Genomic DNA, 60,948 nt, shown 5'->3' on the forward strand with positions numbered 1-60,948 from the left:
CAATGTCAGAAGATATGAAAGTTCAATAAAATGATAATGAATCCATTAAAAACAAAGTAACAGGACCATGAAGAATTTGCTCAGTAGGAAAAATGGCAAAAGAGCGCATTACGAAGACAGCTGGTCAAGTCACTTCAGAGCCAAAACTCTGCCCTGAATTTCTCCACAATTTGAGTAGGTTGCAAAAACTAGACTTCTAACAATGACAGTGGTTTGATTTTGGCTCTAAGGCAAGGGTGTCTCATCTCATGTACACAACACACACACACACACACACACACACACTCCCACAGAGTTGAGGGAGTTTGACTTGGGAGCTCTATCTATAATACCACAAGACCCAACACCCAGTTAAAGCTGACTTTGACATGTATCTGTAAGGGTTTATCACTGATGCATTCTTTAAAAAAAAAAAAAAAAAAAAAAAAAAAAAGCCTGAATATATGCAGTCATCTTCAGTCACGGGACTAAAACATCATTCTCAGGAGAGCTGGAATTCTCCTCTTTTCCTTGGGGGGAAATTCTTTTCTCAGAGGTGATTGAGGAGGAAAAAAAAGAAAGAAAGAAATACGTCATGAAATATAAACCAGATCAGAACTTTCAGACCTCTACCGAGCTGTAAGCAGTTTACCTTTAAATTCATTTATGTGAATTTGTTTGGCATTAAGATGGTTAAAATTGCAGCAGTTGATTGGTAATTCAGAGCGTGGTGCAGTTTTTGCATTGACTGCATTGCAACAAAATTAGGCAACAGAAAATTATGTTATAAGACCTTGCTTTCCCCCCTCCCTCTGCACTTTCCACTTGCTCATTGCTCTGCTCCTCAAGCTGATTTCAACTGTCCATCAACATTTGCCTCATATTCAAGCTGTGGTTCAACACAAGACCCTGTGGTTGAGGAGGTGGGCTGCGTTCCGCCGTTGGATTGGTGCCGATCGCAGGAAACACCCTGGACAAGAAGACAACCGAGGTGCTTTAAAGACCTGTGCACAGACCGGGGGAGTGTGTGTGTAAAGTATATGTGTGTGTGTGTGTGTGTGAGAGAGAGTCCAAAGTGAGAGATGCTTGCGGTAGGGAGGGAAGAGAGATACTGTAGGTGTGTCGAAACTCTTGAGAGTTTAACGCACGGGGAAAAGGGAAGCATGTTACTCAGCCTGTATTTTGTGTACTTTGGACGGAGCTTGGAATTCTTTGTGTCTTTCTTTGGAAGCCTTGGCAAAAGGTGTATCTTTGTAAACGGCGATAAAGTTTGGATGTACGCAAGCTTTCGTGAACTAGTAAAAGACCAAAGTTGTCAATCCATGTATATTTTGAAGCACTTAGAAAGCTTCTATGTGAATTATTTTGATTTGGACAGTCACATGTTGATACTGAGCTTACTATTAAGTGACTGCAATGTGTCACTGAAATGTTATATTGAATTTTATGTCATACAATTGTGTGAAATATAGTCTAGTGATACTGAACGTCTGGACATTAAAGTTACATAGTGTGTTGAGATGCAACAAATAGGAAGGATTGGTGAACGTCAGTGTTTTTCATGTGATAGCTGAATATCAACATCAGAGGTGTTACCAGTTGGTAACACTTCACTGGTCTTCACAGGCTTGTCAGACTCTCAGCTGTCAGATGGCAGCGATGTGGACCAGGCAATGGAGGCTGATAGGTCAAAAGATGTCAAGATCTACATCCCCTACGAGTCAGCCGAGCTCTGCATAACTCAGGTAAATATGATCACATGTTGAGTCCTCCACTGCGTATCAGCACAGAACCTTCATGACTTGGAGTGTAAGAGAAGGAAAGCAAATTCACACACAGCAATTGCTTTTCATTTTTAATTACTTCACACACATTTATAATACTAGGCAAACATAGTCTTAAACTCACCAACTGGGTCAGGGCAGATACAATAACCTTTATTTATCTTATGGAACAGTGTGTGCACAGGCCTAAATATTAGTCAGCCTTATGGCTACAGGCTATGCCCAGTTATTGTGCTGTGAAAGGGCAAGCAGACACACACTGCTGTCATTGTGTGAAACTATGTTGTGTTCTCCCTCTTGCTCACATGGCTGCCCTGATGCTACTAGTGTTGCCTGGGAGGCATCTGATTACGAAGTGGCAGCAGGATGCTAGATAGATACCAGCGCACCGTGGAGAACGTTGTCCTAAAGTAGATTCATGCACTCTGTCTGTGTGTGTGTGTGTGTGTGTGTGTGTGTGTGTGTGTGTGTGTATGAGGAAAGCCTGATAAACAGTATAATCTATTAATCTTAGTTTCCTACATGCACACAGACAGCAGTACGTGTGTGTCTTCTACCATCTGACCATCTACTGATCTTAGCGAGAAACCTTCCTCACGTCAAAATGAAAAGTCCTTTTCCCTCACACTGGATAGTGCTCAGCATTAAAGGTGAAGTACGTAAAATAGTTGAGCATCGATTGAAACCCTTTAGACCAGGGCCTCAAAGTTTTGATGCCTGAGGACCAATTTAGGGACCCTGCACTGCATTGAGGGCTGAGAGAGAGAGAGAGAGAGAGAGAGAGAGAGAGAGAGAGAGAGAGAGAGAGAGAGAGAGAGAGAGAGAACTCAAGCTCCTCTTCTCCTCACTGGCACAATGTTATTTGGGTGATGGTCCTGCCTGCTCCATCTCACTAACTGGCTGTACCTCCAATGATGACGTAATCTGTCTTGTGAGTCATACATGACTAACGAGATGCCTTGTTGCTATGCAGCCATTCCTAACTTGACAGCTTAGCTTAGTTTTACCAGTCTTAAAGTAAAGGGTTAGTATAAGGGTTTGCCTAAACCTGTATTGGAACTGCACCAAATATAATGCATACATTTCATCATGTCACCTTAACTCATCATGGACCACCAGAAACATTTCTGAGGGCCAACACTGGGCTGCAGGCCTCGCTTTGAACATTCCTGCTTCAGACTCAACGACAAAAACGTAAAATAAGCACATAATCTATCAGTGAGTCGGACAGACTTTGAGAACCATGTAGACTCAGACTGGCTTACGTGTTTTTGTCAGTTGAGTCTAAAGGGTCCTCATTTCAATTGATAAACATGATATCAAATTCATTTTAGGCCATGGCAGAATCTATGGACCAAAATATTTGAAGTGAACACCGTGCCAACAAAGATAGGACTTAAATTTCTGTGTGTGTATGTGTGTGTGTGTGTGTGTGTGTGCGTGTGTGTGGATGTGTGTGTGTGTGTGTGTGTGTGTGTGTGTGTGTGTGTGTGTACGTATGTGTACACTGTATACACTCCAAAACAGATAGCAGAGGACATGGAGGCCATGAAAAGCAGACATCTGGAAATGGTGCAAGAGTTAGAGGAGAACTTTCAGATCGCAGCACAAGAGAATCAGGTGAGGACCCGGACCCGTGTGTGTGTGTGGGTGTGTGTGTGTGTGTGTGTGTGAGGGTGTGTGTGTTCTCACTTGCATTTGACAGTTGAAAAGCACTACTTACATAAAAACACAGGACTAACCAAACCTAGTTGAAGCCGGAACACAACTGCAACAGTGTGTGTATGTTTGTGTGTATGTGCACAGCACAAAATAATGAGCATGGGGCAGAGGTGATGTTGCTGACCACATCTGTCAGTCTGATCCCTACGGCCTTCCTGCAGTTTGGTCCCCTCACTGCACGAGAGCAGAGCCCATCAGCAGGTGCTGGTCAGCTCAAGGAAATGTAGCCATTCTACCTGAAATTAATGATGTGGATCTGGCACAGGAAATCATATGATTTTTAGTGGCAATCTAAAGCTCAAAACATGAAGAATGCACAGCAACACGTTTGTTTGGAATTCATTATGGATGCTTTTTCCAGCCCCTTTACTTCCAAACTAGAGGAACTAAGTGTGTATGTATGTATGTGTTTCCTAGAACTGCCACATATTACTATGCAACAGTATCACTATGAACTGCCACAGTATCATGATGCAACGTTACATCCCATATTAATTCACGGGTGTCTTGCCCATCAGCCGGAGCATTTTGTTGGCTGAAGTTTCCTGTAAACCAGTAAAATTATCATATTGTTTACCAGGAGAAGGCCGTGCAGAAGATCAGGTTTCATTACCAGAAAAAGCTGAATGTCCTGAGAAGAATCCTGAACCTCTACCAGGAGAAGGTGGAGAGGAAGACCGCCGACTGGGAGAAGAGAATCATAGTCAGTGTCCTTCCCTTTTCCCTTTCCTTTAGTGAGTCATGCAGATTTGCAGGTCAAAGTTCAGTTGAATTGTTCACGGCATGTAAGAGAGTTGCAAAATTAAGGGCTATTTTCATTTTGTCAATTTTATGCCTCCTTGTCGTCCTCTATCTTGCTCGTGACCCAAACATCAATATCTACCCATTATCTTTAAGGAATTCCTCAACATGCTTCTCAAGGAGAGAGGAGAGCAGTGGTGCCTCGTAGCTACCTTACTTTTGCCGTGCTTGTATGCTTTGTTTAATTACATATTCTAGGGCATTTGTAAAAGATTTTTTAGTTAATTTCTGGCACTAAAATTACCTCCCTACCATGTATGGGTATTTGAGTTGATGTGGACTCAAGTTACAAATTTGATGACTTTAGACTAAACTTCATCAAATCAAGAAAGACTCATCAGAAATCAATCAGACTCATCAGAAATCAATCAGAAAGACATGACAGCCAACTTCCCCAAAGCCAAACATGAAAAATGTTGCTATTAACACCTCTGTAGTGGTACAAGCTAAGAAAGTTACCCTTGACATCTCATAGTAAACATGACTTTAACTGACATTAGTAAATCAGCTCTTCACATCCAAGATCCACACTGACCCACAGCTTTGGTAGCCTAAATCTGCTATGTCTAATGTAAGGTTTGGTGAGGTATTTGTTGTTGATGAATGTCCAGCAGTAGCTGAGCACATTACTGTTGACAGAGCCTACATTAACTGCAAGAAGAGAAGACAGGCGGAAATAGAAGGAGAAAATGATCTGCACACTGGATTCCCAACACTTGATTTGACTAACCACACAACGTTTTAACCCAACAGGGTCTTCATCAGGCAAATGATCATTGAATCATTGGCCTCATTTGCCTACCATTAACACCTTGTTGAAATGTTGCATAGTTAGTTAAATAAAGTGTTGGCAGCTGTGACCAAGTGTGCCGTTAATTTTCTCATTCTATTTCCATATGTATCTCTATCCTGCCCAGGCCTAAGAAACAGGTTGGATGTGCACACATTTACATTCCAATGTGAGAGACGGCAGGAGGGACAGAGGTGCTTGTGTGTGCATGTGTGAGTGTGTGAGTGTGTGTTAGGGTAGAGGAGTGTGTGTGTGAGTGTGTGAGTGTGTAAGTGTGGCTGTTGTGGCCTCTGGCAAGTGGTTCAATGCCCACTAAGGTGACCCGTAGCCAGGAGGATGACGAGGAGGCCACCAAATTTTGCTCAGATAGTCATGTGGGCTTCGTTGAGCCATCCACCTCTGCAGATCTGCCTCCCCACTAAAAAGGCACTCCTAGATCCTGCATTTCTTAGAAGTGACAAAATGGGGGCACCCTGTTTGCTCATCAGGCAGAGTGTGTGCCGCTTGTCGGGGCTGGGTCCTTGCTGCGGCAGCCTGGGTTTGAGTGCAGGCCCAGGCCATTTACTGCGTGGTATCCCTTCTCTTTCCCATGGATTTCCTTTCTCTCTTCATGGTGGAAAAATTGAAAACTTCAGAAATTATAAGAGTTGTAATTTGTTACTGGAGGTGATATTTTTTTTAATTAATTAATTTATTTATTTACTGCATACCTTGCAGGGTTTTCAATAAGTCTTCAAAGGGGAATGTTGGGACACAAAAATTTTTAAGCACCGATATGACCGCTCATCACTTAGTCCTTACACTCTCCACCCCCTTAAAACCCTCCAACCCACTTATTTAAACCTTATCCGACCCTGTATCCCATCTTTGCCCACATGATCTCAATATCTGTCTTATTCTCTTTCTCATGATGTTAAGACTCTCTGTCTTTCATTGGCAAATTTAAAGAAAGTCAAACTTTCCATACTAGTATGCTGGATGCCTCATATTGATACACACAGTGCAGTCCCTATAGTTACATGCAGTGAAACATTGCATGTCTCATTTTGCCTGCTTATCTTTTTTTCTGCAGGCCTTAACCACACAAAATGAGCAGCTGCTGGATGATCAGAGAGCAGAGAGGAAGAGGAGTAAAGAGGAGGCCCTGCAGTGGCACAGAGAAAAGGTTGGCTGATCGGTCTTATGTCATCTTCTGAACTGGAGCACCCTCTTGTGGCCTGGTTTGTAAACAATAGGAAACTTTTTTTCTTTGCTGTTACATAAACGTGTTCTTCTCTTTACCAGAGCAAAATGCTGGAGCTGTTCTCCAACAGGCTAGACCTCCTCCACAGCCACCAGGCCTCCAGTGAGTGACTGAGACTGAGTGTGTGTGTGTGTGTGTGTGTGTGTGTGTGTGTGTGTGTGTGTGTGTGTGTGTGTGTGTGTGTGTGTGTGTGTGTGTCAAATCTCTGACTGTTATAAATGTTCTGTGACACTGAACAGCACTGCAAGAGCTTCAGATGGCCAGACAGGAAGTAGGGAAAGTCCAGGAAATGTTGATGACATCACATGAGGAAGAGCAGCAGGAAGCCACTGAGGAAGGTGAAAGCTCAGAGAACAAAGGACAACAGACTGCGGTGCGTTGAGTTACCATGGCAGCTTGGTTGTCTTGGTCTGGTTTATGATCTGAGCTCAGAAACAATGTGTTTCCTAACAACACAAATTTTAAATTCTGATATTTCCTTGCCACATGAGCTAAGCGCCTATAAATTGTCTCAGCGTGGTCATGATAGACACTAAACTCTGGATCAGTTTCAAGTCCTGCCAATGATCCCCCAATAGTTTCTGAACTAGTGCAAGTGTCCAACTTTTGCACTATGTCCAATTTTTTGAATAATGATAACATATCTATCTATCTATCTATCTATCTATAATATATATATGTATGTATATATATATATATATATATATATATATATATATATATATATATATTTTTTTTTTTTTTTTTTTTTTTTTTTTTTTTTTTTTTTTTGCAGGCTTAATGCCCTAACTGTGGAGGACAGCTTTAATAGCTTTAATAGTGACACAAACACAAGACAGGACATCAGGTTCAAATGTACTCCACATATTAGCCCTATAAAATACTAATGAGCAACAACAGCAATACATTGAGAAGACAGTCAAGCAAAGCCAGTTATTAGAAATACAGATGTCAAAATAAAATCAATCGTTAAGTTCATCTGTCCAACCTTTCTACTGTTTTGGTACAGAAAAGGGCTCTGATGCTCTTCGATCACAAGTGTCAGGTCTACTTTTTATCCACAGGACGGCACAGGCTCAGGTCCGCCACTGGAGGGGGCTAAAGCCCGTCTGGAGGAGCTGAAGGAGAGCCTGTACCAGAGGGAGAGAGAGCTCACTGAGCTGCTGGAGGCAGAGAAAAGCTCTCCCATCCCGCCGCCGCCCTGCAGTGTCCTGCTGCCCATTGTCATACGCAAGGTGGTGTGAAACCACCCCACCCAACTCACCTAATACTTTATTCTCTTTTTCTATGCACTGTATTAATTTGATGCATGTTGTATTGTTACCAAATGACCATTTGACATTTTTCCTCTAGGCTCATGCCATCTGCAGTGTAGTGGTTGAGACCAGACCTGTTCTGGACCAGATGATCGAGGAGAATCGGGCGGCTCTGCTCGAAGAAAGAGAGAAACTGAGCTCTCTACAGATGAGCAAAGAGGAAGACAGACGTGGACAGGAGACGGTTGCTGGCCAAGACGGGTTAGACGTCACATATGTTACCTCTGCACCTGTTTACCCCTGTTTGGCCTGTGCAGGGAAGACCGTCTACTGAAATGCACGGATTTTTCCTTTAAGTCTGGGTTCAACAACCAAACAACCTAATTATCTTATTCTTCTATCTTATGGAAGAATAAGATAAGGTTAGGTGAATGATTGAAAAACCCTAACAACAATATTTAATTTAATTTAATTTAATTTACAACCACCTGCCTCAAATGGTGCTGATCAAAAGGGTCGGCGGGATTGTCCTTTTGTTTAAGTGCAACATATTTACTTGTTTTACATGAAAATATTCAGATTACCAAGCTCTTGACTTTTTTAGGGTTGATGAAACCACTTTTGTGCTTTATTCACTAGCACAGTAATTCTGAAGCTTAGCTGAATGACCTTAAATCACCAGGATACTGCCAGTCCACATGCTAGTGTTGTATGAAACCACTGCTTCTCCATTGGAAAATGAAAAGGGCTATTCCCTGCTGCTTCAACACCATCATGTGTATGTGAGGAGGTCAGGTAAAAAATAGCGTGCCTCCTCCTCATTCAATCTGCAGCACCTGACAAGGGAACGTCCGTTTACAATCCCCAGTTAACAGAATTACAACAAAGGAACTGTGTCAAACTATTAAACAGCCAGAAGATATTTCTGTACAATGGATTAATGTACTGTACTGCTAACTATCTGTTTAAATAATATGATTAACATGCACATAATTTGCCACAGTCGGCCACTCAGTGATTTGCGATCCTTGTGAAATGCTGTGAATGCCTAAACACAAACAACCACAAAGTGAAGTTTATAATGCATCTTTTTTTTTTTTTGCTGCCAGCATTTTTTGCCATTTAAAAAAGAGAGTACAACATAATCTTGCATATGCTATTTCGCCCCAATCTAGGTCAGATGAGTGCGATTCCACTTTGGCCTTGCAACAAGACAAGGTTAGGGAGTATGAGCTTACTCAGTTGGCCTTATACTGCATCAGAAGTGGAGAAATCCCTGCCACCACTGGTAAATAAATATATTTTGTTCAAGAGCACACTGATACTTTTTATGATCAAAAATGCTGTCAACATGACCTGCAATGTAATGCATTGTATTCTCAGAGAATCAGACTCCAGCACATTAGCCCTGCACACACTGTATGCTTCTGTGTTGATTATGTGGTCTCATTTTTTGAATCAGAACCCGTTGTTTCTTTCATGTCAGATAGTGATGTAGTGTCCCAGCTGGAGGACATCTTGGGACAGGGGACAATCCGGACCTCAGAGGGAATAAAGACAGTCGGGCAGCAGCTCCTCCTGCTGCAAGATCAGGTTAGCTCTCTAGTCGAGTGAAGTCTCACGGGTTAAATGGTAACTTTAGTCACTAAATAATTTGTACCATATGCTTGTCAAAGTTACGGTTCCCAGTAAGATAACATGATTTGCTGCATTAGGCAGAGTTATTTGGACTATCAATGTTTTCAATCTGTTTGTCACCCGTTTACACCCCCTTTCTCTCCAGCTGAAGCAAGAGAAAGAGGAGAAGAAGAAGATAATAGAGAACTACACTTCAGAAAGGACAATGAGAAAAAAGTACTATAACATGGTGGAAAACATGAAAGGTAAATGCTAAAGTTAACCACTTCTGAATCAAATTGTGCCATGTCAAGTTCAGGCCTCCTTATTAAGTTTTTTTTTTTTTTTAGGTTTTCACATCTTTTATTTTTTCCTCAGGTAAAATCCGGGTATTCTGTCGGATTCGACCTCTGAATCGAGCTGAGGCCACGCAGGGCGGGGCCATCGTCGTGGAGAAAATGGATGAGTACTCTGTCAATTTGGAGACCCCGCGGGGGCAGAGGGAGTTCCAGTTTGACAAGGTGTTCAACGCTGAGACCACACAGGAGGAGATTTTCCAGGACACCAACAGGTCAGGCTTACACTGCTCTCTGATCAGTGACCGGTGTGTGCATAAACTGCACTCCTGACTGACCTCCCCTCTCCCCTTGAAGACTGATCCAGTCGGCTATCGACGGATACAACGTCTGCATCTTTGCGTATGGCCAGACAGGCTCGGGGAAGACTTTCACCATGGTGGGGGACAAGGAGCAGAAGAACCCGGGCATCATGCCGAGAGCTTTCAATGCAATATTTGATATCATACAGGAGAACAGCACCAAATTTGACTTCAAGGTGAGAGGGGAAGTTGAGGCGCTCTGATCCTAGTCAGTGTTTACCTACCTGTCCTACACCAATATGACTGACAAAAACTATCTAAGCGCACTTATCTTTATGTTCACCTCCTGTCTTTTCCCATTCTCTCACCTCACATCTCTTCCTCTCTGCCCCCTCCAACTCCTCCTTCTCCTATTTGTGCATTTTGGTCCTTCCATCCAAGGTTTCAGTCTATATGCTTGAGCTGTACAACGACCGGCTCCAGGACCTCTTTGCGAGCCTGGCTGGTGAGGCCCAGTCCCATGGTCAGTCCAGGCGGGTAGAGATCAAGAGGAACAGAAAGGGGGTTGTGTTCGCCCAAGGAGCAGAGACAAAGGAGGCTTCCAGCGCCCAGGAGCTCTACGCTCTGTTCCAGCAGGCCTGCGCCAACCGCCACATCTCTGCCACCAGTGAGCTGAGTTGACTATACCGTGCCATGCTGTCCAGTTCAAATAGGCCCCTGCTAAATGGTTTGGATTAATTGTGTTAGTTACAGTCAGTGTGAGGGGACGGTAGTTAGGTACATCATTACTGGGCCGGGTGGTGAGTGGGACAGCAGCCAAATGGTGAAGTCAGCATAGGAAGAGGAGCAACATTGTTTTATAGATACATGCACAGGTCATCAAGGTACTTGCGTGGTACGGTTAGCTTATGTAAGACTGAACTAGTTTATGACCCCTGTGACATTATGAAGTCTCACCATATTACAGTCTGTTGATGGGAGACACAGCTAAAGACATGGAAGTTACAAGGATGACAACATGAGTGGCTGGGAAGAACTTGAGCAAATGTTTATATTGGGTTCGCTGTTGATACACACACACACACACACACACACACACACACACACACACACATACAGCGTTTCCCAAGAAGCAAGAGGAATGATACAGAATGATGGCCATATCAGACTTTAATCAAATTATCCATGAATAATACCTTGACTACAACTGGCTATCAGTGATATTTATTTGAGGTGAAAATCTACAGGCTCCTTAGAGAGTGTAACTAAAAGTTTCTGAAGACTGTCTTTTTAGTTAGTAACTTTTTAGTTTAGTTTAGTTTTGTTTTTGTGTGGTTTCTTAGAAATGAATGTGGAGAGTTCCCGCTCCCACCTCATCGTTGGCATCATGGTGGAGAGCAGGAATCTGACCAATGGTAGTGTGAGCTGCGGGAAGCTGAGCCTGGTCGATCTGGCGGGCAGTGAGAGAGCAGCCAAGACCGGTGCAAAAAACCACCAGCTCAAGGTTGCTTTTTTCATTTCTTGATTATTTGTTTTTGAATGATGACAGAATCAATCAGAATAAGATTTTGCATAATGTTTTCATTTTTTTCACCCTTCTTCTTGGTCATTCTTTGATTCTTTCTGCTCCATGGAGTCCACACTCCTCTCCTCTCCTCTCCTCTCCTTTGATCTCCTCTGTTCTCCTCTCCTCTCTTCTCCTCTCCAGGAGGCAAACTCCATTAACAAGGCTCTGAGCGCCCTGGGTGATGTGATCTCAGCTCTGTCCTCTGAACTGCCCCATGTCCCCTACAGGAACAGCAAACTGACCCAGGTTACCAAAGAAGCATTTTAGTTATTTTATTCTGTGATTCTGTTATTTTATTCCATTTTATTTTAGTTATTTAATTCTGTAAACAAACTAAACCTTGTTTAATGTATTATAATACATATAGCAAAGCCATAATGCTACTGTATGTTACATCATATGTGTCTCATCTTTCATGAGTACAGTGTGATGTAGAATTGCAGGCGAGCCACATGTAAAGTGTGTATTTTATTTCGTGTACCCCAGATCATGCAGGACTCCCTGGGCGGCAACGCCAAAACACTCATGATCGTCAATATCTCTCCTTCAGAATGCAACATCGATGAGACGCTCACCTCGCTCATGTGAGAGAGACACAGACACAGACACAGAGAGAGCAATACTGTCATATTTCATACATGAAGGCAAACAAACTGTGAACACTAACACTCGAACTCCCTGAACCTCCCAGTTATGCAACAAGAGTGAAGTCCATAACCAACAATGCTCAGAGAAACCTGGAGAGCAAAGAGATTGCCCAGCTCAAAGAGGTACTTTGCCTTTCTCAGTCACAGTCAAAGCCATTTTAGTGATGGACAGCAGGTGTATACAGTAAAAAAGTGTATACAGTAAAAAAAAATGTTATACTGCAATGTAAGATAGAGATATTGCACTGTAACTTTCACACTAACTTGATTTGTGTATTTTCTCCTTCCTCTTCCTCTCATAGGTGATCATGAAGCTGAGGTCAGGGCAGACAGTGGAAGATGAAGAGATTTAAACTGCACTGACCTGCTCCACCATTGCTGAGTTCAATGGCTGACCAAAAGTGTTTAGAGCAGGTTTTAAAGTTATTTTTTAGAATCAATTTTTTGCCTATTGTAGACGCTGAATAGGCTGTCTGTTCTCAGGCTGTGTGTGTTCGAGAGAATAAAGAAAAACTAAATATACTCTAATGTTCATTTGGCTCTGCGCCCGATTAGTCAGAGGGAGTCAGAGGGAGAAATGGTTACCGGAGCAGAGACGGAGAGACAGAGTAGAAAAGAAACAGTGGCATTCAGGGCATTGCGTGCAGGTTGTTAATGGGAGCTCCCTGCCTGGGTCGGTGGAGTGAGGCCCCCGCAACACGGGGCCCCCTGTAGGACCGGCAGGGCAATTAGGAAGTCACTTGGCCAATTGGTTTGCAGTTCTATTGTGGTAGGGAAAAAAGACATTCACTTTGAAGCATTTTACGGCTTGATTGGCGGGTAAAACTTCCATGGCCAGGCTGCTCAGGGCTCAGCGTGCCAGGGTGAGTGTGTCCCTGCTTTTGGGACACAGTACCTCAAATAAAGAAGGCCTTTTAAGTTTTATCTCACATATAATGTTTTATTGTATTGTAAATAAAAGATCTATCTATCTATCTATCTATCTATCTATCTATCTATCTATCTATCTATCTTCCAGGTTGACTTTCATGACCATTTTGAAGTGATTTCACCCACAGGATGCTGCTATGTAAATATATTTTGGCTGTGTTATTAAATTAAAGTATTAAATTGTTTAGGTGTCACACTTGAACATTCACAAATAGATTGAAAATGATAAGATTATTATGTAATGTTTAACAATTATGCACACATTTTTTGTATGGTAATAATTTCTGAGGAATTAAATTATACCAAAATTTAACTATTCCTCTTTTTTTGTTGGAGCCCCCCTGGAAGTAGCTTTCTTTGAAAACTGCATTAATTTTTTGAGAGGTAACAGTGAGAGTTATTCTGCAACCTTTGGTTAATTTGAGTTTAATTTCAGTTTTTTGGGGCAGCCACGTCTCACTCCAGGCTTGGGGTCGTCCTAAAAACCATCACTATGACAGCAGACAGCCAAGGCTGCAAACACAGAGTGAAAACCATGTGACTCAGGATAGCCTGGCAGTGCTGGGCTCAGTGTTTGAGTGTGCTGAGGGTACAGATGCTATAAGTAGACTGTCTTTTGTCTGGAGTGAGGCCCAGTCCTAATTGCTCAGCATTTTCAGTCTATACCATGGTGGGCCCCACAAGTGTTTCTCTTTATCATGCCACATTAGAGCCATGATTCCTAACTATGCGTGCTGTGTTTTATTGGCCGCTTTAGATCAGAGGCCAACTAGCACATGCTCAATGTGATTTGTTATTCTTTAATAATCCAAAGTTTAAACCATACTATGAGCTCTGTGGACTAGAACTAAGTGAGGGACAAAGGCACAGAGCGGTACAGAAGGAACAGAGCAGGGGAACAGGGCTGATGAGGGGACTGAGGAGTCTCATTCACTGGAGGTATTTTGTTAATTAATCAAACATACATACATACAAAATCATCCAACCCAACTCTCACTCACTGTGCATGGTTTTGTGTGTGTTGCCCCCTCAAATCCCGCACGACCACACACAGGCAAAATGAAAATTCTGCCTTTAGTAAACAGCTGTAGGCCCACTGTCACTATGATGGTGTTAGCAGTACTGGAGGCATCAGTCTGCAAGTCACAAGAAACTGTGAGTTACCTGGCAATAGTGACTCTGTAAACCATAGAAAAGATATTAACTTAAATGTAATTTCATCCAAGCCATACAAATTCTTCAATACAGCAATTATTCATGTTCATGTTTATTCTTATTCTCGTGTCACAGATTTCCCTGCAGGAAAACAACAACAATCAAAGGCAATATTAGAAGTCTACATTCAAATCACTATTTCACATTAGAACATTTTCACTTTTTAGCTTTCTTACGCTGATACGATTTCATGAACAGTCAACTACAATCAAAGATATCTTTATATATCTATAGAGGAGGCTTTCATTTTGAAAACCTAGTCCAAAAATGTATTTTTCCAACAGTATCAACTCAAAATGTGACGGTCCTACCAAAGAGAGCTTTTGCTTCAACCAACATATGAACCGTGCCAACAGCATCCTCTCATATTAAACAGGAAATAAGAACTAAAAAGAAGATAGTGTTAATTCTCAGAGGTCATGGTGATTTGTCAGGATTTGTGGACTGTAACCAAACTGGTTGCCAGTTTGAATCCCCTGAATTCCATGGGATGCTAAAACTTGGCAGCTCACAGGTATGCATTTGTACAGTTGTGGATAGTATGTGAAGCTGTGTGCTGCTGGAGACTTTGTCAGCTTTCCCTGAATAAATAAAGGATTAAAAAAAAAGAAAAAAAAAATCTCATCAACCTAACTTTCAAACTTCCCATTTGAAGATGAAGTTCCCGTAAGGAATACTGCCGGACTCTCCTTTTGATCAGACACATATTGCCATGCTACTTTACATTTAGCTCATGAAAATAGAAATGCCTGATTTCACAGCTGCTGTGCATTTCACTGTCCTCTTTACCTCCCTCAAAGAGGTCTGGTACAATCCAGTGACTGTATCTAATGTGGGTGTATTGGAGGTTACAGCAATGATGGGTGAGGAGGAGGGCGTTTAAAGAAGACAGGGAACTATTATAAATCTTTTTTTTTCTTCCCCTCCATCACTTAGACAGCCACCGGGAAAGACTTTGGAGAGGGGAGGAGGACGAGTTAGCTCGTCACTGTATGCCTTGAAGCTACAGTTAAAGAGGAGGAGGAACAAGGGGATGGAGACGATGGCAGGAAGAAGAGGAAGAGGACACGGAGGAGGGGGGAGCGGGAGAGAGAATGGGGAGATGAAAAGAAATCTGGCAGATGAGAAGGAGATACGGAGGAAAGACGAAGTGGAAGATGAGAGGCGGAATGAGGGGGGTATGGATGAACCCTGTGTGAACACTGTTTGACGCCCGCGGCGCTGATCACTAATCTGTAACAACGCCCTCTCTCTCCCTCCCTCAGTGTTTAACTGTAACTAATAACTTAAGATAAGGGCTTTTAATGAAGGGCTGTTTTCAAGATGGTTTCATTTTTAATGTGGTGGGATGAGAAGGCGGAGTGAGTCTGCCCTATCACAAAGTACAGGCGCAGTAGCACTTTGAATGACCCTCGCTGAGCAAACATTGCGTTCCAATTTTTAAATAAGAAACACAAACATCAGGCTCATCAGTTAGTACATAACATTCCTCTATTCAGTAGCTTAGTATTCACTTTTTAACTAATTTCAATATCTTATGTACAGAAAAAAAAAAAACTTATTAGAATATAATCTCGTCATCATTTCGAAACATTTGTGTGCAGATTTCCCTTTTGTTGTTCATGTGTGAGGTTTTTGAATAAATATGAGGTCAAGGCTATTATATGATGCTGCCATCTTATCTCGAGTAGGTCTTAGTAAGAGGTATCTTAACGGCTAATATTAATACAAGAAACCCAGCCCTTGTTCGGATTGGTGCTATTAGATTCCAGCATCATTTGGGCTCTTGAGGGTCTACAGCCTCGAGGAGATGATAATCCGGTAGGGCCGTGGCTTCATCGTCAGACCGAAGTCGGAGCTGAGATCGAGCTCCTGTCCTGGAACGTTTTGGAGCCGCAGTCCGTAGAGCAGCGTGGTGAGGAAGACAAACATCTCCAAACGTGCAAATCCATCCCCGAGGCAGCGTCTCTTCCCCATGCCGAAGATGAGAACCTTCTCTGTCAGCTCCTTGTTGAGGCGTCCTGACCCATCCAGGAAGCGCTCAGGGCGAAACACATCTGGGTCGCCCCATAGATCACTGGACCAGGGCAAAGAGATGAAGATGACTAATTAAAAACATAGAACGGAAGGTAAAGACAGGAAACAGAAAGGAAAATACCAGAAAGTCAAATAGGACTAAATTACAAATCAAAAGGAAATAATGCAAGAGGAGAGACAAGTGGTTCCTACGCATCATCCCCCTATCCAGTGTAAAGGACACATTTATGAGCCAAGGAGATGAATAGATAGAAAGAAATAACATGCTGCTAAATGGAAAGAAATCTGTGGTGCTAAAAACACGCCTTGCATGTGATGTACAACAGAAAGTAGAGAAATCCTCCAAGCAGCTTAATTTTCTTAAGGCATGAATTGGCCATGACTTGTGTGTGTCTCGGTGCTCTGAGTGGGACGCACCAAAAACAGACCAAGAAACAGAGCTGGGTTTTTGAAATGATCAGATGAAGCAAATCCTCCTCACTGCAGCAGAGAGTAGGCAGCAGTGCAGCTGATCTGAGTTGGCCAGGGCATCTACAATATCCTGAGTTTGATCTCTACACTATGTGCACCAACCAAAGCAGTGAGATACTGTGGAAAGCCTGCAGAGTTCAGAAGAAACATTAAGCTGTGAGTGTGTAGAGCCACCACAGTTTTAGACCAGTTTAAGACTGAGCTGAAAATGGCTCTGAACAAACAATTTAAAAAAAGAAAAAGAAAAAAAAAATGAATGAGGCATCCTTTCACCTAAATCAAAGAGCTGACTCTTTGATTTATAGTTGTGGTCTTCTTTGCAAGTGGGAATTATAAAAGTCAAAGCAAAAGCCATAACTGAGTGATAATCAATAATGGTTACTCACACATCATGATTGACCTGATACTGGTTAATGAAGACACAAGTGTCTTTGGGAATGAAGAATCCATTCAGGGTGATGTTTGTTGTGGTGCTGCAGGGGAGGAAGGAGGCCTTAAGACAGCTGAGATACACCCAAATGCACCGAATTTTGAATGTACTACAAAAACATGTAACGTACAGTTCAGAAACATGAAGTGTTTCTTACCAGTGAGGTATGGTGAACGGGACGTAGGACGCGTGGCGAAACACTTCATATAAGAACGCCTCAGTGAAAGGCATGTTAGGCTTGTCCGCAAACCTGGGCAGCCTGGCCGCACCGATGTGCTCATCTGAATGGAAAAGAGACAGTCACACATTTACACCTGAATACGACTGAGGTTTAAAAGGAATAGCATGAGGGAACTGTGGGGCTGTTTAAAAACTCTGAAGTCATGGTTTGTGTGTGTGTGTGTTAGTTGAAATTTTCTTACTGCACTCAGCCAAGTACAAAACTTAACGATATGCCTTAATCTACACCACTGCGATAAAATCAAGACTGACTCAGTTCAAATGGAAAAGTGCCCACTTTTGCTTCATGTCTTCAGTAAAATACAATTACTGTAATTAGCTGTGTATAAACAGAGAAAAAAAAGGTTTTAGATGATGTGGTTCCTCATATTTAATCTGTAGTCTGCTTGAAACATGTAAAATAAAGTTGTGCCACTGCTCACTAAGGGGTTAAAAAGTTGGGGATTCATCCAAAAGTCAGAATCAGCTGTGTCTTACCGCTGATTTTGGAAATATGTACAGCCAGTTGTTTAAAAAAGAATTTTCACAAACCACTATAAAGAAAAGAAAATTGGGGGTGATTTTAAGACCAATTAAAAACTCTGTGGTTTAATTCACTAATTTCATTCACCAGTGAATGAAACCTCATAATTTACCTGAATAAAGTGTTTTCACCTCGTGATTCATGAGTGTGTGTGTGAATCAGGAGTGAATGGTGAGTCATGAGTGTGCATGATGAGTGAATGGGAGAATGTTAAACCATGTGTGTTGGAGGCCTTGCGTGTTACTGCCTTTGTGCCTGTCTGGTTCAACTCTCTAACCTTTCTTTCTCTGCCTCTTTCTCCCTCCCTCTCTCAGTCTGATTCATCTTGTCTCCTCTTACTGCCCCCCCCGTCCCTCACCTCCCCCACTCACTCTCGTTGTGGAAACACAACGTGCCTCAGAACAGACAGCAACAGTTTTCTCAGCCCGCTTCAAAAGTAGCTCTGGCGTCAGCAAATTGGACTGATCTTTTGTGAGTGTGTCTCTGGCGGCTGGTGTCCGTCCAATAAGGGCACGAGGGTTGCTGGGTATTGATGGGTTTTTTCATCGATTCAGCGTACAGTTTTAATACTCCCTAAAACGATATGGTTCCTTGACTCCTCTTGTGTCAATAAATTTGTTGCAGAAATGACACATTTTCAGAGTTTTGTGTTCTAAAAAGTGTCCAAACACAGCTCTCTCCTCCCTGAGTGAATATTCTCTCTTCTAATTGATAAACTAAGGGCTAAAACTGGTATTTATCTCTGTGTGTGCAGCCTACACGTGAAGCAGCCTATTTTCCTCTTGGCTTAGCAATTTTACTGTATCTATACTGGAGCCACACACTCTGGCAATCTCTGCTCATTAGTGATGTGTTAGTCATTAACGGGCAACCATTCATCCTTGGACTATGATTCATTCATGAAACTGGACACTGGACAGGCCCTTGCTCCTTGGCATCTCACTGACTCTGTTTCATCTTTCCTTTACAATAACAGATTTTACTGAAAAAGAGTCAGGCTCTCCTGTATGGTGCCAAAAACACAACTTCTATCATTCAAGATCTTCCCTAGCTCTCATTCCAGCAACAGAAATATGTTGGTTAACAAAGAATAAAGGGGAGGGACGGGTGCACTTTCTCACACATATTGCAGTGGCTGGTCTTGTAAACATTCGACATTTAAAGACAGTACCTATCTCCTTGTGTATTCTGTCCTGGATGTCAGGAAACTTGATGAGGTATAACAGACTCCACTGTAAGCCAGCGATGATGGTGTCAAATCCTTTTGGAAATAACACATAACACCATCACAGACCATGTCATCACCACGATCAGTGTAATCATCATCACCAGCAGTATGTGTCATATAATGAGAGTAATCCAAGTTAAAACGTTACCTATTTTTTCAGTGTTAACTAACCTGCTCCAAAGATATCGATGACAGTGTGAATGATCTGAGAGTCGGAAAGCACAGCTTTGTCCTTATCCTCTTCTCTGTCCTCACAAAGTGCTATAAGGGCATCTGTAATGTCCCGGATGCAGTTCTGGATACACACAAACACAATGTAGTGAAATGATAGGAAATAAAAGTGAACATCAGCTGCTTCAGTCAAAGGTTGACTGTATTGTTCTGGCATAATCTCATTTGAAAAATCCAATTGTTATTAGGTCGACCTGTGATTTACTAAAACAGGGCTTCAGATTTTTTATACTAATAATTTAGCTATAAACAGTAATACAGTAATCAGTTATGATAAGCATCAAAAGGACGCGTGTCTTCCAGTAGGTTGCTAATTCCTAATTAGAGTGCGTGCGAACATTTTAGCCACTCTGCGCAAAAACAAAGGTCCTACCCAGGGAACTTGTTTGTTATTTTTTTGGCTACAACTGCACTCACAGCTACTAGTGTATGTGTGCAATGTCAAATTAAATAATGGACAGCAAATTAGTGAGGCAGTTCTACGGAAAAGCAACACTTACAAACACGCCATCCACAAAATAAGCTGTCCTGAAAACATTCTGCCTTTTTGTGTGGGAACTGTGCCTTGTGCACGGTAACCCAGCGATAATGTTTATCAAGTCAGTGCACATTTAGCTCATATTTAATAAGCAATAGTGATGGCTTGGAATAATAAAAATAAAATGAAAGTTAATGAAGAGGTTTAATTTTATATGATAACAAGCTAAATCACATCTCCTCAGAAAAGCCTCTTAAATTATCTTTTTTTTTTCTCAGACACCTCTTAATTCTTCCATTTTTTTCTTTGCAGCTGTCTGTCTGTAATCTACAGTATGTGCTGTATAAGATTACACAGGAAAGAAAGATGCCAGTAAGATGGCACAGATCATATGGAGGGTCATTACAAGTAAATCTATGATGTATCAACCTTTTATCAAAGTCCTCACATAATCCAGTGTTTCCTGTGTTCCTGTTTGTTCCAGTATTATATATCACATATTATATATCACAGATAATGCACATGTTGTAGTGTGTTTGCCAGCCGTCCTACCTTATCAAAGGTGTTTATGTGCTCCTCGATGCTCCGCTCCATGAAGCTGTTCATCCTGTGGATGTGCTGGACCATCTTTCTCAGTGACGGACTCGGAAAGTAACGGAACACAGGGAAGAAGTCAGCCAGGTTCCCAGCGGCAAAGATCCGCAGGACCTCATTGTTGATGTGAACAATAGTGAGGAACTCCTTATCGTTATAGTCATACCTTTTCCCAAAGCATAGGGCACAGACAACGTTTGCCACCGAGGTTACCAGGGGAACCACCGGGTCTATACTTGCCACACCACTGCCGTTCTCATGCTTCATTTCCTCCGCAGCGGCCTGTTCTCGAAGCACCTCCACCATCTCAGCCGCCTCAGCACACACATGTTCCTCCAGCAGACAGGTGGCACCGGATCCCCTGGGCTCAGCCTGGGAGAGAGACCTGAGCGCGTTCTTACACAGCTTCTTATGCAGCGTCCAGGCAGGTCCATACTTCTCACTGAAGGTCATACTGGTCCCGTTGGCCACAGCCGAAAAGGTGAAGAGGTCAGGTCGCCCTGCAAAAGCCTCACCCTGCCGAACCAGTGCCTGCCTGATGGTGGTGTACCCACTTAGGACGACCACAGTCAAAGAGCCCAAATGTATCTGGAAAGAATAAATGATTGAATGTTGAAACCTTTGGCTATCCAATACATCATCTCATACAAAACATGACATTCTGATACCTTGAACACATCTCCGTACTGCAGCCTTAAGCTGGTTAGGGAGAGATGGATCTGGTCCCCCATCTGAAGCAGATTGCCAACAAGAGGCCACGGTGCGGGGCCAGGGGGAGGCGGGTGTCTCGTGCAGTCCTGTGGGGAATGCTGCTGATCATGGTGGTAGAGGGATTTGAGGCCCTTACGGCCCCTGAGGGTCACCAGGAGGAGGGTGAGAAGACACAGAGCCACGGTGACACCAGACAGGGAGACACAAGGGCTCTCCTTGATGTGGAGAATGCCAAAAGACAGTCTCATCATTCCAGACACTGCAGAATTGGACAGAAAAAAAAAAAACAGATATGTGAAAGTGAGAGGCTCAGAAACTGGGACAGTATAACAACTTAAATATAGAAGGGAAAACACTCACTTCCCCAAACATTAAAATCAACATTTCTCAAATAATTAATAAACTGAAATATAAATTTATCATCACAATGAATAATTAGCTAGAAAGAAAGAAAGAAAGAAAGAAAGAAAGAAAGAAAGAAAGACTCTCACTCACCAGGCATCAGCAAGCAGCAGCAGTTTACGGTCTGGTCCCTGTGAGCTTGTTGGTGAGAATAGGGGCCGGTCCCGGCGGGTCGTCCCGTCCAGAAGCAGCTGGGCCCCCTGCGGAGGGCACCGCCGCACTCACACAATACATGCACGCGCACATGGCGAGAAAGTTGGCGCGGGGCGAAGGACGAGTTCCACGGGAGTCATTGACCGGATCGGCCCACTTGAGCGCGGACCGGAACCGTTCACAACACTGTCCCCTCCTCCTCAGCGCTTCCCCTCTAGAAATAGGCCACCCGCAAATATCGTTCACAGTCTGCTAATAAAGGACGCCGTGTCCTACAAAACTTAAAAAATATATCTAGGTATATTAGATGTTTCAACACAAACTGTGCTGCAAGTAAAAAAATTATATATTTGTAGGCTAGATGATGAAATTTAGGCCTTTGTTGCAGACTGAAATGCATTTTGTTATTACCTATACCAACATGTAAGTATCCAAAATATGATTTGGTCACTCAAAACATATTTTAAATGAATGCCATCTCAAGACTGTGTATTAGCCTAAAATGTATTTTGTATATTTTGAGAAACAGCGTGCATATATTTTACTCTAAAGTACATGTGAAATGTAGTCAAAGGAAATCAAAGGGATATTATGGTGTGTTTTTTTTTTTTTTTTTTTTTTTTTTTTTAGATAGTAATTTCCTTATGAATAGCTGCTTCTGCAATGAACTGCAAGGAGGAAGAACTAATGAAAATACCACTGAAAACATGTACTGGGCTATGTCGTCCTTTTTTCCTGTAGTTAGTTGAGCTCTCATTAGTCTCTGGGCAAAGTATCGAGTACTACCACGCTGATGACTGGTGTAATTTCTGTAGTTTGTCACAAGGTGGCCCTCTAAGTCTTTTCAGCCTGGGCCATGACCCGTTGTGCCCTGCAGTTTGAACTGAGGTGTACTGAGCCTGGTCACTGTGTGTCGATCACATGCTGTCTCTCACCAAAATTCATAAAAACAAAACAAAAAAAAACAAAAAAAAACAAAAAAAAACAAAAAAAAAAAAAAAAAAACAGTGATACTGAGGGGTGGATGAAAAAAATCCCAGCTATTATAGGTCATCAGTGGGCTGTAATGGACATTGACTGTAGCCTCCAGTTTACTGCAGTTCAAAATGCTGGCCATTTTCAGTTCACATTGAGTAGCTTTTTAACAGTGGCACTAAAGTCTGCAAAGGGAAAGTGAACCAAACATTTACTGACAATAAAATTACCTACTGCTACTGTAGTTTCTTAATTAACTTTATGGGAAAACCAGCATGTGGTTTTGACTGTTTTGCAGTATAATAGGTCTCTTGTTGAAAGAGCCCTGCACTCTAGCCTGGGCCCATTGTTTCCTTTCCATTCAGGCTGGCTTTTTCCATTTCATCATGTGTTAGTTTTACTTCATGGCCTCTAATATTACTATCTCACCCCCTTTTCTGCCACCTTTGCCTCTTCACATTCTCCCTCCTTCCTGCCTGTGTTGCCTTCACTCCCTTTCCTGCCCTCTGTCTTATCTCTGCATCCCTCCTTTTCCTTTCTTTCACCCACCCCCTCATTACACTTGCTTTTTCCATTCTCCTCTTCATCTCTTTCTCTCATTCCTCTCTCCATCTCATTCTCCACATTCTGCTTTCTCTCTCACTCTCTATCGAGCCGTCGATTTAGCTCAGGCTCAACTGTGGGACACCGGGTGCTGTCAAGCTGAGCAACAGCTCCTTTGACCCGCTGGTCCATGTCCTCTCCAGGCTGAGGCGGTCCACTCGCATTGCCTTGTCATTAGCGCTGCCAGGGAGACAGAGCCGAGACACACACACTGATTCTGTGGAGCCAGACTGGGTGGTGAAGAAGCAAAATGTGTTGCTTACATTCAAATCTGAAAGCACGGCAGCTCACATAGCTCACACGCACAATCCAAAACTCCAGATCTAAAGAAAAAAAAAAAAGGCATGCACTCGTATGGAAAGTCTAGAAAGTCTACTACCAGGTTTTTGGTACTCACAAGCCAAAAGGTGTTTGTACTCCAAAAACACACCAAACATAACCACCAAACGACTTCCATCACTGACAACAATTCTTTGCTTTGCTGTCACCCTAAATGACAGCAGAGGGCTGGCTCTGGTCACATCTCAAAACATGAATAAAGATGAACAGCAGTCATGACTCTCCCAATCACACAGAACATCTTACAACAGCAGATGTACATGGGTTGATGGATGGATGTATGAATGGACAGAACGATTCATGCATGGACCAGCCCGTGGTTATGTGTCAGCTCTGGGTGATTATTGGGGTGGAGGGTGCCACAAAATGCTGGCAGCACAGAGAAATATCACCACAGAGCACCATGCTGCAGCTTCAAATCAGCCATAAACTTTAGTTTGGGAGGGTTTCCACCGTGCTTCGCCACACTCCACAAATGCATTTCTGTGGCGCTTTTCAGCGTTTAACGAGGATTAATTACAGAGGTTGTGTTGTCCCAGGGGATAATTCTCAAAGGGATGTGTGTCTCTCCAGACAGCCTAGATCAAAATACGGGCACACCAGACAGTTATGTGATCGCATTGTTCCTGGGAGACAGCGAAGCAACGGGAGGGCCCTTATCAAAGCAAACATCTTCCCAATTACGTTTGCTGGGCCCATCCTCTGCAGCCCAGACCTGCCAGTTCCTCTATCATTTTTTTTTTTTTTTTTTTTTTTTTTTTTAAAGTTTATGTTGGTTGATGACGGGCTTTATCAGTGTAAGAGGACAATACAAGAAGACACCCTCACATCTTAAATGATAAGAAAGTACCAATGTCTGTGCTTGCAGGAGGCAGATGTAGAGTGCTTGCCTCAGCTTACCTGGTTAAAAATGGAATTCATTAAAAAGAGTTAATATTTTATTTGAAGGGTCAGTATTCACTTTCTGTAGCTCAGTTCCACAGGGAAAAAAGTTCAAAAAGTTTAAAGGTCCCTAAACATCTTGACATTGGCATGTAGTCTTTATTGCTGAAAGTAGGTAAAAGTAGTTACATAGATAGATAGATAGATAGATAGATAGACAGAAAGAAAGAAAGAAAGAAAGAAAGAAAGAAAGAAAGAAAGAAAGAAAGAAAGAAAGAAAGAAAGAAAGACATGGGGTAGCTTTCAACTAGTCCACCAATAACCTAATAATAAAGATGCAGCAAACACTGAAACCTATGAGTCATTTAAGTTTAACTCTAGCCTATTTATCAGTGCAGTGAGAGCAAAGGTCAAAAACACAGATTGTAACGGCATGGTCATTTTCTTAATATGTATATGCACAACAATCAGTTCATCTAAAAAAAAAAAAAAAATCAATGATCAGCTCGCTTTCCAGTGACATGCTGCGTTTCATGGTCAAACAAAGTGAGCGGCGCGCGCGCCTGCCTCGCGGGGCACACGGGGTAGGCTGGGATTGGTTCCGTCTGAACGGTGATTAGCGCGTGCAGGGGCCTCTGGAGGCGCGGGACCCTCCGTTATGCGTTACGTGGTCCCGCTGCTTCCTTCCACCGCATCCCCTGTCAAGGCTGCGTGGTGCGGGAGGTATTTAAGGAGGTCGGCGGGTTTCCGGGTTCAGTGCCGCTGACAGACCGAGGCAGGGGACTTCAAACATGCCTGTGACTGGGGTGGAAATCCAGCAAACTGCAGGCACCTCAGCACCATCCTGCACAGGTAATAACTCTACTTTCTCTAAAATAGCAATGACTTTCCTTTTCTTTGACTTTATAAAATCAGAAAAACTGGGTTACTTTATAAAATGAGACAAACTATGACAGCTATATATGTTTCAATCTGGATTTGAGTAAGAAATTATCTTTTTGTGTTATGGAACTGTCACTTGCATCAAGTCTAATTCTCCCTCCCCTTCAGATATTTTCAGACATTTTTATAGCTGCTTTTATAGCTTTATAGCTGTTGATCTCAGGCTATATTGTAGTCATTGTAATTGCTGTAAATTTGCAATCTGGATTTTAAAAAAAATCACTGTCCTACTAACTGTATCAAATTTCCTTAGAGAGCACAGGATTATAGGCATTTACATCGCATTATTTAATTGGAAAGAGTTTCATGTATTAGCTTTTACACTGGACTGTCTAAACTCTGTAAAAGACAACCAATTAAAATCAATAATTCACATTTTTTGGTGTGTAAAAAATGATCAGGCCTAATAATGAGAATAAACTATGATGAGGGGAAAAAATACAGCTTATTTTAAATGAATACCTAGAATGGAGTTTCTTAAATTGTGAATAATACTGTAAAATATTGAATGATGATTTACCAGGGTTGGCATTAGCAAATGTGAAATAAAACAAATGTTTAAGAGCCAAAGCATAAAATTAATGTATAATCATATGTGTTTGTGCCAGATTCTATGTGAGTGTGTGTCTGTGTGCCGGCGCAATACTCTCAGTACTATCAGTCCAGCTCAGCCCCTCATCACTTTTTCAGTCACCATCAGCGTGATGTTAATCCATGCGGAATAGCAGTGGAAATTATATCAGTAGATTTCCCTGTATGAATTGTCAAAAGTTGGAGAAAATAAGCATTCATCACGTCTTGCCAGTTAAGACAATTTTTGACCAAGCTGTGAGTTTTTTGTGGCAAATGAAATGAAGCAGACCTCCGGTAGTTTTTGCCCAGGTCTGGCATCCTGCTGTCCTCAGCTCCTCTCTGTCCTAATGAGGTCAGCCCAGTGCAGAGCTCAGAGCCAGCCCGACTTTACGGTGCCAGTCGTAGCCCTTGACCCTGTGGTGTTACCCTGCTGACAATGCCAGTACCTCATTTGGCATGGCTTCTCTCCATTCCAGATGGATGGGGTGGCATCTTATGCACAGGGTTATAACAAAACAAGAAAGGAGCCATTCTCACTCAGTGATCCAGACTCTCACTTATGCAATCAGGCGCTCAAACACGCATGCAGTGCAGCACATGGGGAAGCACGCAGTCACACATGCATGCACGCACTCGACCAAGCACACATGCAGAGGCAAATAAACACGCTGCTTCGCATTTGTGATTTTATTTATGTATTTATTTATTTATTTTCAGAAGGAAGACAGTTCAACATGAGCTCCCAGCCTGACAAAGGCCACCAGAAGCAGCCGGGTAATGGACACACTCACCAGGATCCCAACCAGAACCAGAACCACAGACCACAGCATGTAGAGGGACCTGGGACTCCGGCCCTGTCCATGCCCATCCCTGACGTGCATATCCAGTATACCAAGGTAGGCTAAGTCCACAACCAGAGTCAGACTGAACAGAATCAAACAAAACTCTAGGGATGGATGCACTAAATTGCCAAGCCCAAGTGCACTGAGAATATGTTAATCAGTCAGTGTTTGCATGTTGAGTTTTGCTGTCAAAGTCCACAGCAAATCCTTTTAGCTTTGGAAGACAGGTTCTGATTACAGAAATGTCTGTAAACAAGATACACATATTTTGTTTTTGTGTCTTTCATTTACTTTATTTTATTATTTAAGTGAGCAGACGAAATATTAGTAGTGTAGGAAGGATAGGTGAAATAAGCTAAAGGCTTCTGCCTATGCCTTTTCGGTCAGTGTTTATTTGTATATATTATATATTTGTTTTGGTTAATTCATTCATTCATCTGTGTCATAAAAATGCATCTTACTTTAGAGGTGACAATTATGATTTTGGATTCATTTTCAGACTACAGTTTTAATTGTGAAGATGGTGAGCTGGAGATGGAGTTTTATAATTCAGTCTACATTTAGGTGGCTCAACCTGTTGTTAATCTATTCCATTCACCCTATAGCATTGTGTACCAAAGATGTAGAGGTTATAGTTTGTGTCCAAAGGAGAAAAAGGAACATAAGGCGTGTTGGTTTGTAATTAGTAGCCTGTTTTAGAGAGGAGAATGTAAGTCTGGTTTTAACGACATTAAAGATAGTTCCCAGCAACAGAGGAAGACCATAAAATCTTTACTGGGCCTTTATCAGTTAGGTTACTGTTGAAGGTAATTACCTGGATTTACTCTTTTAATCTACATGCTTTACTGCATGCAGATGCATCTCATAAAATATATCCAAGCAAGTAAAATGACTCCCATTTAATATAGGAAGCCTGTTATTGATTTTGTCAGACCTGGAAAAGTTGATACATTGTTCCATGTGTTGAGGATAGTCTTTGATCTGCTTTGAGTCTAGGGGGGTTGCTGATGGAAGTATCACAATCTGCATGATTTAAAAAAAAAAATTCTCCTGTGGTGTTTCAGTTGTTCATCAACAATGAGTGGCACGAGTCAAGCAGTGGGAGGAAGATTCCTGTGCATAATCCCGCTACAGGGGAGTTACTGTGTGAAGTGGAGGAGGCTGATGCAGTAAGTATGTTGAGAGACACGGTTTTTACCTCCGCACCAGCAGCTGAGGCATTAGAATATGTGTTATAAAATGTGTGTGTGTGTGTGCGTATTGTTGTTCACTACATGCATTTTTGTGTTCAGATGTATGTGTGTGTGTATATGCTGTCAAAGTGCTGAACCTCAAACATGAACTCCTTGCAGGAGGATGTAGACAAAGCGGTGAGGAGTGCCAGAGCTGCCTTCCAGATGGGGTCACCATGGCGATCCATGGATGCCTCGGACCGCGGTCACCTGCTCAACAAACTGGCTGACTTGGTGGAGAGAGACCAGTTACTGCTGGCAGTGAGGGACATAAATACAGACACACACACTCACAACATCCTCAGCTAATTTATAACCAGGCAGTTGGGGTAAGAGAGCTGGCCTTTGTGTAATAGTTACTGTGTTTTTTTGTATTTCTAGACCCTGGAGGCTCTGGACTCTGGAAAAGTGTTTCTCATGGCATTTTTTGTAGATCTAATGGCCACGATCAAAACCCTGAGGTATTATGGCGGCTGGGCAGATAAGATCCACGGCAAAACCATTCCTATTGGTGAGCGGTTCCCCTTTCACTTTGGGCTGTGAACAATCAGTAAAAATACACATGTTCTGCTGCAGGTGTTACAACATATAAGATGTCATGCATTTCATGCTGTCCATGCAAAAAACATTTTCAGACGGAGAGTATTTCACTTACACACGGCATGAGCCCATCGGAGTGTGTGGGCAGATCATTCCTGTGAGTAGCAACGCATATACATACATTTTTATTTATAACTAACTCAATAAAACATTTAGGTCTCCACTCAAACTTGTGCTTTATTTTGAAAAACACCTTGATGTGATTTTATTCATATCACATCGGTAAATAGAAAAAAACAAACAAACAAACCATTCAGTAGGAAGAAAGTTGACAGGGAAAAGACTGCGTGCTGTGTGACAGCATCACTAATAATACTGTTTCTATGTTCTGTGAGCATATCAGAAATGATTATAATTAATATCTATAAATCCTGACCGTCTAATAAATGCACGTAAAAGCACTTTTTTCAAACCATAAGTTTTAATTACTTGCATGTAACCACACTACAAAACTGCAAAACAAAGACGATCTAAGTGATTTGACGCACTTATAAAATATAATTTATATTTACAAGAGACTTTGTGCATTTTTTTCTACAGTGGAATTTCCCGGTGATGATGTTTGCGTGGAAGATCGCTCCAGCTCTGTGCTGTGGAAACACTGTGGTGATCAAACCTGCTGAACAGACCCCACTAACAGCCCTGCACATGGCAGCGCTCATCAAAGAGGTACGCAGATTAAGATTATTGCTTCTCCTCCACATCAGAACGGTTAAAAAGGAACAGGTGGACAAAAGCAATAAACTTGCAATCAGAAATTGTCATGGCCGGCTTGTAAAAGTAGAAAGAGCGCTCCTCTAAAAATATTCTTTCATAAAAGCGGAGCAGATGCCGTAGTCACACCAGCGTCTGCTCTCCCCTCTCTCTCTGGGCGCAGGCTGGGTTTCCTCCAGGCGTTGTGAACGTGTTGCCGGGTTACGGGCCGACAGCAGGCTGCGCTATTGCTCACCACATGGACATCGATAAAGTTGCCTTTACTGGATCAACTGCTGTGAGTATCTGTTGATATAAATATTAAATATTAAATAGACGATCCTTCAGGTAAATTTACATTTATTCTATGTTATTCTGTTGTTTTCTGTTCTATTTTATTATCATATCTCTATTGTACTACATTTTGTCCCTTTCCTGTACTTTTTCAATTTTATCTTCCTTTGTGATATTCAATTCTCTCCTATTCTGGTCTTTTGTCTTTATACTCTGGTTTTTACTTCTTCTATTCTGTACTCTTTTCTCATTTTGTTTTCATTTGTCCTTTTCTGTTCTAGCTGATTCTAGTCGATTCTAATCTTGTGTTGTCAAGTCTAGTCTACGGACTTCTTCTATTCTTAAAGTCTTGTCATTTGTTTGTGAGTCTACCTTATCCCTGTTTGCCCGGTTTAGTGATGTTAGCCAGCTCGGTCACTGCAGTATCACTGTTAGGGTTACTGTTGGGTTACTGTTACTGTTGCTGTCGGTTGCCAGGTTGGTAAAATCATCCAGAAGGCCGCAGGTGACACCAACCTGAAAAGAGTCACGCTAGAACTGGGGGGCAAAAACCCAAACATTGTCTTCGCTGACTCTGACTGTGAGTATTTCTTTACAGTTGCAATTATAATCGCAATTCATTTGGCAAACGCTTTTATGTATGCTTTCAAATGTAGCGCACATCTGGTTCTTTGATTAGTGTCACATGTATGTATGTTAGTTCACCGATAAAGGTTGCTTTACTTGAAGTAAGTGTTGGTCCATTGCCAGAAAAGATAAATGTTATTGTGTTATACTGGCCTCAACAATTACTCCTTCGAAAAGGAAAAACAGAGCAACAAGTCAAAATGTGATGGACACGTGTAGAAGAGAAACATAATGCAAAAGGTTAGAATGCACAGAATAAATACAACAAGAATAGAAAACAAGAATACAAGAATAAACAAGAATAGAAATATGATATAGTCCATACTATAGTCCATAAGTAAAAGCAAGCTTAATTTATATTTGGCTGTATTTGGGGCTCATAACAAGATAGTATAAGTATAAAATAGTTCCAAACGTGCCTCAAAAGGTGATCTGTAGCTCTTAATTTTTTTTATTTCAATGATTCTAAATTGCACTTGTAGCAACATCAGGTGCGACTAAAACAGGGCTCTGTGTCTCACAGTAGAGTACGCGGTGGAGCAGGCCCACAGCGGTCTGTTCTTTAACCAGGGCCAGTGCTGCTTGGCCGGGTCCAGGGTGTTTGTCGAAGAGCCCATCTACGAGGAGTTTGTCCGCCTCAGTGTAGAGAAGGCCAGATCCAAAGTTCTGGGAAACCCGCTGCTTCCAGGAGTGGACCAGGGACCGCAAGTAAGAGCATCCCATTTACCTTCTCAGTTTAACACCTGCATTACCAAACTGACTGTTTACACAGGTGGTAGGCCAAGTCTCAGGTTTTGTGAGACAAAATTAGCTATACAAAAAAAAAAAAAAAAAAAAAAAAAAAAACAATAACAATTTCCTAATATTTTTTAATAATTTGCCACTTCTACTCCAGCCGTGCTGCTGGGAAAATAATTCAAATAAAATATAAAATGCTGCATTTAATACTGAATACATGCATGTTGGCTTTTTCCAATACCGATATCCAGATCTAGACAGTTTTCTACCTGTTCTGATTGTTTTCTCTCTCCAGATCGACCAGAAGCAGTTTGATAAGATCATGGAGCTGATAGAGAGCGGGAAGAGGGAGGGAGCCACGCTGGAGTGTGGAGGCTCTGCATGGAACCAGCAGGGACTCTTCATCCAACCCACCGTCTTCTCCAATGTTACAGATGATATGCGTATCGCCAAGGAGGAGGTACACTCGCACACACACACACACACACTCTCACCAGGCACACCGAAAAAACACCTTGATCATGTTTCCGTCCCTTCCTCTCACTTTCTATCTACGTCTCTCTCAGATTTTTGGTCCAGTGCAGCAGATCATGTGTTTCCGCAGTGTGGAGGAAGTCATCCAGAGAGCCAATGCCACACACTACGGCTTGGCAGCGGGAGTGTTCACCAACGACATCGACAAGGCCCTCACAGTCTCCTCTGCCCTGCAGGCTGGCATGGTCTGGTATGAATCAGCTCCTCTACCACTTCTTCCCAGAGTCGGGAATACTGGCAGTGCAGGTCATAACACAGCTATCAGAGTCTTCCCTTAAAGAGTAACTCAACACTAAAGCATATAAGATGGATAACCTCAGCAAAATCAAACAATCACATAACAATAATAAAATGAAATCAAATTTTTAAAAAATCTGTGATGGTATTTTGCCATTGCCAGCTGCTAAAAATACCTGTTGCCCCATCAGTGATTGGCTATGGCACAGAGGTGCAACTGAGCACCAAAAAACACTATTTCCCATTTATCTTCATTGTGGAGTCGGTCTATCCATATAGTTTCTGTGTGATCTGGTGAGGTGTCCAGTGTGCCACTGCTCCCTCCAAACCAGTGCATTCAAACTGGAAGGGTATTCATTTGTAGAGCTCAAACCATCAAAACTTTACATGTGAATCATATCACCACCACTACTGCCTGAATGGATTTTTGCTGTTAATGTATGTATGTATGCATTTATCTGTTTATTTATTTATTTACAATAATTACAAGCAGGGCCCTGCACACAGACTGGAAATGCTACCTACATGTACATTGGTCTGGCTGCAGTTTATTTTGAAGTTTAGTTATTATTGAACCACAGCAGAGCAGGAAGTGACACTAATACAGTCTGACGTCCTGTGGTGCTGGCTGCTCTGTTTCAGGGTGAACTGCTACAATGCTATGAGCGCTCAGTGTCCTTTTGGTGGCTTCAAGATGTCTGGGAACGGAAGGGAACTGTGAGTACCGTTGTACTATTGGCTCTGTTTTAGTATTATGAGCATGGCAGTATCACATTTTATCTGTCAGTCATTCTGTGCACGTCCAGCATATTGGATGTTTCTGTAACAAGCTGTTATTTGTAACACTGCAACATGAGTGATAGATTGTGCTTATCTAGTGTGTGTAACGGCATTATCAGTAGTGTGTGTGTGTGTGTTTTGTTTCAGTGGGGAGTACGCTCTTCAGGAGTACACAGAGGTCAAAGCGGTCACCATCAAAATCTCACACAAGAACTCCTAACACCGTCATGTGCTGAAATAAGTTGCACATTAACGTCCTCAACCACCTCATGCCTTCAGATGCGGCACCGACTCTTTGGAATAATCAAATGACACCCGGATGTTTCTAAGGCATCATCCACTCCAACTGTATTTTCCATGAACATTTACTCCTTTCATTCCCCCTCAAATGCTCCTTATATTTTCAATTTCATACAAATGTTTTATTTGTCAATATTAATATGGCAATACTGATTTCCATTTATCTATATTCTTATAGTGAAGCAGTGTATCTGAGACCTATCACATAGTTTTGATGTGCAGTCCCTGCTCTGTAAAGAACTGGCTGTCATGTGTTAGTGTAGGGATTGTGAGAATTCAGATAGCACCTTGATGCCTGTAATGCGTAGCAGACATATCTGACTTATTTTATTAGGTGTCATACAAAAAAATAGAAAGACATTTTACAAGCTATTTACAGTGACAGTGATTTCTGAATGAAATCAATAAAAATATTGATACATATTGATAACCTGTAACTCTGATCTCCATCTAGATGCAGTAAACATGATGATGTCCATGCTGCTGTATTTGTATTATAACATGCTACTGTGCCATATCTTTTTTTTTTTTTTTTTTTTTTTTTTTCATATTCTTGGTGTAATAAAGACAGTATTGTTGGATCTTGCATACAGACCCCAGAGGGCACAGTGTAATTTTTTTTTTTCCAGTCCCAGCACAGTGCAGCTCCGGAGAGGGAATTATTGGGTGTTACAGGTGATATAGCATCACATCTGCTGTTTGTTGTTGTTGTTGATGTAAATATTATCTGGATTTTGATTTTGGAATTATGATGCCTATTACCGTGGTGGAGGCCCACCCCGACCCCTGCCTCTCCCCGGTCCAGGAGCAGGACCCCTGCCGTTTCCAGGAGCCCCTCCTCTGGGCCCTGGTGCACGGGTCACCGCCCCTCTGGGGTTTTGGGCAGCCAGTGATACGTCCTTTTGCAGATTAACTGCTTTCCCATTGGCAGCTGTGCCTGGCTTCATTTTGGGAGACTTGGTGCGCTTCTCACTTACGACATCTGAGAAGAGAGATGGAGGACAACAATGTCAGGACAGCCATCAGATGCAGATTTACAGATAGCACATAATAGTGAGTGAGTGTGTGTGTGTGTGTGTGTGTGTGTGTGCATACCAGGTGGGGGAGGCTCCTCTTCAGTAGGAGGCGGTATCAGAGACTTGTTTGGCAGCAGATCCTCCAAGTCTTTCATCACTTGATTGGTGCTATCCTTGTTGTTCCTGCGGTTCTTCTCCTCATCGCGGGCCTAATGTGCACCAATACCCAGACACTAACTTGATTGTTCCAACAAAGGAGGGGAGAAAAACAGGGCAAGGCAGGAAATGATAACAGAGAGAATAGGAGGGGCCTGTACCAACCATTTGCATTTTCCTCTTCAGGTCAGCGTTAGCTTGTTGGTATCCTTTTGACACAGCATTCAGATAGTAGATTGCCAACCTGTTATATAAACAATGTAAGTCTCTTGTCTCTTGTAAACCATTAAAAGTGTGGAAGCATCTGTGTGTGAGTGCCAAGCCTGGAGTGCTTGAAACACCGTAACACTAAAAAGGTCAATTAATTTTGTGAGTCCTAGAAAAATCCAATTGAAAAGGGTCAACATATTACTAAAAATATATATGTACAAAGCTCTAAAGTTGGTTTTCCAACATGTAATGAAGGTGCTCTTTGGTAGGAAGATGAAACATTCAATCCAATTTAACAGAACTGAATCAAGGCAACTCTTCTTCGACAAACAAATAAATACATTAAAAATGTAAAAGCCTTTATTGAGTGACTAGTTGAACATTAAAAAAAAAAACAACTCACTGACATGTTTGGGCTGGACCTTCATCAGAGCAAATGAACCTTGCTGGTGAGTTTTTTTTTTTTTTTGAATACTATGAACAAGCCATTCAGTAAAGTCTTTTTCATTTTTGCCTAGAAAGAGTGGCCTTGGTTCATTAATCACTGTGGATATCATCAACTAATATTTCTTTGCATGATTTAGAAAATCTAAAAACAATGGTTTGCACAGAAAGAGGGTTCACAGAAGGTCATTCTGAAAGCTCACTGTGGATAATTCAATTCCAAAACAGCCACCAGTTTAATATGGTTTGACCTTTTTCTTCATATGTTTATGTGTATTTGGAAGTTCACCTCCAATAAATGTTCAAATGCAGTGACGCCGTAACTTTGACTTTGCACTTTGACTCAACACAGGAGTGATTTTAGATGTATCCATCTACAACAATTCAGATCCAAAACTTTCAAATGCATTCTTACACCATGAGAAGAACAGCAGGGATGATGAGTCCAGGGTTGGTGGCGTAGGTGAAAATGTTCCCTATGAAGGCCGGGAGATCCTTCTCTATAGTTTCTATGACCACATCGTACATCTTATCCCTTCCACTGCAACAAGAAAGAAAAACATGGATTCTGCATGCTGACCTAGTCCTGTAAAATATAAATGTAATGTAATGTAACATTTACAAAATGCTATAGATAAGATTCAATGGCAAATGATGTTATGAGAGAGTGCCAAATGATGTGCATGTGTCTGTCCACGCCTTTATTGCATGTGCGTCTACCCCACCTGAAGGGCCCACAGTCGAAGGAGGGTGACAGAGTCATGATACTGTAGACAACAGGCAGCATGCTGAGGAAGAGCACGAGCAGCAGCAGGCCCATGTAGAAGTTGTTGGAGCGCGAGGCCTTGAAGACCCTCTCATGCGGCACGTTGCAGCTCATCACCGCCCAGCACTGGTAGTACATGGAGGTGAGGAGACGCAAAACGTTCAGACCCACCAGACCTGGGGCATAAAACGCCCCCATCCTGATGGGCAAGAGGGTGACAGCAGGCTTAGGAACGCTCCTTCAAAGTCATTTACATGATCCATTCAATACTCAGGTCTAGCAATGTGATGTGATGACTTCAAGTTACTTACACAACACTTCATACAGTTCAATACATAAATGACTGTTAGTGGAATAGTGCTCTTATAATCACATGTAAGCACTATCAACCATTATTCAAATTTTATAAATTGCTCATGTATACGGAGTTAAAAATGATTGCATGTAATCTCACAATCAATCTATGAAAAGAACTGTGATCCTTTTACACACTGTCCTTGTGCTAACTTTTATGGAGTAATAGTGAATTTAGTATTGCCCACGTTTCTGGGCACCAAGGGGTCTACGAGACCGCCGTTTGGGAACTGCTGGTCTACATAATTTTGCAAATTAGGCACACAGGAGGTAGACTTTCTCAGGGCATAGCAGGCAGACAACATAAAGAACAACAACATATTCAAGGAGATAGAGGGAAAATGACATCATAGGCAGAAGTCAAGTAATTCACCATATCATCCCTTGATTGAAGATGAGCCCAAGCACGTTGCCACTGATGTCAAACTCTCCATATGACGGCTGGAATCATAGTCACAACCACATTATTAGCAGGTTCACCTCAATTAATAAAAACAAGGTCATTTTTACTTTGCATTTGCCCTCTCTCTCTCTCTCTCTCTCCCTCTCTCTCACTCACTCTCTCTCTCTCCCTCTCTCTCTACCTCTCTCTCTCTCTCTCTGTCTCTCACTCGGTAATTAAGTTCTCATTGCAGAGTCCAGTTTCACTCAATGTTTGGGATCACCTGTCTGTCCAGATGTCATTGTTTGGTATCAGGTTGACTTGGATCCAACACAAACTGCATTGTAGAGGCAATAATTGCAGAATGGCAAAGTGCCATGACATAGCATTCACGTAACTGCATGAATGCACACATCAGTATGTATCGTGGACACAAATATTCACACTGAGGGGTTTATATAGCAACAAAAAAATGTATAAATTATGTGTGAAACAGATGCACATACAGTAAATACAGGACACATACTGACAGACATGCGCACACATACATATACATACACACACACACACACACACACACACACACACACACACAGCACTCACAAATCCAGCCTCCAGGTCCCAGCACCAGCAGTAGTTGAGGAAGCGCACGATGAAGGCACGTACGAAGTCTCCGATTAGGATGGTCAAATAAGTCACCTGGATGTCCGACACAATGAGCTTCACAAATTCCTACAAAGTGCAAGAAAATAAGCACAAGCAGGGTCACACTAAATCATGCATTTGTCTTGACTGATCAGTCCAGCGACCTGCTGAACATGCTCACATGCTCAAAAATGGCATCCTGAAGATGTTGAGATTACAGGGCATTACAGTGCACCTAACCACTTTTAACTTGACTGTAACTACTGCAATGTAATGTAAGATGGATGACCCAGTCCTTTAAGTCCATGGTAATTTATGGGCCTTAAAATACAGACGCATATTCAACATTTGACCACTCTGTGTAATTTGACTACTGACTATTCCCACTGCCGTCTCCCAGCAGGGACCTCTGATCGCGTCAGCGGGGTGGATATTGGGAGGAGGAATGTCTGTGGTGTTGTAGAAGGAGCTGTAGTTGGCATAGTACTCATTCAAAGTCCAGATGGTGGTGTTCTTAATTGCCTTCTCGCTCTCGAGCTGAAGAAGAGAAAATAAATGCAATTATACTCTACAAGGTGTACACAGAAGGCATTTTAATACATGTGACTCTATTAGTCAGTGGTGAAGTGAAACTGAACATGCACTGCAAAAAGTCAAATCTTACCAAGATTATTTGTCTTATTTCAAGTCAAAATGTCTTATTTCTAGTCAAAATATCTCATTACACTTAAAATAAGACATGATCACCTCAGAAATAACTTGTTTTTAGACAATTTTCACTTGTTTCAAGTGAAAATTTACTTGAAACAAGTTAAAATTTGCTTGAAACATATTCTGCCAATGGAACAAGCACATTTTTACTTGTTCACTTGTGTCACAAGTAAAAATGTGCTTGTTCACTTGTGTCACAAGTAAAAATTTGCTTGTTCCATTGGCAGAATATGTTTCTTGTTTCTAGCAAATTTTAACTTGTTTCAAGTAAATTTTCACTTGAAACAAGTGAAAATTGTCTAAAGACAAGTTACTTCTGAGCTGATCATGTCTTATTTTAAGTGTAATGAGATATTTTGACTAGAAATAAGACATTTTGACTTGAAATAAGACAAATAATCTTGGTAAGATTTTGACTTTTTGCAGTGTGCATAAACATTACGATCCATGCCCTTCACAATGACTCCCCTACCTTGTCATTGACCTCATCGAACAGGGCGAAGAGGAAGGTGTAGAGGTTTCCCAGGAAGAGAGCGAAGATGCGTCCGAGCTGCCACTTGAGGGCAATACGAGGGTGATAGTCCTCCAGCTCAGCGATGGTCTCAAACAGAGGAGGACACACCAGGCCCAGGAGGGACATCACAAACTCCACCTGGGACATGTGGAGGAGAGTGGAGGATATCACATTTCATGTCACCATCTCTCCAATTTCCATTTTCTGCACTTTTAAGGAAACCCACACCTTCTCCCTATTTATTTTATTTATTATAGAGCCTGGGGGGAAAAAAATCATTAATCTTATACACATGTCCGTTTCTTGCTATAAGCTGTATAAGCAGTTGCTCAGGCCTCCAAACTGCCAAACGCCATCAGAAATAAAAAGATTTTGTTATTATAATTTGTTCAATCAACATAGGATGAACAAATCTCCCAACAACAGTGAAATGATCATCTCAACATGCCTCATTCTTCTCAAACCAGGAGAGATCCTCCTCATCCTTCTTGGCAAACTCCTGAGAGCGTTTCACCACGTAGTAGATCAGGTAGCCGCTGCCCGCGAGGCTGCACAGGATCAGGAAGTTGGCCAGAACCCTGAGGAACCGGCGGAGGTGGATATTCTCATCCTTCTGGTTCTCCTGCTCGTCCACGATGGATTCCTACATCCGGGAAAAGCTCGTCATTTAATGCAGTGAAGAGAAGTGTTTGTTTGAGATTTTCCCAGGTTTCAAATGGAGTACATCTTCGGTTCAAATTTATGTCTAATTTTGAAATCCCTGTTTTTAAGGGTGGATCGTGCATAAGCAGTCAACAAAAGTGAAATATAAAGGAAACATACACACCTCACTGTTACAGATCTTCAGCCCGCGAAATTCAATGCATCTCAGGACTTGTTTTGTGACGAAATGTTGTAATTCACTGTTGGTGTACATGCTTTCCCTCAAACTGTCTCACATACTTCTACTTCAGTTAGTGCATTTCTCTTAAATATTGATGCAAAAATCTAGAAAGAAGCTTTTGCGTTACTGGCCAAATGGGCAAGAAGAAAATCACGACAAAATGGACCCATAAACACAAGTACATCACCAATGGTTATTTATTTTAGTGTCTAAACATTTTGGAATAGTTTGTTTTTTTAAATTCCTGTGGGGAAGAGTTGTCTCACATTGCCATCTTGCAAGTGTGCTAATCTTAGAGCTTGCTGTTTTCGTCTTTTTCTAACCTCTTTTCATTGAAGGAGAGTCGACTGAGCACAGTCTTTTTCAACAACACCCTCACACATATCCACACACTCACATATGCCTGCTAACCTTGAAGCTGGTGGTAATGGAGGCAAACTTATTGTCTGCAGTCTCAGAGTTTCCTATCAGGTAATCCCAGCTGGTGAACATCTTCCAGCTGAAGGTGAAATCTCCCTCGTCCCCTCCGTCCCCTCCTTCATTTGAGTTGCGAGCCATCCTGAGGAGATAAACAGAGCGGAGCAAAAAGAGACAAATGGATTTAAGTCTGTGCATTTCTCTGCCGAGAGCCATATCTCTGTGCATGCTTGTGTGTGTGTGTGTGTGTGTGTGTGTGTGTGTGTTTGTTTGTGTGTGTGTGTGTGTGTGTGTGTGTGTCTTGCATACGTTCGAATAACAACCATCAGGCTGTATCCAAAGATGCCGACGCCCACCAGAAGGTAGGCCAGAGGGAGTCTGAACTTCAGCAGCCCGATGGTTCGCTCATCATTATAGTACCCATAAAACAAAATGGAGTACTTGAGGTATCCCTGATGGTGAGACATACAAATAAATATTTATAAATAAATCAATGACACTGACACATTGATGACTGTGAAAATAGCTCTGTTTGCAAGCCTGTCATACATCATATACATGTATTGCATATACAGTGTGTAAGCAGCCTATCTGACTTGTTATTCCTTATTGAAAAGTAAGTCATTAAATGGCCAGGAAAGTGACTGAATAAGTGTGAGGTTATTAGCTTTCTGATGGCATCATTTGAGTCATCTGAGTGGTCATTTTGTGCAACTGATTCATGATATGGTGGATTAAGGTTAGGGTTAGGCATAAGTTGGTTATGGCTAAGATTCAACAAAAAGGCTGTAGAGAATGAATGTAAATCAATTAGGTCATGACTTCGCCATGCTAGGGAAACTCACACCAAAGTCCATGAGCACAGAGAAATCCATAGCTGTGTCCTGCTCCGTTCTTGGCACAGTTTTCCTGGGAATGGAGCCATAGGGAAGACCCATAAGAACCTAAAGACAGAGGAGGAGGTGGAGGAGGAGGAAGGTGGAGAAAAAGGAGAATGTAATAAAATGGGGAACCAACAGCATGATGCTCCACATCTCTAACATCACATATCACTGGCCACATGTATAATGAGGATGTACCTCTGGCAGCACCACGAGTCCAAACATGAGGCCAAACAGGATCAGATTCAGACCGTACATCCACCTCAGGAAAATAAAGTAGGACGCCACTGACGATCCAAAGTAGCCTACGATCAGTGAAGGACAAAAGAGAACATCACTTAAAGAGGAACTAAACCCAAAATCAAAATCTCTGTGAAGCCTCACCTCTGTAGGCTCATTTAGGCTCAACATTAAATATGGATACGGATAAAGACAGAGCCTTCTGTCCGTACTTTGTGTTAATTTCGTCTGTATTTGTGCACATTTTCAGAAAGCTTATGGATGGAAGAAATTTTAAAAATTCTTCATATCAGAGAAAAGAGATGAATTGTCGTGATGCACTGTCTATAACACTGCCTCCACTTTCAACTCTTTCTTAGCAGGTACATTATTACAACCTCCTCCACTGACACCATGTTTGCTGTTGTCAGAAACTTTGGACTCGGAGCTGCCCTCTAGTGGATTTATTGCTTAACATCCATGCCAACATAAAGGACATGTGGAAGTATGTGGGCAGTGACAGCCACATCATTTTAATTGGACATATTTATTTTAGTACACAAAAGGAGCATAAATGAGCCTTAATGGTGAAGAAAAGGGTATCTATGGAGTAGAACGAGTGATGACATCACCTGCACCCAAAGACCAGGCAACCTATTTCTCACTGCTAGAGGTCAGGCTTCACAGAGGTTTGGGTTTGCACTTTGGTTACTCTTTAAAGTTGACACAATTAGGGCAGTTTAAAACCAGCGCTAAAACCAGTGACAGTACTTATTGTTCAAATCAGTACAACTTGTTTGAATAAAATATGCATCAGAGTCAGAGAGTGTCATGGAGGTACTGACTTTCTACTTCCTTTATTTTCCTCTCCCAGGGTATGCATGCTGTTTTGAAGTTCTCAAAGTCACGTCTAAACTTGATCAGTTTCTGGAAAAAAGAAATAAGCAGGTAAGCAGGTAAATCTGTGTAAATGTCACAGTTCCTGCATTCATATGATCATTGTCATTCTGCACCAACAATGTTTGAAATATCTAAGCTCAAAGTGTCAGCAATATTGTGATTGTTACCTTGGTCATCATGACTTTGTACGCATAGAGCTTCTTGCCTTTTCCTTTACCGAGAGCTCCTTCAAACTTTTCAATAAAGTCCTGGGCCTCCCTGTCAGACCGGTTAGAGAAAAGATTTACTCTCAGCTGATCAAATGAACTGTCAGTATAATAACTCATCACTGTAACATTTTCATATGAGATCCATATCAGGCTGAATGCTATGACTGGCCAAAACCAGTCAGCTGAATCATAAACCTTTCTGACTGATAGTGTAAAGAATCAGGAAGAATCAAACAGCATATGGCGAGACCAGCGATCAGAGCGGTTTGGCAAGCAGTGGGCCCGGCAGCCACAGTGCCATGCATTAAACAGTGTCAGGCTCATGAAAAGTTAAGGCGCCTAACTTATCTTGTTCCCAGCTGAGAACCTTTGCTTACACTGATCTGTACATAGTGAAACATACACACACCCTCACTCACACATACGTGTGCACACACACTCCCATGCCAACTCCTTGCCTTGGCACTGGCAAGACAGCTTTGCTGTTGTATTCCCACAATGAGTGAGGATGCCCAGCACCCTGACCTACAGACAAACCTATGTGTGTGTATGCCTGTGTGTGTGTGTGTGTGTGTGTGTGTGTGTGTGTGTGTGTGTGTGTGTGTGTGTGTGTGTGTGTGTGTGTGTGTGTGATTATGTTTCTCATTAAAAGATTCTTCACCTCCGCAGATATTTCCTCCATGAGATTTTATATATGGTTTCTCCCAAATGCTGAATAGATCTGACTGTATTCAATGACATTTTTGGGTGTATACTCAAACATCTGCCAGGATCTAAATATTATTGGGGAGACCTGATGGCTGTGATTTGACTTTGAGTAGAAAAGATGGTTGCAACTGTTACCAGTAAGAATAATCCTGAAATAAACTGCAATCTAAAGTCTCACTTATGTGAGCCAATATTATAAGAGCTCAGTTTATCCTCTGCTTTTGTCAATGTATAATTTGACAAAAGCATGATAGTTTTGTTCTGAAAAGGGGCAAAAAGAACAAACGCCATATATTTCAGTTTCAAAATAATGTAGTCTGTGTTTCTCCAAAGCAATTTGCTGCTAATGTAGATCACAGCACAAAGTGGGATATCAAGCAGGTAAAGCAGTAATGAGCTTTAATGCTGCAAGGCCAGCATCACATGTGCATGACATGAGTGATGGTAAGATGGTAAGCAAAACGTAATTTGCCAACAGTCAACAAGCAAATAAGCAATGAGCAAAATACAAGTCAGGATAAATAAAAATGTGTGATAAGAACAAAAGGCGGAGAGTACAGAGCACAGCAAGCAATAACTTCAAATCAGATTCAAAATCAGTCAGAAGTGAACCACAGGTAAAAGACAGAGGATATGGGGGAAGGTTGGCCATTTTGTGGCTTTCGTTTTTCTACTTAAGCTGGATGAGTCTCCGCTTCATGCGCCAGGGTTTGTTCCTTAAGGTAGAAACCAGTTTCTTCTTCTCTTCCACCTCTTCCTTCAGGGCGGCTATCTCTCCCTCCGACAGAGAATCTTCATCGGACTCGGAGGAAGAGGAGCTGCCACAGGGAGAGAGCTGTCATGTGCCATGGCTTGGTCAAGACGTCACAGCAGAAACATCCAGAGCTCAGACACCAAGCAGCAGCAGCTTTACTGAACACAAAAACCTTTTTAAACTCTGTCTTTCATCTGACTGTGATGAAGAGACTTTTAAAGAAGACAAAGAGTAAAGCACACAATCTTGAGCCATGAAGAAAAATTTTCAGATTATCTCTTGGTGAATGATATCCCCTGAATTTTTACTCCCGTTTACAGTCAAAGGTTTAGTTGTGTATTAATTTTCATCTATGATACAGTACCACGTTTACAAACATGAGTGTAATGTTGTTAGGCATCATATGGCACATGCCATCCCTTAGCCTTATTTAGTCTTGTCTTGATCTTGTAGTTTTTAACAATATTATGGAGAGCAAAGACCAAGCAGAAATAATCAAAGACCAATTTGAAAACCATGTCTGAAAAAAATTGTTGTTCAGTTTGTTGTTATTAATAATTTATCATAAGACCAAAAGAGTAATCACTTAATTCATTACTATAGTGTAACAGACTGGTATTTATGGGATGTATTGTTGTAACATGCTATACTATATTATGTTTCTTTTCTTTTCTATTACTTTTTTGAATTATTGGTATGATACATATAATTTCTGTATTCTTACTGTCAGTCAGTGTCAGTGATATGCTGCCTGGAGAATGCCTCGTTTCAAGCCCTTTGAGGGTTTTTAGGCAATTCTCCCTCACATTTCCCTGTTCATTTTATATTGTATCTTTTATAGTTTCTTATATGTGTAAATAATCAAATCAAATCAAATCAAATCGGTAATTAGTCTCCTTGTTGCCTAAAATTTAGCTTATACTCAATATATTTAGCTTATATGTGTAAGGTCCAAAGTTTTGGTGACAAATGACATTGCATACTAGATAAAAATGCTTTTCGGCAATGGTAAAAACCTGATTTCATGTCACTGTATTGGCTACTTGAATGAAACAAACAACAAAACAACATGATGTTGTTAACAGAGGTCAGAGGATGTTGTGTCTCAGGATGTTTTGTTTAGTTTGGTGAGACTGATCATTGGCATCATATTAGAGCAGCCAAAATGTTGTTTACCATATGCTAAGCCAACCGCATAACTTCTTAATAAACACCCGGTCCTACAGTGTAGACTCTCTTAAAGCACCTTGGAAGATCATCATATTCAAACAAATACTGCTAATAACCATCATGTCCAGTAAATTGCTATTCCTCACTTTTTAAAATATACCAGCACCATATATCCATTTTAATCGCTGTGCATTGTGCATCTTTTTGGCACAGATATTGTCAGTTATTGTGTTATAATGTGAACTATGTCGTTACAAATACAGTACTTTATCACAGGTTTGCATTTACAGTACACAATCAGCCTTGACCTCTTGGTTTAATATGCTGATTAATTTAAAGGTGCGCTATGCAAAACTGCCAAGGGTCAGTTGAAATTGAGGACCTTTTAGACTCAATTGTGAAAAAACTCACGATAAGCAAATCATGTATCACTGAATCCATCTGACAGTGGCAACCATGGAGACCTAATGATTCATTTAGATGGTTATTTCATGTTTTTTGTCAGTTGAGTCACTTAATTTGGCCCAGTAAATTTTGCGTAATGCACATTTAAAGCCCATAGTCTGTCTTGTATAACAGCCTGCTCATTTTGATTGTTGATTCAAATGAAGGTATGAGCAGCTCTTAGCTTTACCCTGATGCTCCAAGGCAGTTTGCTAATTAACAGCTTAACAGTAGCCCACTCAGAGATCATATTAAAAGTTGACCAGATATAAATACCCGCCAATATTCAGGTAGACGTGTAAATGAAATTTGCACTCTGTCAAATGTTTTATCTATCTTCCTGAATATATGTCACGCAGCTTCATATCAGCCCAAAGTCTGCCGGACCATGTGGGTGTGTGCGACGTGCAGGTAGGCCAGAGACAAGCGCTCAGAGAATACTGCACCTGCTGAACTTCCCACTCTTCTTTTTCTTGTCCTTTTCATTGCCTTTATCCTTTCCTTTGTTCCCTTTCGCCTCTCCTTTCTTCTCCTTATTCTGCTCTTCTTTATCCTTTTTGGTCGTCGGTTTCCCTCCTCTCTTCTTCTTCCCTCGCTCCTCCTCGCTCTCTTCCTCGCTCTCCTCCTTGGCAGCCTTCTTCTTCTTGTTCGCAGCTCTTGAACCTTTGCTCTTCACACTTCTGTTATCCTCCTCCTCGTCATCCTCATCGCTGTCCTCGGCCTTGGCCTTCTTCTTCCGAGCTCTCCTCCTTGGTGCCTCGTCCTCGTCCTCTTCCTCCTCCTCATCATCACTGGCCCGTTTGCCTCTGCGTGGAGGGGGTTTGACTTTCCTGTTTCTAGCTCTCCGCCTGGCATCCTCTGAGAAACACACACACAGATATATACAGACTTTACTCATAATGTATGAATCAATATACATACACAGTACATTTACACTGCACTGACTTTTAATTATTAGAGAGAATTAGCTGACACTAATCCAAAACCATTCAAAATGAGTGTACCGGTGGAACTATCTTGAAGGTGCATTACGCAAAATTGATGAGGGATGGTTGAAGTGAGGACCAAAAGACAAAAACCATGGAATAAGTGTGTAACTTGATGACTGAGCCTTCACAGTTCTCATTGTCAGTCCGACAAGCTGATAAATTACGTGCCTATTCTACAGTTCTGTCAGTCTAAAGGGTCCTCCCTTCAGCTGACCCTCTACAATTTTGTATAATGTAACTTTAACTGAAAAAATATATCGGGAAAAGCTGTAAGAGGAGAGACAAAAGAGAAAGAAAGACAGCAAAAGGTCTGGTTTTGTCTTAAGACACCTTAACACTTGAACAAAATGCCTGCATCATTGATACTGTCACTGATAAAAAAAAAAAAAAGGAAGCTGAAATTGTTTCTTACCTTCACTGCCACTGTCTACCACAGCATCAACCTCCATCCCAACTGGAAAATGTAAAGAAAACAAAACAAACAAACAAACAAAAAAACACACACATTTACACAAATTAGGTCCATCACTGAGCAATTACACATTTTCCACTCATAATCAATATCTCTTATGAGTCTGGTTCATGCAAACAATTACACACCAGCACAAACTGTGAATAAACACAGAAACCTGGTGAATATTTAGTTGGCAGTTTAAGCAATGAGTAAATCCACCAAATGAAAAAAAGAAAAGAAAAGAAAAGAAGAGAAAAGAAATGAAAAGAAAAAATCCTCTCAACACAATAGTGAATAAAATACTTCTCACCATCATTCACACTAATTACAACATCATTTTTCCTCTTGGGAGGCATTCTCCTGTGGTGTTGTAGTTTATCACTCCTCTGATCCCTCCGTCAGTCCTCTTTTGTTCCCTCCAGTCTCTCCCTCCTCTCCATCCATGAGGCTCCCAGACAAGGGAGCAGCAGATATGCCTGTGAAGCTATTGTGTCAAAAAGCTGGACAACACACACACACACTAACACCACACACACACACACACACACCTTCACTTGGACACACATGCAGCAACAGGTGCGCCTCTGTTTAGACTGTTCATAGGCTGGGCTCCTTGACAACCACCAAAGGAACAGTCCAACAGATGATAATCTAGAGCCCAGGCGGGGGAAAAAAAAAGATAATCTATCAGACAATGGAGACCCACAATAGGCTTGTCAATCAGCATGTTTACTGATCTATGACTGGAACAGCAGGAGCACATATGATGTTGCATGTTGGTTAGAGTCCCAATGTCTTATCAGCTCATACGACGGCTAAGAGCTCTCAACATGCATGTGCAAAGATTATGCAAAGAAACCATTTTTGGTGGTGACACTGAAGACTTACAGTTTGGCAGAGTTGACATCATTCAGTGGTGACCTAGAAACGAGACACCAGAGAACAAATGCAGACATAAAGGTCAGATACCATTAAAGATTAATGAAAGCTTGAATAACTCTGAGTGAAAAGCGAAACAAGCAATGACATGGCCACTGTATTTTATTATACTGTACATTGTGTTTTGTGAGGGCTGTGGAGCACGACGCAAACTGAACGCAATGAAGAGAAGGGAAAGGGACAGGAGTCGCCTCAGTTCACCTTTAATTTAAATGAGAGGTGTTTTGGAAAAAGGACAAGTCGGTCCACTTTACAAGCTTGTCATTAGAGTTTTGGACACTGTAGTCAAGTGAAAGTGAGGACAGAGGAACGAACAATGTAGACTGGGCCAGGTCCAGAACTCATGCAGAGGCGGGGTGGTTGAAGCACTGGCATGCAGACCACAGCAGCCCTCGTTGTTGCTGTGGTTATGGTCAAATGTCAGATCTGACTTGTTGAATAATGCAGGGAAACAGGAGATACAGGGCTGCTATGCAGCTAACACAAAGCGCAACGCACGTCCAGGGATTATGCTGGCCTGAAAGATGTCTCTTAAACCGTCTCTTCATTTCTCAGGATGTCCCACCCTCCATTCATTCACCATGCCTCTTTTTCCCTGATATATAAGGATCAGAGGAGGTGGTGAGGCATTCATCTTTAGATCTATTGGCTAAAACAGGGTCTAACCGTCCACTGCATTTGATGTATTCATTTCAATAAATTGTTTCTTACAAATTCAACCTGAGGCTTTTCTCTCTGCAGCAAAACTGGACATAGTCCAAGCAGTCAAATCAGTGCATGTGATGCTATAATGTCTCACTCCTCCCTTCATTAACGTTAGTGAATAAGAGATGTTGACTGTAGTACAACCGACATTGAGATATCCGGTAATGTAGAACCAACCCGACATGGCTCAGTTTCCTGCCGCATTGTACCAAGATAGCAAAAGACTTGGGGGGCAAAAGTGGGAAGGTGAAACAGTGGGTATGAAGAGGCTGCTATTACCTCAATAAAAGAAAAGCAATGCGGTGTTTGGATAAACTGGAGGTTTTTATTGTCTTAATAGTAAAGTCTCCTCAGTTTTCATTAAATAATGTGATTGGCAATCCTTAATTGGTAATGAAAAAATAAAGCATAGAGGCTTACTTCATTGTTTGGATCTCAAATAACTGTGGAATGAATTCTTAATGCTTACTTGCCATGAATTGATCATGAGCATCAATGGAATTGGATCTGATTCTGTCCCTTTGTAATTGAATGTGAGCAGTATTATGAGCTTGTTGAATTGTTGTTTTAAATGATTTAGATACGACACACATCGTTGATGTGGACTGACAAAGCTTATATTACAAAGATCCTGAATTTAAATGTCAAATGTAATGTAAAATTTTGAGGGATCATCAGCTCATTTAGGTAAATACTAAACCAGCTGGATGACACCACTGCTGCTGGATCGTCGAGCCTCTTCAGTTAAGAAGCTAAATGACAAGTGATTGATGGGGCAGCTCAGTGTCCGGCGAGTGCATTGGAGAGCAGGATTAGATATTGAGACACTGGATACGGCTATACACTTATCAGAAGACACTAATCAGGCATCCATTGTACACGACAGGGGTTAAAAGACCACAGGGAAAGGATTTATACTGTCAGCTCAAATCTGAAGTGTTTGACTAGGCAGCACTGATTGAATATTTTCTTTGCTTTCTAAAAAAGGAAGAATCAGACTCTCTTTGTGTTCGTTTTTCTAATTTTAAACATATTTTCTATATATGAGCAAAAGAACAAAAACAAGAGATTTGAGTATGTAAATCCTGCCAGAAATGAGTGAGTGCTCCATTTAAGGCTGCTTACTGGGTTAAATGGCCTCCATGTCTAATGAATAGTTTAATACTTTGGCCCAGTCACAGGTCCAGGGAAAGGGCTCAGTGTCTGACGTTTATTCTTGACTGACCAAGAAATATGCACAAAGGAGAGCTTAAGATGATTAAAAATGGGGAGGAAGCTTGATTTCAGCTGTCTGGCAGCTGAAGAGTAAAGAAATTAAAGATAAAAATTTGGTTATTATGAGTGGAGCATGTTTGTGGATTTTCTATGGCTCTTTCTTGCAGTGTAGCACAACCTACAAATGTACAAAAGAACCCATCATTCATGAGTGAAAAATACTTTGAGTATCATAAGTATTCAAATACAGTGTGTTAACGCTTCGCTCAGCCACTGCCAAAAACACATCTCATGGGTCACTGACCTACTGTGACTTTTTTAAAAGGACCTAACCTGAGCAGACTGGATAAGTAGTAAATCAGAAAAAGGCACTGCACGTCTGATAGGCATAGAGCATGCAGGCTACATGCTAGAAGTATATTCTGTGTGTTTGTGGCTGCATGATGTAGCTATAGCACAAACACATGCTCATGTGGTGCTCATGTGGACTTCATAACATAAATTGACAACAGCTGATTTTGCACACTGAACAGAATAAGAATCATACCAGCTAAATCAGCAAATTTATTAGCTAAAACTGCTAAAACATATTGGTGTTGTTGGTTGAAATGACACTGAATTGCATCTGACAGTGCTGTCTGTAAGACCTAAAGGGAATCATATTCTGCTACAGTTTGCATTTATTGTGTAATCATGCAGGAACAATAACCCATGTCTGTTCTGCTGTGCTGGACAAATGAATGTATTTGTATGAGCATTTAAAAGGCTTACAGTTTTAGTTTTCTAACCAATATAAATTTAAAAAATGTTTTTAATCTGCATTTAAAAGAAAATGTGCAGCGACACTCTTTACTCTCAGTTACCAGCACACTTATTTCCCAATAAAGTGCTTCATTTCAGGTCATAATAATCCAAGTCGCTCTCACGTCCTCAGTGTCTTTGCAGACTTGGCGCCCTGTGCACTCTGGCTTCAGTTTGCCGAGGGATACCAGGCAGGTAACCAGGAGCGCCATGGTTGCCATGGTGATACGTCCTCGGGACAGGGGCTCTGGTCGCTGGAAGTTGTCCTTCTTGGTCTGTGAGAAGAGGGGTAGCGTTTCGTCCATTCTTACCATGATGCAGCCTCTGACTGCTGCTGCGGTTTTCTCCCCCATCTGCAAGAAAGAGGAGGGATAGGAAAATGATCGATAGTCAGATAGAAACTCAGGAATAAAGGGAAGGAGAGGGAGCAAAGAGAAGAAAAACACCTTGACATTGGATAGACTGACGACGGAGGCAGAAGACAAATTTGTAATTTCAACAAACTTCTATAGATGTGGAAAGTCTGTAATAAAGGCTTTTATTCTATTTAGCTAATCATAACAGTACATTAAGATCTTTACAGAGTGCCCTGAATGTCTCTTTTTTTTTTTTTTTTTTACCATGAATACCAGAGCTCCCTATCTCAGACCACCATAGAAAACTTCGAGCCTCACCCTTTTGGGCCTGAGGTGAAGCGTTGTTGTTGCTCTGTTGCTCTGCAGCCTGGGTCATGGCTTTCCTGGCCTCCTCCAGATCCATTGCAGCCTTCAGTGCGGCTCGCTTGCTCTTCTTCTTATTCTCCTCATTTTGCTTGACAGGGAATAGCAAGCAATAGTAAGACTGACTGTAGGCAACTGGCTAGCTCTCCACTCTGAATGCAGCATGCATTTAGAAGGTGCAAAAACACACAACCACAAATATCAACAAAAAAATAAACATCTTTTAATTTTGCATGTGACCAAGAGGGAGCCTCAGTTGTTGCAGGATAACAACACAGAGACGAGTGATCTTCCTGCGAATTGGGATTTGGTCTTTCTCAATTTTTTTCCAGTAAAATTTTCTTTACCACTTAATGTTCAGTGTCCGCCTGAACGTGTGTGTTACAGTGACTGGGGAGTTGAGTTTAGATAACATGAGTTTTGGACATGTACTGTTACTCTACTGCTCTCTGGTGGAGTCATGATGTTAGTACAACTACTGCGTTCCACAAAGAGCAGGGAGGATCTCATGGTGCGTTCATGTGCTGGCGTGAAGGTCCGACATGTGTCATTTACAAGGCACCTCAAAAAACAGTGTTGTGTTCATGTGCTTGCAGGAAAATTAAACTCTGAACATAAATGATAAAAAAGACACAGGAATTCTGAAAAGGCTGAAGTGAATATGGTTGCTTCTTGTTATTACAACCATATTATGGTTAATTGGGCAAACTACAAATTTTCTTAATGTGAATTTTCCAAATAGAAAATTTGTTTTTCCAATACATTTTTGATAGTATGTGAATACAAGGCTACATTAGAAGTCAAAACAAAATAAAATCCATGATTACCATCTGTAGCTTCTTTTTCAGTTCCACATTTGCTTCTTTGAAGCTTTTGGATGTGGATTGTAAGTAATAAATGGCCAACCTGAAACATAAAATAAAGGATCACATTACTACTGAATGAACCAAAATGGCACCAAATCACCAAAGAAGGATGATGATAACATATTAAGAAGCGGAGTATAAAACAGCATGATATGAAGGCAGTCTGAATGTTTGCTGACTCACACCATAAGTAACAGGAAGGGCAGCACCAGTCCAGGATTAGAGGCGTAGCTGAACACTTTACTGAACCAGGCTGGAAAGTCCGACTCCAGAGTCTCCTGGATCACATCAAACATCCGGCTCTTCCCACTGAGGAGAAGAGAGAGGCAGAAACTCTCTTTTACTGTGGCAGAAAATCAAATCAATCAGACTGTACAGTACCAAATCCCCTATAGGAACCATTGTTACCTGAAAGGTCCACAGTCAAAAGAAGGGGGGATGGTCACGATCGTGTAGATGGCAGGCAGGGTGGACAGGAAGAGGATGACCAGCAACATAGCCATGTAGAAGTTGTTAGAGCCAGAGGCTTTGAAGACCCTCTCCTGTGGGACGTTACAGCACATCACAGCCCAGCACTGCAGGTACATGGAAACGTGGAGACGCAGGACGTTCAGGGCAGGCAGACACGGGGCGTAGAACGCACCCATCCTGCAAAAAGGATGGAGAAAGACAGCATTATCCTGTTGTAGTTAGCTTTAAGTTTGTCCTTAAATGATCTGCCTGATTAAATAAAGGTTAAATAAAACATGAGAATCTGCATATAGCTTCTGGCACCCATTAATTTGAATTAAACCAATGTGTTGTTTTCCTACCATATCATTCCTTGATTGAAGATCAGGCCCAGAACATTCCCGCTGACATCAAATTCAGAGTAGGACGGCTTTTACAAAGGCGGAGAAGGATACAATAGAGGAATATGACTCAACTGTGCTTTGACCTACACTGTCAAAGCCACAATTAAAATTCAGAATACAAAAAGACTGCACAATTTGATGTGTAATACTCTGTAAAAATATTCAAGGGCGCAGGCACTGTAATCAAAAAAGGAATGACTCACGAATCCTGCTTCCAGGTCCCAGCACCAGCAGTAGTTGAGAAAGCGAACAAGCACGGCTCTCAGGAAATCACCAATCAGCAGCGTGATGTAGGTTGTCATGGTATCAGATATGATCAGCCGCACAAACTCCTGCAAAGGATGTAGCAAGCCCATCTTAGAAGTTTTAACACAGGAATTAACTGAATACTCTCTCAGCATTTAGTCTGGATAGGTTGCTTTATAAAGGTATGCCATTATTATTACCTCTTCAACATCATTAATCAGGAATGGGTTTTTTTTAAGAGGCCCTTCATGCCAACTACAGTCTCCTGGGTGAAATCCTCACTCATTTGTTTTTCTTGTTTTAGTAAACTGGCTGTATATAGGCTAAATAAAATCTTTGAGGATGACTAGCCTGTTGTTTATATGGCAGTTCTTGTAATGTGATGTTTACTGTCTGTTTCACACAAATTATATTCTATCACACAAATTCACTTCTATTCTGTACACAGTTTCACTATTGTATTCTCAGTTCTCTCACATACATTGACATTAGATTAGAATATTTTTGACATCAAGGCATCCATTCAAAAAATGTGGAAAATGACAAATTTTAGGTAATTTCAGCTTTGCGTACAAACACAAATTTGTTTCTGTGCCACATTTCATGAACACTTAGAACATTTTCTGCTGTTTAAATTGCTTTCTGAGTGTCTTGGCTTCTCAAGAAATGATCGTCTAACTTCTCACAAGCACCTGCAATTAGAATAAATGATCCTCTTAGGTAATGCATCTGAACACAGTTAGACTGTTTAAATTTGCATGCGTAACATGTATTCTGTTACTACAGCTGAAGGTTGTTTGGGTTATTAACCAAGTCAAAACATATATTTATGCAGCATGGGCAGAGGGCATGCAGCTCTTCTGCATTCTCCAAGGAGGAGGACAATAAAACTGTCTTTTACTGTACAGAGTAAAAAAAAAAAAAAAAATCTACCTGGTAACAAAAGGCCTAAAGAAGTTCATAATGACCTTGCAGGTGAGTATTGTTATGCATGTGAGCATATTACACAAGGTCACTTAAGTCCAGCCACAAACCACACAGTGTATTATAACACAGATAATTATAGAGCAAATGAAATGCAGCCTACATTTCATCTTGATAATTCAAATTTTTGAATTACTCATACTGCAGTTCTTCCACACCACTGAATCCTGTTAACGGGAATGAACAAAAACAAACAACTCAAAATGCATATTACAAATTGCACTTATGATCCATACATGGCTGCACGTATGCTCAGAAACACACGCTGTGACACACACACTGACCTGCCCCACCATGGTCTCCCAGCAGGGCCCCCTGGGTACATCAGCGGGGTGGATGGTGACGGGCGGAGCGGTGCTGTTTTCAGGGACTGTGCCATTATAAAGACTGGCCTCCCACACGGTCATATTAAACTTGACTATCTCCTCCTCTTTCCTCTGAGACACAAATACATACGTCTGGTTATGTAACAGTGCAAAACGATCCGGGACATCCACGCACCACGGTACTCACTTTGAGGTTGATCTCATCCATCAGCGCGATGATGAAGGTGTAGAGGTTTCCTAAGAAGAGGGCAAAGATGCGTCCCAGCTGCCACTGCAGGGCAATGCGAGGGTGGTAGTTCTCCAAGGTGCTGATGACATCAAACAGCATGGGGCAGAACATCCCCAGCAATGACATGACCATGTTCACCTGTAAACACAAGGATGTTAAAGGACTACACCGACTTTATGAGAGTTAGGCCCATTGCTCTCCTAACTCAGATCCAAAACGTCGATAGTTTTCTACATAGAGCATGTGTAAAGCACTTTTTACTTAATTTTTTAGTGGGAAATCTGTCTTATGAATGTATATGCCAGGGTTGTTCAGAGGATTGGCAAAATACACATAAAAAATGCAAAGTCTACCAGACAGCTAAAGTTTTTTTTTTTTTTGTTTGTTTTGGTTTTTTTTGTGCTGTTGATTTGTAAAGGACTTCACTGAGGATTAACAATGACATTTAGTTGTCAGAAGCAGGCAATGTATAACCCAGAACTAATATCAACTTTGGATTACTAAAGAGTCTGTTTTCATACTTTGGATAAAGCCATTTGGCTACGCTGATGCCATTCTATTACTACAATGTGATTTTGGTGCCAGTCCTCTCGTCTGATGTCATTTCAGGTGACCAGCAGGCTAAACGCCTAAATGTATTTGTTTTTCTTTTACACATTGACAGAACTTTTCAAATATCACACCAAGCCTTGACACCACAGTTTTATTTGCTACTAACATGACAAACACAAACACCTCTCTCTCTCTCTCTGTTTCCCTCTCACTTTCTCTTTCTCTCATCTCTCATCTCTACCTCATTCCTCTCCCACCAGGAGTGGTTGTCCAGTCCGTCAAGGGCAAACTTCTGAGAGCGACGCACCACAAAATAGATGAGGTATCCACTTCCTGCCAAGCAGCACATGACCAGGAAGTTGGCCAGAACCCGCAGGAAACGGGTCAGGTGGATATTGTCATCCTTCCTGCTCTCCTGCTCCTCTAAGATGGCCTCCTGAGAAGGAAAAGAAGACATGGGATGTCAGAAAATGCCCTCTGAATACATGTGGGTACACAAATACAAACATTCAAAACACGCATCTCTGGTGCAAAATATCATCAAACGTATGCACAGGAGCCTCAAACCTTGAAGCTGGTAGTGATGGAGGCAAACTTATTGTCTGCTGTCTCAGGGTTTCCTATCAGGTAGTCCCAGCTGGTGAACATCTTCCAGCTGAAGTTGAAGCTGTTGTCATCTCCTCCCCCCGACTCATTGGCATTACGGGCCATCCTTTAATCAAAATGAATCACAGAATCAGTCTGAAATCATGTTTTGATTTGATGTATGTATCCCTATGTAATTGCATATTGAGTCAGGGTAAGTGTGGTCAGCCAGCACAGCTTGCTGTAGATACTAGATCTGATGATGTTGTTGTTAGAAGTTAAAGCACTTACGTTCTAATCACCACCATGTAGCTATAGGCAACTGTTCCCACGCCAACCAGGAAGTACGATAGAGGCATACGGAACTTGAGCCAACCAATTGCGCGCTGGTTGTTGTAGTAACCATAGAAGAGCACTGAGTATTGGGCGTAACCCTGGGGGTACAAATTTCAGATGGGGTGATTTACAGCAAAATCACACATTTTCACATAACTAATCAAATGACCAAATGCTCATTTGAAGCGCTCACTAGTAAAGAGTACTCTAATCTGTAATCTAATAATACAGATAATCTAATAATAGTGATAAACAACAGTAGTCTTCTCACTTCAGTCTTATAACACCAACATCTTCTCTCTTCTTTTTGTTTAATTAGTGACTGTTTCCCAACAGGAAGCATTCTGCCATGTGAGCACTATATTCTGCTTATCTGCTTAGTATATGTATATAGGTACTATTTATGTTTAATCATATATGTCTATGTAGGTATATTTGTGGTGCATGTATACATACATGTGGTCTATATGTTATTTATATTGCCTAACATGCCTTTCCGTGTCTCACAGATGAACATATGTTTGAGCTTTACTCAAACTAGCTCTAAATAAAATATATAGGGTTTGGTGTAAACTGACTTACAGAAAGATATAACCAGCAAAAATCAGTCCTAACGACAGAGGGCGAGGTTAGCATGATACAGCACATATAGGCAACTGACCCCAAAGTCCCATAAGACAGCAAAATCCATGGCACTGGCCTCATCTGCTCTGGGGACAGTCTTTCTGGGCATGCTGCCATAAGGCCTCCCCATTAACGCCTGTTAGCACGCAACAACGAGAGAGACAGTGAGTTTATGCAAAACCTTGCACACCGAGGACAAGACAGAGACACTATGTTACTGAAAGGAGGAAACAATAGATGCTTGTTTCTGATGCCTTTTACCTCTGGCACCATGACCAGGCCGAAGGTCAGCCCGAATAAGATCATGTTGATGCCATACATCCACCTCAGGAAGATGAAATAGGAGGCAACTGAGGAGCCAAAATGGCCTGAGAAACAGAGGGAATAAGCAAGAGGTCATTTTAAAATAATATTTATGTAAACTTCCTATTTCAGTGGAGTCAGACTTAAAACCTGCAGAGAATGAGACGAACTGTAGCATGTGGGAAATATACCCAACCTACTCTCAATTTCCTTGATTTTCATCTCCCATGGAATGCAGGCAGTTTTGAAGTTTTCAAAGTCCCGTTGAAACTTCATCCATTTCTAAAAAAGTAGTACAATGATAAAAATGTATACCCCATTTCCAGTCATCATATTAAATGATAAATTATAAAAATCAGCTCAAACAATTCAAAGCAGTCGGTGATCCCCTACCTTGGTCATCATGACCTTATATGCATAGAGCCTCCTGCCTTTTCCTTTCCCCAAAGCTCCCTCATATTTCTCCAGAAACTCCTGAGATTCCCTGCAAGAAAGCAGAGAATCTGATTCAAAGAGAGTTACAGATCACACTCTCCAGCCAAGGATGATCCAGAAAACCTCAGGGAGTGTCTTTATATCTTTGCTGACATGATCTTCAAATCCCATTTTATGAGCTGGAATAGTTTATTTATGGCATCATCGCATCATGGCAAGACAGCTGTCATTTTAAAAGCTGAAATGCTCTCCAGTGACAATTTAATTAACAAAATGAACAATATTATAAGTGGGTAATTTCACCGTAAGGTACTGAGTTTCTTCTTCATAGGCCAAGGTTTTCCCCTTAAAGTCTGGATCAGTTTCTTCTTCTCGTCCACAGCTTCCTTCAGTTTCTCCAACTCCTCTGGTGACAGAGACTCTGGCCTCAATTCCTTCTCCTTCTCTTCCTCTTCCTCTTCCTCAACATCTTCTTCCTCGCTTGACTCCTGCTCTGAGCTGAGACAATGAAAGGCAGTGTTATAATGGATGCTGTTTGTTCACTTTCTTAAGGAGGAAACAATAGATGCTGTGAATTTGTTCTTGATGATACTATACCTCGTCTCAACTTTTTTCTTGTGCTTTTTTGTCTTTACTGCATTTGCTTTCTCCTTTACTGCTCGTTTACCACCATCTTCCTTTTTCTCTTCTCTTTTGGCACTTTCATTTTTCTTTTTTCTCTTGGCGTCTCCCTCCTCGGTGTCTCTCTCCTCTTGCTCCATTTTTCTTGTTCTTTCATTTTTGAGATTCTTCTTGTTTTTGGCTGCTCTGCCACTTTTCTCTTCGGCCTGTTCTTCCTCATCCCTCTCTCTTCCTTTTCCATCATGATTGTCTCTTTTTCTACGTCTTCTCCCCTTTTCCCCTCTCTCAGCTCTCTCCTCTAACTCCTCGTCCCCCCTCCCTGCTCTAGAAGCTCCTTTTTTTCTTGCATTTCCTCTCTTCTTTTTCTCTCTTTCCTTCTCTCTCCCTTTCACCCTGTTTTTTCCCCACTCATGTTCTTCATAACAACTGGAAACTTCATCTTCATCACCTGTAGTCAAAACAGAGACACCGCATTTAGTCATAATTGCTGGTGACTTCAGCCTTAATATACAGGTCACATTCCATCATTTACACTGATGTGGTGTCACTTCTTTTCTTTCTGCAATGTTATAAACCCCAACCATACCCAATTATCTTATTTCAGAGATTGTCAACGTTCTCTACCCACATAAACTCCCACTCTCTCTTTCTGTCATTGATGTCTCCTTTTATCTGGGCGCTGTTAATCCTGTGGTAATTGGGGACACAGGTCGTGATAGGTGGACAAAGGGGAGAGCACAGGACGTGTGATGCGAGTGAAATCAAAAGGACACTGTGTATGAAAGAAGGGATTGCAGAATTGGTGAACTGGTGGAGCGGCGAGGGAGGAACTGGGAATTGGTGATACCAAAAATACCAGCTATTCTCTGCTCTCCTTCTGCTGTCAAACAGCACCTACATAATCCCTCAGCTAATAAAAGACAGAGAAAAAACACATGCACTGAAGACATAGAGTGATCTGAAGGAGTCTCCGGAAATAATAATTTAGTACGTAAGTAAATAACTGTATTTTTACATAATTAATCTTATTTTACTTGCTTGTTTTTCATTATGTGATAATAAGCCCCCACCATTTAGAAAATTATTTTCTGACACCTTACAGAGGAAATGATTGAGAAACAGGCCTGAATCATGTAGTGCAACGGCCCACTCACCTGCATTGTCCACTGTAATGGCAACTGTGAAAAGAAGAAAATTAATATGATGAAGATGACGGTTGTTTTTCTTCTCATATTTGATCATGCGCAATGAAAAGGATTAAACCATTCATTCACAGAGGAAATTTTCTTTCATGTCACCTGTGTCACATATCCCCTGTCCCTCTCTGATGATCTCACTTCTATAAATCCAGTCTATTTTTCATGACTCTGCATTACTGACCCCTTTCACTGCTGCAGCTTAGCCTACCTGTCCTTTATTGTCTACCTGGTGCTATTGTCTTGAATAAAGGGCAAAACAAAGAGGACCACTGACAGGTTGAACAGATATTTATGGACGGTCGGTCCTTTGATGTGTGTCCTTAGTGTAATCGGAGTGGCCAGTGCACGGGTCATTATGGCCGTGTGCAACAGAGGGGCACAAAGGAGACAAAGAGTAGCCTAATGAGGGGAGACAGGGTGGCTAAGCCAACAAAGAGGGAGGAGGGGAGGCAGCCAAGGGCCAGAGGGCAGCACCCATGGGTCGCGCACTTCAATATGAGTGTATGGCTGAGTGAGAATGAGTGAGCATGTTTGTGATCATCTATGTACGGCCTTATACCTATGATTAAAACCAGACAATGCATGACAGCAGCTGTAATTTCTATCCCTGCTTGTTCCAGAGTGATGAAATATGTCTGCCTTTACCTAAAGCTCATTACACAGGATTGAATTTTCTGTCTAGGATATCAACAGCATATGATCACCAATAGCACATAACACAACAAAATGATGCAAAGCAAAAGATGCTTCCTTATTTAAAAGCTTTTCATTACAGTAATTGTCAAATAAGAGTTAAGATTATAAAAAAGACAATGAAATCAGCCAATTTCAGCAAGACTAAATCAAGGAAATCCACATAAACGTTGCAACTGTGCAGGCTCAAAGAACAGATGCCATTAAGAAACATTTAAGCTCATGTGCCACAATACGGGGAATGGAGAAAAAAAATCTCAAACATAAAGATGCATAAGCTTACTGTCACTCTCTGAGGTGATCAGATTGCCCCGAGGCATCTTCCTCTCCTCGCCCTGGATCTGCTACACCAGCTGCCCTGAGGTCCAGTGGACTGAGTGCATGTGTGAGCTGAAATGTGGTCTCTCCCACTTTACCTGCTGGATGGATGCACCTGATCCAAGCCCACACACCAGCATGGGAATCAGGCATGTGTGTGTATGTGTGTGTGAACGGGTGGGACATGATGAGTAACTCGCATGAGAAGTTCACTTTTTCCTTGCCACCCATCGACCTGAAACAGGGACAATGACAGCATGGAAACCCTAGAGCCACGCAATTTCACTACCGGTGAATAATTCATAACAGTTATGACTGCCTTTATGCAGCTGTGTGTGTGTGTGGGTGGGTGTGTGTGTGTGTATGTGTGTGAAAAGACAAAAACATGTGGGTTATGAGAGCAGATCGCGGGTCCAAAGGAAGGGAGGCGAGGCCTTTGAGGGATTGTTTTTATTGTAACAGAATTGATAACTGACCTCGGTTAGCAGCATCATATTTTTGCTCTGCTAATGAGCTCCTGCGTCACAAAATGTCGATAGTTATCCACATTAAGAGCTTGTAAAGCACGCTGACGCTTTATAAACAAGGAGAACAAGACATGATAGTGATCCTTGTCATGATATTCTAAAAAAAAAAATACCTCGTCTGGATTGCAGTCTCTGTTTTACTTTTTGGATATCTGGTTAATAAATACATGCGTCAAGAAAAGTATTGGATCATCAGCTTGAGTGTTTGTCATGCTGTGCTCTAAATGTGCAAGTTATCATTTATCTGTTGGGAGATAAAAATTTTGCCCAACCATGCTGAATAGTTATCTCCCTCCTACAGAGCAGAGCAGATGATTTTGGTTGTAAAATTTCTGCTTTGTGATTAATATCAGAGCAAATTAAGGCCACAGGGGACATTACACAGCTTGCTAGGCTTTGGTCCTGTTGGTGTTGAAGACCACTGTCTCAGTAAAATGTGTGACTGAGTAGGTCTCTGGCCTGATATGGCTTTTTTCTGTCCCGCCCATCTGTTGTATGCGTGTGTGTGTGTGTGTGTGTGTGTGTGTGTGTGTGTGTGTGTGTGTGTGTGTGTGTGTGTGTGTGTGTGTGTAGGTGGGTGGGTGTGTAGAGTACAAATAAGGATACTGCTCCCCTCTGGTCCGGAAGACAGTGAAACAAAGACTGTTATTGTATATCTCAATCCAGCCAATTTCCTGTCCTACTCTCCATTTCCCCCGTTAGCTATAACTGTAATGATGTGAAAGGTTACTGTTAGGAGTATTTTTTTTTAATGATTTTTAAGTATGATATTCCCCTCCCGATGACCGGCATTACCAGCCATTTCTG

General features: G+C 41.6%; 5 protein-coding genes across 5 annotated transcripts; 2 read left to right on the plus strand and 3 right to left on the minus strand.

Annotated features, from left to right (window-relative positions):
* The first annotated feature begins 9,386 nt into the window (after nt 1-9,386).
* On the plus strand, nt 9,387-12,357 carry kifl (kinesin family-like). Its single transcript, XM_030060916.1, has 9 exons — nt 9,387-9,458; nt 9,571-9,763; nt 9,846-10,026; nt 10,232-10,457; nt 11,134-11,294; nt 11,499-11,603; nt 11,844-11,941; nt 12,049-12,127; nt 12,307-12,357. Exons 1-9 carry the CDS (start codon nt 9,419-9,421, stop codon nt 12,355-12,357), a joined length of 1,134 nt encoding a protein of 377 aa, XP_029916776.1. The 5' UTR covers nt 9,387-9,418.
* Nucleotides 12,358-15,943: 3,586 nt separating this feature from the next.
* cyp1d1 (cytochrome P450, family 1, subfamily D, polypeptide 1) lies at nt 15,944-23,234 on the minus strand. The gene is made up of 9 exons (XM_030059259.1): nt 23,052-23,234; nt 21,616-21,694; nt 21,050-21,351; nt 20,340-20,969; nt 19,250-19,373; nt 19,022-19,111; nt 17,245-17,368; nt 17,044-17,130; nt 15,944-16,226 (listed from the first exon to the last, which is right to left on the minus strand). Exons 1-9 carry the CDS (start codon nt 23,232-23,234, stop codon nt 15,944-15,946), a joined length of 1,902 nt encoding a protein of 633 aa, XP_029915119.1.
* A 1,848-nt stretch (nt 23,235-25,082) lies between these two features.
* Nucleotides 25,083-33,188, plus strand: LOC115365556 (retinal dehydrogenase 1). Its single transcript, XM_030060629.1, has 14 exons — nt 25,083-25,298; nt 26,679-26,857; nt 27,868-27,972; nt 28,156-28,296; nt 28,417-28,546; nt 28,671-28,732; nt 29,176-29,304; nt 29,513-29,626; nt 30,100-30,202; nt 30,773-30,957; nt 31,283-31,447; nt 31,554-31,711; nt 32,401-32,475; nt 32,686-33,188. Exons 1-14 carry the CDS (start codon nt 25,238-25,240, stop codon nt 32,756-32,758), a joined length of 1,680 nt encoding a protein of 559 aa, XP_029916489.1. The 5' UTR covers nt 25,083-25,237; the 3' UTR covers nt 32,759-33,188.
* A 408-nt stretch (nt 33,189-33,596) lies between these two features.
* tmc2b (transmembrane channel-like 2b) lies at nt 33,597-46,420 on the minus strand. The gene is made up of 20 exons (XM_030060628.1): nt 46,375-46,420; nt 46,023-46,064; nt 45,068-45,479; nt 42,928-43,071; nt 41,504-41,594; nt 41,282-41,363; nt 40,416-40,522; nt 40,182-40,280; nt 39,646-39,788; nt 39,331-39,478; nt 38,485-38,679; nt 37,995-38,174; nt 37,190-37,348; nt 36,770-36,898; nt 36,158-36,225; nt 35,390-35,629; nt 35,080-35,205; nt 34,176-34,254; nt 33,934-34,063; nt 33,597-33,820 (listed from the first exon to the last, which is right to left on the minus strand). The coding sequence occupies exons 1-20, from the start codon at nt 46,418-46,420 to the stop codon at nt 33,597-33,599; spliced, it is 2,844 nt and encodes a 947-aa protein (XP_029916488.1).
* A 3,433-nt stretch (nt 46,421-49,853) lies between these two features.
* On the minus strand, nt 49,854-59,629 carry tmc1 (transmembrane channel-like 1). Its single transcript, XM_030060627.1, has 20 exons — nt 59,580-59,629; nt 58,559-58,582; nt 57,381-57,852; nt 57,087-57,281; nt 56,742-56,832; nt 56,549-56,630; nt 56,307-56,413; nt 56,083-56,181; nt 55,377-55,519; nt 55,068-55,212; nt 54,742-54,936; nt 53,907-54,086; nt 53,678-53,830; nt 52,367-52,495; nt 52,122-52,189; nt 51,718-51,957; nt 51,493-51,618; nt 51,271-51,349; nt 50,399-50,534; nt 49,854-50,077 (listed from the first exon to the last, which is right to left on the minus strand). The coding sequence occupies exons 1-20, from the start codon at nt 59,614-59,616 to the stop codon at nt 49,854-49,856; spliced, it is 2,925 nt and encodes a 974-aa protein (XP_029916487.1). The 5' UTR covers nt 59,617-59,629.
* Between the last annotated feature and the right edge of the window lie 1,319 nt (nt 59,630-60,948).

This window comes from Myripristis murdjan, chromosome 9, assembly GCF_902150065.1.
Source record: "Myripristis murdjan chromosome 9, fMyrMur1.1, whole genome shotgun sequence".
NCBI lineage: Eukaryota > Metazoa > Chordata > Actinopteri > Holocentriformes > Holocentridae > Myripristis > Myripristis murdjan.

Excerpts from the sequence above, each read along its gene's own strand:
- kifl (XM_030060916.1), top strand. The coding sequence starts at position 9,419 with ATGAGAAAAAAGTACTATAACATGGTGGAAAACATGAAAG. Across the intron at positions 9,764-9,845 it reads ATTTTCCAGGACACCAACAG|ACTGATCCAGTCGGCTATCG; the intron begins GTCAGGCTTACA and ends CTCCCCTTGAAG. Across the intron at positions 11,942-12,048 it reads GAGACGCTCACCTCGCTCAT|TTATGCAACAAGAGTGAAGT; the intron begins GTGAGAGAGACA and ends TGAACCTCCCAG.
- cyp1d1 (XM_030059259.1), bottom strand. The coding sequence starts at position 23,234 with ATGGAGAGAGGAATGAGAGAAAGAGATGAAGAGGAGAATGGAAAAAGC. Across the intron at positions 20,970-21,049 it reads AGTACGGAGATGTGTTCAAG|ATACATTTGGGCTCTTTGAC; the intron begins GTATCAGAATGT and ends TATTCTTTCCAG. Across the intron at positions 17,369-19,021 it reads CAGAATACACAAGGAGATAG|ATGAGCACATCGGTGCGGCC; the intron begins GTACTGTCTTTA and ends TTTTCCATTCAG.
- LOC115365556 (XM_030060629.1), top strand. The coding sequence starts at position 25,238 with ATGCCTGTGACTGGGGTGGAAATCCAGCAAACTGCAGGCACCTCAGCA. Across the intron at positions 30,958-31,282 it reads GAGTGGACCAGGGACCGCAA|ATCGACCAGAAGCAGTTTGA; the intron begins GTAAGAGCATCC and ends TTCTCTCTCCAG. Across the intron at positions 32,476-32,685 it reads TCTGGGAACGGAAGGGAACT|TGGGGAGTACGCTCTTCAGG; the intron begins GTGAGTACCGTT and ends GTTTTGTTTCAG.
- tmc2b (XM_030060628.1), bottom strand. The coding sequence starts at position 46,420 with ATGCCTCCCAAGAGGAAAAATGATGTTGTAATTAGTGTGAATGATG. Across the intron at positions 46,065-46,374 it reads TGTAATTAGTGTGAATGATG|TTGGGATGGAGGTTGATGCT; the intron begins GTGAGAAGTATT and ends TACATTTTCCAG. Across the intron at positions 41,364-41,503 it reads ACAAAGTCATGATGACCAAG|AAACTGATCAAGTTTAGACG; the intron begins GTAACAATCACA and ends TCTTTTTTCCAG.
- tmc1 (XM_030060627.1), bottom strand. The coding sequence starts at position 59,616 with ATGCCTCGGGGCAATCTGATCACCTCAGAGAGTGACA. Across the intron at positions 58,583-59,579 it reads GATCACCTCAGAGAGTGACA|TTGCCATTACAGTGGACAAT; the intron begins GTAAGCTTATGC and ends TTCTTTTCACAG. Across the intron at positions 57,853-58,558 it reads CATTACAGTGGACAATGCAG|GTGATGAAGATGAAGTTTCC; the intron begins GTGAGTGGGCCG and ends TTTTGACTACAG.